The following is a 72,089-nucleotide window of genomic DNA, read 5'->3' on the forward strand; positions in this document are numbered from 1 at the left end:
GCGACCTGTCAGGCGACCTGGTCGCCTGACAGGTCGCCGTAGGTCGCCTTCCATAGAGAAGCTGTGGACCCATTCTAATAGGAGCGACACAAGTCGCTCCGACTTAGAAAAAGGGTCCGGAGCTTCTTTGGGGCGACCCGGAGCGACCTGCATAGACTTCAATGATATGAAGTCCGTGCCGGCCGCTCCGAGGTCGCGGTGCGAGCAGCGCACCGCGACTTCACAGGTCGCCCCGGGAAGTAGCGTCGCCCCAGTTTGAACGGGTTCTAAATGGAAAACATTCAAGAAAATCAGGGTACATTAAGAGAACAACAAACTGTGGTACATTTGCATATGTCCATAACCGAAAAGAAATGAAACATCTCAACATAGCTACCAAGAGCATGGTAAAATGCCTACACATGGAAAGAGCACTGCGGGCACAAATAGAACGCTGCACCCAAACGGAGGGTATATCCCCAGCCTTCAAAGGCCAAACATATAGCTGTTGATGTCATCAGCTCCGCAGAAAGCCTATGCATTACAGGTTTGTGCAAGCTCCAGCCATCTATTCCAAACCTTATCAAATTTAGCAGAGCACCCTCTATGCCTATAAATCAACCTTTTGTAGCGGAGGGTAGAGTTTACCTCCGCTATCTATTCCTGTAGGGTAGGGATGGAAGTCTGTAGCCACTTTCTAGCTATAAGTTTATGTGCACTAAAAAGAGTCTCATGGAGGAAAGTGGCAAAAAATGTATCTATGTCATCGTCAGGTAGAAGTCCCAGGACACATGGTTTAATGTCTAGTTGGAGAGGGGAGCCCATGTGGTCATGCAGGAATTTCAGGATTTGCGCCCAGTAGGACTGGATGTCAGGACAGGACCAGATAAGATGTACAAATGCACCCGAGTGTAGAGGACAGTAGGAACTATAGGTCTGTCGGTATTTGGAAATCCTAAGCGGCGTTAGATACGCCCTGTGCAGAATGTACAGCTGGGTCACACGATCAAAGAGTTTAGGTGAAGATAGCCTGGGGCTGTCCAGAATATCATCCCAGTACGTAGAAAATCAGCCATAAAGGTACAGTATAACCAAGGACAAAAATAATAGGTGTTCAAAACTCCACCCCGTGAGCCAGTAGTTACCCAATCATTACCGGTATATCCATCTCTACAATGATCGTGTTACAAAGTAATACATCATTGAAATAAGCAAGGTCAGGTAAAAGAAGGGAAATAAGTGGAAAAAAGAAATGCAAAACTCTCCACTCTCTAGGACTGCAATCTTCTTCCAGTAAGGAGAGACTATTAAAGTGATTGTAAACTATCACCTTGTAAAACAACCCATTCAGTTAAAAATTGAAATGAAAGGCAAAACATTTGTGTATAGATTTTAAAAAAAAAATAATAAATGCCTTTTTTTCCCCTTTTTTTTATAAGTGATTACATTCCCTCTGTTCTCAGCTGCATAAGAGCTGTGGGAGGAGAAGCAACAGCACGCTGATCTTCCCAGTAAATGTTAGTGCAGGGGGGCGTGTCAGGACAAGTCTGATCATTGGAGAAGAGCAGGCTGAGTTCCCAGCATAGAACTGACCACGGTATAATCTCCTGTTTAGTGTGGTCAATTTTTAATAGGAAAGTAGAGGGACTGGCAGGAACACCAGGGATTTCACACAAAGGAAGCAATACAAAGCGAACAGGATACTTTTTCATAGAAGTACATGGTACAACAGGCACATATCAGGAATATGAAATGCTGGGGTAAGAAACACTTTTTTTTTTTTTGTTTTAATCCTTTTATTATTTGAATACAGTCACACAATAACATTCCATATCTCAGGCATTTAGACCACACAGGGGCATACACAATATATAAAAAAACGGATAGTAGTATGTAGTAGCCTTCTGGATAAAAACAACTAACTAAACCAACAACAAATAAGACTGCCGTGGAAGGTTCTGCTAGCCATTTACCCCAAACTCTATCATATTTCCTGGGGCAACCCCTATGTGCATACGTGTCTTTATAAAAAGGCAGAATATTATTAACTTATTGTTTCCATAGTGGGGGCCGTTTCTTCCAGCACAATGTAATAACTTTCCTAGCATAAAATAGCAGGAGGTCAAACATAGTTCAATCTGCCACTCTAGGAGCTAAATTCTCTACTAAGCCCGGCAGGCACACTCTAGGGCAGGGGTCTCCAAACTATGGCCCCCCAGCTGTTCAGGAACTACAGTTTCCATCATGCCTAGTCATGTCTATGAATGTCTGAGTTTTACAATGCCTCGTGGGATGTGAAGTTCCGAAACAGATAGAGGGCTGTAGTTTGGGGATCCCTGCTCTAGGGGATAGTGTAATGGAGGTGCCAGCCACCAAATTGATTACAGAGAGCACTTGCGCCCAAAATACACTGATTACAGGGCAGGACCAGAATATGTGGATGAAATCACCTGGGGAGTGATCACAGCACCAACATTCCGAAGAATGAGAGGGTCCCATTTTATGCAACCGATGGGTGAGTGCAATAGGCTCTGTGTACAACCTTAAACTGGATGAGGCGATCTCATAGGGAAATTAAAATCTTAAAGAGGTTGTACACCTGGGGGGAAAAAAATTTGTAAGACAAAGGCATAATGAGCTTGTATGCATCACATGCTAGCTTATTAATATATACTTACCTTAGAACAAAGCTGTCTCAGAAGTGCCCGCACATAGGTGAGACGGCTGACATCTTCCCTGGTGCTTATTGCGGTTTCTCGGACTCCGGCGCTGTCAGTGGCCGGAGCCACGATGATGTCACTTCCGTGCATGTGTGTGAGAGGCGCCTATTTACGCCATGGGCTCTAAAGGTCCGGCACGGTAAAGTGGCTGCATGCACTCTGAATATCTCCTAAACTGTACAAGTTAAGGAGATATTCACAGTACCTACAGGTAAGCCTTATTTTAGGTTTATCTGTAAGTACAAGTAAAAAGAGAGAGTTTACTTCCGGTTTAAATTTAAAACTCCAGATATCTTCCCAGTCCTTGGAATCCAACTCCGGAGCCAAGAACCAGCGCTGGCGAAGCACCGATAACTCGGGAGAGGATACCCGCAGGAGATGAGCATAAAGAATTGAAGCGTCTTTTTCTGAACAGTCGTAGCACAGGACTCTTTCGTGGTCTGCGGCCACAAATTAGCCTGTATCATGGTACAACTGCATATATCTAAAGAGGTATGAGAGAGGTACATTGTAGAGAGATGTAAAATGGTCAAAGGGAAGTAATGAAAGGTCCGTTATGACATCTTTCACCAGTTTAAAATGAGGGGGATGCGAGCCCCCCAAAAAATAGGAAAATTTGCCATGTAGTTGTGTAAAAAAGGATTGGGGATCCATTGCGGGGAGTTGCGGGAACAGATAGTTAAATTTGAGAAGAATCTTCATCTTGATGAAATTAATATTTCCCAAAAGGGACAGGGGAAGGTTCTCCCATGCTTTAAGTTCTTGCCTCCCTGTCAACAGGATTCTGATTGAATGGGATATAACTAGTGGCACCATGTGAGATTTTTACTACAAGGTATGTAAATTCCTCTACCCATTGCAGTTGGTTATCTGGTAGCACGTTATCTTTAGCAGCAGGATCAATGGAAAACAACAGGGACATGGACCAGTTACCTCTGAGACCTGTCGCCTTTGATAAGGCATTCAAAACCTGTAATGCACCCTGCATAGAGGGACCTGCATCATTTAGAAATAACTGGAGGTCATCTGTGTACAGGGCTATCCTCTCCTCCAGCCATGCCAATCTCAGACCTTTAATGAGAGATGAGACCCGAAGAGCTTCAGCCACAGGTTCCATGGCTATGGTGAAAAGGGCCGGGGGAAAGAGGGCAGCCCTGCCAGGTATCCCTAGATAACTCATATGAGGGGGGACAGTGGACCAAATGAATGGCAGCTGATGAAGAGTGATATAGTGTTCGGATGAATGTAATAAAAACTTAAGGGAACCCCATTCTCCACAGGAAAGGCCACTCCACCATATCAAATGCCTTCTCAATGTCTAGAGAGGCAATCACCTTGGAGCCCCGATTATTGTGCTTGCCATGGATATGCTTGAATAGTCTGCGTAGGTTAATGTTTGTGGATTTGTGGACCATAAATCCGGTCTGGTCTGAATCAATGACGGAGGGCAACAAGGGGTGAAGCCTGCTGGTAAGTTTGGGTAGGATTTTAAGATCATTGTTTAGAAGTGCAATAGGCCTGTAAAAGGCACACGACAGGGGCGTAACTACAGGGGTTGCAGGGGTTGCAATTGCAACCGGGCCCCATGCTCCAGGGGGCCCTTGCAGCTCCCCTGTACACCTGGATATGAGGGGCGGCAGGGGAAGCATGTAGAGAAATCACTATCCTCCTTTTTCCTCCTGTAGCTGCAGGAGGAAAATGGAGGAGATTGGTTCCTCTGTATGCTACCCCCGCCACTTCTCCTATCCAGTTCACTTGTGTTCTGCTGTTTCTGGGCCCCTGTGTGCTCCCTTGGTCCCCCTACTGTGCTGCCCCCCCCCCCTTCCCTCTCCTGCCGGTTGCTGCAGGGGATGTGTCACAATAGAGAAGCAGGAAGGGGTCGGTAAATATGTAATTTACCAGCTCCTTCTTTTTCTGAATGGACAGAGTCATAGTCAGTGACATTGTAAAAAAATAAAATAAAGTGATAAAATATAATACAATTAAAATACCAAAAAAAACTACTGACACCAGTGGGTGAACTTCTAGGATTTCAAAGGTCATAGTTGCGACTGGGCCCTGGCATTCCACCCCCGTGGGGAGGCCCCAAGATGGCAGGAAGGGGGCCCACTGCAGAACTTGTGAAAGGGTCCTGCAACAAGAGTAAAGGGCCCCAGGATCAGTGGGAAGAGCCCCAGGCTTGAAGGGAAGGGCCCCCGGCCAGGGGTCCGGGGGGGGGGGCCCTTAATGGTTTCTTGCACCGGGGCCCTGAAGGTTCTAGTTACGCCTCTGGCACACGACTTGTGGTCTTTGTTTGGGGATCTGTAAATGAGAATGACATGCTTCGGTCATGGAGGGAGGAAGGCCACCTTCTGATAAACAATGCGTATACATACAGGAAGAGGGGCTTATAATTCAACATGAGTCTTGTAAAATTCTTTGGGGAGGTCATCCGGGCCTGGGGTCTTTACCACCAGAAGAGACTGGATAACACTCATGATCTCCTCAGGGGTGATCAGGCACACTAACTGAGATCTCGCCTCATCCGAAAGCCAACCCAGAGCTACCGGATCCAATAGAGAATTGAAAGTGTCAGTATGTAAGGTGGTTAAGTAGAGGTGTATAGACATTGGTTATATCTTTGAAATTCTTGTAAAATACCTGTAGCGGAGGAGTAAGCCTCGTCTGTGGGAGAGGTAATTTCAGAGACCAAAGTGTGTGGGGTATCATGTTGTGACATCATTGCCAGCAGTCTATCATTTTTATCCCCCTGCTCCAAAAAAGGTTCTTAGAATTGTAAAGTGCTAGCCTTGTGACCTCTTCCAGAGAGGGCCTGTAAAAGGTCAAAATTAGAACTCGCGGGGTCTAGTTCATAGCAATCAGATTGAAACCAGTGGCGGCTGGTGAAGTTTTAAGATGGGGGGGCCCAAGACCCTGCCCTTCCATTTTGACCCCTCCCATTTCCCAGAAGCCCCACCCCTTATAGACTTCACCCATTTTTTCCCCTGTATTTTGCTTGCGTGAACCAATTCTCCCAATATATCACATTTTAAGGGGTCCATCAGTACTAGTATATCCCATAATAGGGAACAGGGGCCCTATTATGGGATATACTGTGAGAGACATCCTATTATGAGATACATGGACTGAGAGTGGCACAAACCCCACAGTACAGACCCCCCAGCACAAACAACTCAAGCACAAACCCCACAGTACAGGCCCTCTAGCATAAACCCCACAGTACAGGCCCCTAGCACAAACCCCACAGTACATGCCCCCTTCAATATAGTGACCAGTATAAATGCCCCCTTTCAATGTAGTGACCAGCATACATGTCCCCAATGCAGTGACCAGTATACATGTCCCCAATGCAGAGCTATGCGTGCGTGCCTCCAATGCAGTGACCACCAGTGTACATGTCCCCAATGCAGAGATATGCGTGTGTGCCTCCAATGCAGTGACCACCAGCGTACATGTCCCCAATGCAGAGCTATGCGTGCGTGCCTCCAGTGCAGCCAGTGACCACCAGTATACATGTCCTCAATGCAGAGCTATGCGTGCGTGCCTCCAGTGCAGCCAGTGACCACCAGTATACAGTACATGTCCCCAATGCAGAGCTATGCGTGCGTGCCTCCAGTGACCACCAGTATACATGTCCCCCAATGCAGAGCTATGCGTGCGTGCCTCCAGTGCAGCCAGTGACCACCAGTATACATGTCCCCCAATGCAGAGCTATGCCTGCGTGCCTCCAGTGCAGCCAGTGACCACCAGTATACATGTCCCCCAATGCAGAGCTATGCGTGCGTGCCTCCAGTGCAGCCAGTGACCACCAGTATACATGTCCCCAATGCAGAGCTATGCGTGCGTGCCTCCAGTGCAGCCAGTGACCACCAGTATACATGTCCCCCAATGCAGAGCTATGCGTGCGTGCCTCCAGTCCAGCCAGTGACCACCAGTATACATGTCCCCCAATGCAGAGCTATGCCTGCGTGCCTCCAGTGCAGCCAGTGACCACCAGTATACATGTCCCCCAATGCAGAGCTATGCGTGCGTGCCTCCAGTGCAGCCAGTGACCACCAGTATACATGTCCCCAATGCAGAGCTATGCGTGCGTGCCTCCAGTGCAGCCAGTGACCACCAGTATACATGTCCCCCAATGCAGAGCTATGCGTGCGTGCCTCCAGTGCAGCCAGTGACCACCAGTATACATGTCCCCCAATGCAGAGCTATGCGTGCGTGCCTCCAGTGCAGCCAGTGACCACCAGTATACATTTCCCCCAATGCGGAGCTATGCGTGCGTGCCTCCAGTGCAGCCAGTGACCACCAGTATACATGTCCCCCAATGCAGAGCTATGCGTGCATGCCTCCAGTGCAGCCAGTGACCACCAGTATACATGTCCCCAATGCAGAGCTATGCGTGCGTGCCTCCAGTGCAGCCAGTGACCACCAGTATACATGTCCCCCAATGCAGAGCTATGCGTGCGTGCCTCCAGTGCAGCCAGTGAGAGGTGTGGGGGGGCTGTGTAATGTAAAGAGGTCCAGAGGTGTGGGGGGGCTTTGTAATGCAAAAGGGGTCCAGAGGTGTGGGGGGCGCTGTGTAATGTAAAGGGGTCCAGAAGTGTGGGGGGCGCTGTGTAATGTAAAGCGTCCAGAGGTGTGGGGGGGTTGTGTAATGTAAAGGGGTCTTAATCCAGAGCATTAAGTGTCATTTCTGCCTGCTGCCTCGTTCCTCTGCTATCAGCATGAATCTCTTCTGACAGCTTTTCCTGACACCAAGAGAAAAAAAGTAACAGGGAAGGGATCTCTAGCACATAGCCATGATTGACAGCCTCAGCTCTGTTTCTATGTGCTGTGTGAAGGGGGTGTGTCCCTTCCCTCCAATCAGCTCTCAGAGCTGTCCTCAATAAGCTCTGCAGTGTGTAATTTCAGTTCTCCGTCCCCTGTTTTCTGACAACTCAGGCAAGCTTTGTAAATTCTGGACTTTGAACGGATGTAGAGAAGAGAACACTGCAGATAAACAGTTACAACCTATGCATAAGGATTTGTTTCATCTGTGTGCATCACCTGGGTATATGTAAGGGTTTACGACCGCTTTAACTCAGATCTAGGTTTTATTAAATGTAACGAATTAAGTATGAACAAATATTGCACTGTTCCAAATTGCTAAGTTCATTTGTTATTCTGGGTGATTTTTTGGACTGCTTTGTATGGGAGCAATATTTATTATTTTTGGATGTTTTGACATATGGTACTTGTCTATGTATTTGTTGGCTGGGTCTGATGTTAGCACTACTTGTTCAGATAAAATACAGGGATTTAAATTCCTCATAATAACACATTTGTTCTGATCCCATCCAATCCGACCCACTGGAAGCCACTGGACGGATGGCGAACGTATCGCCATACGTCTATTTTCAGCGGATCTTGTCAGATCAGATGCCAGGCGGGTGTCAGCGGACACATGTCTGCTGACATCCGCCTCCCCATAGAGGACAATGGAAGGCCCAATCTGGTCCACCTGAAAAACAGACAGCTGGACCCGATTGGTCCAAACGCATGAAAGGAGCCTATAAGTGACTCCCATAAGTGATGGTGGAATGACCATAGTGAAGAGCTTACTAAAGCCCAGTCCACACTAGTGATCGACCGATATCGTTTTTTTCATTGCCGATACTGATATTTTGGTCATCGCGTATCAGTATCGGCCGATATGGGCCGATATTTTCATACACTAAAAAAAAAACTTTTTTATTTTTTTTACTTGACAGGTACTCTTGTGGAGGGATCTGGGGGTCTAAAAGACCCCAAACCCCTCATCTGCACTTAAAAGCATTCGAAACGCCAAGCTTGGCTGTTTTGAATGCTGTCATTTTTTTTAATCTGGCTCCAGTACCCGGAAGTCATTTCATGACATCACTTCCGGGTTTTTGCATGGAGACCCGATCAGAGCTGAATGCGGCTTTGATTGGGTCTTCAGCGGCCGTGCAGGATGGTTGCCCGCCCGGGTCTCCCAGTGGGGCAGGAGACCCAGGTGAGCCTTCTAATGACAGCTGAGCGGCTTCTCAGCCGCATCGGTTGTCATTGCAAGACAGCCGACCGCCGACCTTTGGCTATGGATGCCGGTACCAGGGTAATGCCTCTAGTTGCAGGCATCACTCCGGTACAAGCACTTTCCGAAATATCGGTAATATTGGTAACCTCCGGGGCCGATCCCGATATATCAGGAAAAGTGCATATCGGCCCTCGATATATCGGTTTTGCCGATAATCGGTCGATCCCTAGTCCACAGCATAAGAAAATTAGATGCATGATCATCAGGTTTTCTTCGATGTTTCACAGCAGGTCGAAAACGAGCATGGTACTGATTGTCTGAAAATTCTCGAACGACAAAGACTTTTTTCTTGTTGTTTATTGTTTCTGATTATGCGCAGTCTTTCGTATCCGAAAACCACTATGTCATCGCCATCCTGCACACAGTTAACTACCATGTCATCTCCATCCTGCTCACAGTTATCTACCATTTCATCTCCATCCTGCACACAGTCATCTACCATGTCATCTCCATCCTGCACACAGTCATCTACCATTTCATCTCCATCCTGCACACAGTCATCTACCATGCCATCTCCATCCTGCACACAGTCATCTACTATGTCATCTCCATCCTGCACACAGTAATTTCCATGTCATCCCTATCCTGCACACAGTCATCTACCATGTCATTTCCATCGAGCGTAAAGTAATCTCCATTTGATCTCTATCCTGCACACAGTCATCTATCATGCCATCTCCATCCTGCAAAGAGTAATTTCCATGTCATCTCCATCCTGCACACAGTCTTCTACAGTACCGTGTCATTTCTATCCTGCACACAGTCATCTTCCATGTCATCTCCATCCTAAATACAGTCATCTCCATGTGATCTCTATCCTACACACAGTCATCTCCATGTGATCTCTATCCTACACACAGTCATCTCCATGTGAACTCTATCCTGCACATAGCCATCTATCATGTCATCTCCATCCTGCAAAGAGTCATCACCATGTCATCTCTATCCTGCACACAGTCGTCTCCACGTCATCTCCATCCTGCACTCAGTTATCTCCATTGTAGTGTATTCACACAGACAGGCTGTACAGGTTGCTTCTTTATTCACTGCACATCAGCATGCAACTAACTTCAGCCACACCCAGCTCCCAGACATATACATAATTGTAACATTTTGCAGACAGCAACTTAACCCGTTGCTTACCATACTACATTCCCTCCTCTCTTTGAATAAAACATAACATGCACAACGTATTAATAAGATTAACAAAATGCATGGATGAACAACTAAAAATTTAACCTATAAACTCCTGACTATACACATAGTCCTTAAGGTAGGCCGGTGGATTTGTTGCTCGTTTTTCTCTTGGCCATTCCGATGTGGATGGTTGTGGATTGAAGTCTGGATCACTGGCAGTATCATCACTACTCTTTGCCTGTTCGCCATCTTCCGATACTTGACCTTCTGACTCAATAAATTTCTTCACAAATGAGGAATTACGCACTTTTGTGTGTCCATCTAAATCCTCTAAAACCACTTGAGTACCTCTTTTCTCCTTTACAACATAAGGCTCAGGTTCAAAGGACGGAGCCAGTTTGTTAAACCGATCACTTTGAAGCAACACCTTATCACCCTGTTGAAGGCCACTAGGTTGACAATGGCGGCGGTGGTTTGCATACTGTTCAGCCCGGATCTTCCTTTCCTCATCAATATGCCGAAAAGGTTTCTGACTTGTAGGAGGACCCCCAATGTCTGGCAATTTTGTCCTGAATTTGCGACCACAAAGAAGTTCCGCAGGACTAACGCCAGTGACAGTATGCGGAGTTGTGCGATAAGCCAAAAGAAAACGCCACAGTTCCTTTTTCCAGTCTCTTCTCTCTAAATGAGCAATCCGCAAAGCTTTCAGCAAGGTTCGATTCTGGCGTTCCACTTCCCCGTTAGCCTGTGGCCAGTATGGAGTTGTACGATGATGTTCAATAGCATTTGATTTCAGATAATCCTGAAATTCCTGAGAAGTAAATTGGGCACCATTATCACTCACAATCCGTTTAGGCAACCCATGAGATGCAAAAATGCTCTCCAACCCCTCAATTACAGTTGATGATGTAGCTTTAGTGAGAACTACCACCTCTTGCCACCTTGAATAATAGTCCACAACAACTAAAAGATGGTGTCCAGATGGAATGTCGCACAGATCAATGGCTAAATCTTCCCATGGTCCCTCAGGTAGAACAGTGTGAGTTACTGGTTCTGGTTTAGGTTTGCTGCCCACCAACTGACATGCTCGACATGAAGAAACCAAACGTTCCACATCCTTGTCAATTCCTGGCCACCAGACTTTCTCACGTAATCTTTGTTTGGTGCGTACAATGCCTTGATGGCCCTCATGGGCTAAATGTAATGTACGTTTCCGTAAATCTTTAGGCATCACAATACGATTGCCACGTAGAACTAGTTGTCCTGCAATACTCAGCTCTTGTTTGATTCTGTGATAGCTTGGGTCACAATCCACCCAAACCCCTTGTCTTACACATTTTCTCAACCGAGCAATTTCCGGATCCACAGATGACAATTCTTCAACCTCAATCAGGTGTCAATGCCTGAGGCATGGCGTTAGTAGCCACAAAACGAATGTACTCTTCTGCCAGGTTATGAACAGGTGCAGAAGACTGAGGCAATCTGGAAAGTGCATCTGCCGCATTAGTCGGTCCAGGTCTGTACCGCACTGTAAAGCGATATGGTAACAATCTGAGAACCCATCTCTCAATTCTGGCGGATGGTTTGGAGCGTGGCGAATATATCACTTCCAGAGGCTTGTGGTCTGTGATGATTTCAAAATCAAGGCCGTAGAGATAGGTGTGAAACATTTCACATCCCCAAACAACAGCCAAAGCTTCTTTCTCGGTCTGAGAATAACGTCTCTCTACATCAGTGAGGGATCTGCTTGCATACTGAATAGGCCTGTATTCGCCTGTGCATTGTCTCTGAACCAAGATGGCGCCTAACCCCACAGGGCTAGCATCGACAATAACTTGGGTGTGTGCAGTAGGATTGAAATAAGCCAAAGTTGTGGCGCAAGTCAGCCGTCTCTTAAGTTCATCAAATGCACCTTGTTCCAAAAAGCCCCACTTCCACGGGACTGCTTTGCGAGTCAACACTCTCAAAGGTTCACTGACAGTCGCCATATCTGGAATAAACTTGGCACAGTAATTCACTAGCCCAAGAAAACTGCGTACTTCTGCAGGGTTTTCAGGATTTCTGGCATCAGACACAGCTTTAATTTTACAGTCCTCCGGACCAATGCCCCTGTCAGACAGCACATGGCCCATAAAAGTCATTTTATTCATTTGAAATGTGCATTTCTTCTCATTTAATGTTAACCCTTTCTCCTTCAAGCGATTTAGCACTGCACGGAGACGTTCGTCGTGCTCCTGTGTGTTTGTTCCCCACACAATTATATCATCAGAAATGTTATGCGTGCCTTCACAACCATGTAGCACTTGCTGAATCACATGTTGATAGGCCTCCGGTGCGGACGATACGCCAAACATCAACCTCTTGTATCTAAAAAGACCTTTATGGCTTGCAAATGTAGTGATGACTCTAGATGCTGGGGTCAATTCAATCTGATGATAACCCCATTTCAAATCCAGTTTACTGAAGACACTTGCCCCATTCATTGCATGCAGAACATCTTCAATAGTGTGAATTGGATGTCTCTCTCTCTGCACAGCTTGGTTAGCACATCTCATGTCCACACAAATCCGAATATCTGTGCCCTTTGGTACAACAACTAACGGCGATACCCACGGAGTGGGCCCTTCCACAGGTTCAATAATGTCAAGGTCTAGCAGCTCTGCCAGTTTGTGCTCAACAGGTGATCTCAGGCTATAAGGAAGTCTGCGTACTGGCTGTGCAATAGGCTTTACATGTGGATCAATGTGAAGCTCCAACTGAAAATCCTTTAATTTTCCAAACCCAGAGAAGCAATCTTTAAATTCCTCTTTCAATGCAGAAATAGCAGGAGACACCATATTCACTCTTGCGCTGCCTACATCACGGCCAATCTGTAACACCCCTAGTGCCATTGCGGTTTGACGATCAAGCAGAGGCAACCCTGTGCCATCTACAACATAGAATTCGGTCTGCAATGGAGGACCAGTCTCATGGGTTTGAACAGAGGTATAGAATTTGCCTTTAAGTTGCAGTGGTGTACTGGAGCCATAAGTATAAATCTGTTTAGTGGTGTTACACAATTTAAGGTGATTTTTTCTGCCATTAAGACTGTGCCAAGAAGCCAAGTCCATAACATTGCATGTAGCTCCAGAGTCAATCAACACTGACACATGTGTATTTCCAATCTTAATGGTTAATGTCCCAGCTTGCAGAGAACACAGGGAGAATATAAATTCACAGTCAGGAGCACTCTCTTTATCCTCAGCTATAACATTTACTTGTGCAGATTGTCCTTTGGTTTTGTTATCTCTGGTTGTACTTCTACACACAGCTGCAAAATGACCTGTCTTTCCACAAGCAAAGCACATTTTATTCTGTACCACAGTGCAGTCCTGACTTGTGTGTCCCGCCCTGCCACATTTATTGCAGGTGATATGTAAAGTCCTCTTTGGAAAACTCTCTTTCCTACTCCAGATATTCCTATTATTATAGGTAGGTTTGGAGACTGTATTGACAGATGCAGTGTTCTTGGTTTCAATATGCAGAGCCTGGAGCTCAGACAGTTCAATGGCTCTTGCAATCTCCTGCAGACTAGTAAGTGTGAGACTAGGTTCTCTCAATAATCTCCTCCTGAGGTGCACAGATGTGCATTTCTCTATGACCTGATCTCTGATTATCTCCTCAGTTACAGTCCCAAAATCACAAGACTTTGCCAGATATTTCAGCCTAGTCACATAACTGTCTGTGGTTTCTCCCAGTTCTTGCACAGCCTGTCTAAACTTATATCTTTCATAGGGAATATTTTTCTTTGGCTCAAAGTACTCACTCAGTCTATTCATGGCTGTCTCATAGTCTGAATCTTCCCCTGTTGCTCCCAGGGTTTCAAAAATGTCCTGAACTTGAGGTCCAGCTAGATGCAGCAGCATGGCTCTCTTCTGAGCAGGTGCAGTCACTCCTGTGGCTATAACATAGAGCTGAAATCCCTTCTTCCACTTGTCCCAGCGCTGTGAGAGACTAGTGTGGTCTCCAGACACATCAAACGGTCCGATAGCCGGTAAATCCAGAAAGCTAGCCATCCTCGTCGCCAAAATGTAGTGTATTCACACAGACAGGCTGTACAGGTTGCTTCTTTATTCACTGCACATCAGCATGCAACTAACTTCAGCCACACCCAGCTCCCAGACATATACATAATTGTAACATTTTGCAGACAGCAACTTAACCCGTTGCTTACCATACTACATCCATGTTATCTCCATCCTGCACACAGTCATCTACCATGTAATTTCCATCCTGCACACAGTCATCTCCATCCTGCACACAGTCATCTACCATGTAATTTCCATCCTGCACACAGTCATCTCCATCCTGCACACAGTCATCTCCATCCTGCACACAGGCATCTACCATAATCTTTTTCCATCCTGCACACAGGCATATCCATGTGATCTCCATCCTGCACACAGTCATCGCCATGTCATCCCCATCCTGCTTGCAGTCATCTCCATCCTGCTTGCAGTCATCTTCCATGTCATCTCCATCCTGCACACAGTCATCTCCATCCTGTACACAGTCATCTCCATGTCATCCCCATCCTGCACACAGTCATCTCCATGTCATCACCATCCTGCACACAGTCATCTCCATCCTGCACACAGTCATCTACCATGTCATCTCCATCCTGCACACAGTCCTCTACTATGTCATCTCCATCCTGCACACAGTCATATCCATGTCATCTTCATCCTACACACAGTCATCTCTATGTCATCTCCATCCTGCACACAGTCATCTCCATCCTGCACACAGTCATACCCATGTCATCTTCATCCTACACACAGTCATCTCTATGTCATCTCCATCCTGCACACAGTCATCTCCATCCTGCACACAGTCATATCCATGTAATCTTCATCCTACACACAGTCATCTCCATCCTGCACACAGTCATCTTCATCCTGCACACAGTCATATCCATGTAATCTTCATCCTACACACAGTCATCTCCATGTCATCTCCATCCTGCACACAGTCATCTCCATCCTGCACACAGTAATCTCCATGTCATCTCCATCCTGCTCGCAGTCATCTACCATGTCATCTCCATCCTGCACACAGTCATCTCCATCCTGCTCGCAGTCATCTACCATGTCATCTCCATCCTGCACACAGTCATCTCCATCCTGCTCGCAGTCATCTACCATGTCATCTCCATTCTGCACACAGTCATCTACCATGTCATCTCCATCCTGCACACAGTCATCTACCATGTCATCTCTATCCTGCTCATAATCTCCTGCTATGTAATTTCCATCCTGCAAACAGTCATCTCCATCCTGCACACAGTTATCTACTATGATCTTTTCCATCCTTCACACAGTCATACCCATGTGATCTCCATCCTGCACACAGTCATCTCCATCCTGCACACAGTCATCTCCATGTCATCTCCCTCCTGCACACAGTCATCTCCATGTCATCTCCCTCCTGCACACAGTCATCTCCATGTCATCTCCATCCTGCTCACAGTTATCTACCATGCCATCTCCATCCTGTACACAGTTATCTACCATGTCACCTCTAACCTGCACACAGTCATATACCATGTCATCTCCGTCCTGTACACAGTCATCATAAATACATCAATCTCCCTGATGTAGTTGCACACAGGTTGAAAAAGGTAGAAAAACGTTAGCTGTCCCCCACTCTATTCAAAATGAGAAAAAGCTGGCATGGTGCATTATAAGTCCGGAAAATAATAGTGTTCACACCATGTCTATTGAGGTGGGTTTTTCTGCACACCACTGCACGCCTGTTGTGAACAGGGCACATAGAGAACAATTGCTTTATTTTTGCTGTTTCACTCCCACATGTACACTGGTGTGCTGAAAAATGCAACTCAACAGACATGTTGTGAACAAGCCCTTAACCTCAATACTGGGCCCTTTCACCCCCTTCCTGCCCAGGCCAATTTTCTGCTTTTAGCGCTGTCACAATTTTGAATGACAATTGCGCAGTCTAGCGACACTTTACCCAAATTAGATTTGTATCATTTTTTTTCTACACAAATAGAGAGATTTCTTTTGGTGGTATTTAATCCCCACTGTTTTTTCTTTTGTTTTTTGCTAAAAAAAAAAAAAAAGAAAAAAAAAAGAAAAAAAAAAAAAACGAAAAAGAATGGCATTTTTTTTCAAAAAAGCATTTTTCTTCGTTTCTGTTGTAAAACTTTGCAAATAAATAATCTTTCTTCATAAAATTAAGCCAAAATTTATACTGCTACATTTCTTTAGTGGAAATAACCCAAATCAGTGTATATTATTTAGTCTGTAGGAAAGTTAGAGAGTCCACAAACTATGGTATATAGTGGGGGAAATAATTATTTGATCCCCTGCAGATTTTGTAAGTTTGTTTACTTACAACGAAATGAAGGGTCAATAATTTTTATCATAGGTGTATTTTAAAATGATAGAGAGAGAATATCAACCAAAAATCCAGAAAAAACACCTGATACAAATGTTATAAATTAGGTTGCAGTTGAGTGAGTAAAATAAATATTTGATCCCCAAGCAAAACATGACTTAGTACTTGGTGGAGAAAGCCTTTTTGGCAAGCACAGAGGTAAGACGTTTCTTGTAGTTGGTTACCAGGTTTGCACACATCTTAGGAGGGATTCTGGTCCAATCTTTACAAGTCTTCTCAAAATCCTTAGGGTTTCTTTGCTGTTATTTGGCAACTCGAAGTTTCAGCTCCCTTCATACATTTTCTATAGGATTAAGGTCTGGAGACTGGCAAGGGCACTCCATGATCTTAATGTGCTTCTTCTTGAGCCACTCTTGTGTTGCCTTGACGGTATATTTTGGGTGATTGTCATGCTGGAAGACCCATCTTCAGTGTTTTTCAGGGAAGAAGGTTCTCATCCAACATTTTACAATACATGGCCTCATCCATTGGCCCCTCAATGTGGTAAAGTCGGCCTGTACCTTTAGCAGGGAAACAGCCCCAAAGCATAATGTTTCCACCTCCGTGCTTGACTGTAGGGATTTGTTCTTAGGGTCATAGTCAGTATTTCTCTTCCTCCAAACACGGCGAGTTGAGTTAATGCCAAGGAGCTCAATTTGGTCCCATCTGACCACAGCACTTTCTCCCAATCCTTCTCTGAATCATTTAGAAGTTCATTGGCAAACTTCAGACAGGCCTGTACATGTACCTTCTGGAGGAGGGGGAACTTGCAGGCCCTGCCGGATTTTAATCTATGGCGGCGTATTGTGTTACCAATGGTTTGTTTGGTGACTGTGGTCTCAACTGCCTTGAGATCATTCACAAGCTCCTCCTGTGTAGTTCTGGGCTGATCCCTACCTTTTCTCATGATCATCCTTAACTCCTGAGGCAAAATCTTGCATGGAGTTCCAGACTGAGGACGATTGATGGTTATTTTGTATTTCATCCATTTGCGAATAATCGCTCCAACAGTTGTCTCCTTCTCACTAAGATTCTTGATGATGGTCTTGTAGCCCATTCCAGCTTTGTGCAGGTCTAGAATCTTGTCCCTGTAGTCTTTTGACAGCTTTTTGGTCTTGCCCATGATGGTGGGATTGAATGGAAGAAAGACATTCTGTGGACATGTGTCTTTTATATGTAGCAAGTTTTGATGATGTGGGTCTGCCATCAGTACCGGTAACCTCTCCATCCCATGTGATCTGCGACCCTGGGTGTGAGAACTGAATCAGCGACAACTCCGGCATCTTTGTTTTTGGTTTTTATTGAATTTAAGGGGATGGGAGAAGGGAATGAGTGGGATACTCCTTTAGGTTCCAACTAATTACACTTGGGACTTTGCTTCTAGAAAAATTCCCCGTTGGCACTTCCTTGACGCCAGCTGGCGCCAGCCAACACACACTACCTCTGAGAACACTCTGTAGAACAATAAAAGTGCTGAATCCTCGACTTGTAGTCCAGAAGATCCAGGACTGAGAACTGTAGAACCTCTGGCGCTGTTGTACTGTAAAACAGCCCTCAAATTTTCCACTCGCCTACTCGCATTTTGCGAGTGGAAAATTATGTATGGCGAGCTACTGCCAGGGGAAGAGAGGTGAGGAAAGCCGCCGAAGGATTGGATAATGTCAGCGGCGGATCATCCCGCTCAGCTTTAATTGTAATGGCCGGGCGCTCGCCGACATACACAGTTCCGTCTCCTAGCGCGGCTTCTTTGATAGACAGAACACCTGGCCAACCAGGACGTGTTCTGTCTATCAAAGAAGCCGGGCTAGGAGGCGGGACTGTGTATGTCAGCGAGCGCCCGCCAATTAAAATTAAAGCTGAGCAGGATGATCCGCCGCTCCGACATTATCCGGCCAGCAGGACTGATGGAGGGGTTCAAGCCCAAGTTGGAAAATCGGCAGTACACCGGTACAAGGTAGGGTGGGATGGATGGAAGGATGGCTGCTCTGGCTGGGCGTCTGTGTCATGGGAGGTGGAGGGGCGCTGCCAGGAGTGTTTCTGTGACAGGAGAGAGCGGGATGCGCTCTCTCTGTCTTCTTGCCGGGCTTCACACACTCCTGTCAGATCGGGACTTCTCCCCTGAGTCAGAGTGGAGGTGGAGCGGAGGAGAAGACAATTAATTCCTAAAGCTTTGCACGGACAGCTCGGGAGAGATGCGGCTGCAGAAGGGGAAGAAGATTGCGGCTCAGGAAGGACACTGCATGTCAGATCGGGACTATACAGAGTTTGTTATCCCCTGTCCTCCGAGTCAAAGCAAGCAATGTGGAAAGGGGGCGGGTAACAAACTCTGTATAGTCCCGATCTGACATGCAGTGTCATTCCTGAGCTGCAATCTTCTTCCCCTTCTGCTTCTGCAGCCGCATCTCTCCCGCCATCTGTCCGTGCAAAGCTTTAGGAATAGGAATAGGCTTCTCCTCCGCTCCTCCTCCGCTCTGACATAAGAAGAGGAGGATCACAGAGCGATGTATCTGGTATCACAGGTGCTGTATCTGAGGTCTGTGACATGCTGGAGGAAAGGGTGAACTACACTGGGGTACAAATCTTATCCTGTCACCTCCCAAATTCCCATCTCAGCACAATCCCCCCCTCCCTCCTAGCACAACCCCCCCATCTCAGCACAGTCCCCCCCCCCTCCTAGCACAACCCCCCCATTTCAGCACAGTCCCCCCCCCCTCCTAGCACAACCCCCCCATCTCAGCACAGTCCCCCCCATCTCAGCACAATCCCCCCTCCTAGCACAACCCCCCCATCTCAGCACAGTCCCCCCCCTCCTAGCACAACCCCCCCCCCATCTCAGCGCAGTCCCCCCCCCCTCCTAGCACAATCCCCCATCTCAGCACAGTCCCTCCCCTCCTAGCACAACCCCCCCATCTCAGCACAATCCCCCCTCCTAGCACAACCCCCCCATCTCAGCACAGTCCCCCCCCCTCTTAGCACAACCCCCCTCCCATATTGATCCCACCTAGAAGTAATCATCTTCTCCCCACCCCTCATGCTACAAATTCTCTTATTCCAACCCCCCTCCCCCCAGGGACAATCCCCCAAAAAGTATTTGTACTAGGAGGGGTGGGGAGAAGATGATTACTTCTAAGTGGGATCGATATGGGGGAGGGGGGGAGCGGGGTTGTGCTGGGATGGGGAATTTGAGAGGTGACAATATAAGATTTCTTCTAGCAGGGGAATTGGAGGGGGAGGGTGCTAGGAGGAGTGATTTGTGCTGGGGGGGGTGAGGATTTGTGCCAGGAGTGGGGATTTGGGGATCGCCCTTATAGAGATTATTGGAATGGGGTGGGGGGATGGATTTGTGCCAGAACAGGAAGTCTTGGGGCTGTTAAAAAGGGGTATTGGGGGGGGGGGGTTGTGCCAGTAGGAATAATGTTTTTTTTTTGTGCTTGGGGGAAAATTTTGATGGGGGGAGGATTTGACGGGTAGGATCTGTTCTAGGAGGTGAAATTTGGGGGGGGGGGGGGTACTAGGATGGTGATTTGGGGGTTCCAGACCCTTGATGGGCACTGATTAGGCTGCACTGATGGGCACTGAAAACGTTGTTATTAATATTTATTTTTGTAACTTCTGCATTAATGCAAAAACATTTAACAGTATAATTTTATGGCGTGTTTAGGGGCGGAATTAGGGGCGGGGCAGGGTAGGAGTTGGGTGGGGCAACTGGTGGCGAGTAACCCTTAAGGCCTGGCTAGTAGCTCAGGACTTTAAATTTTGAGCCCTGCTGTAAAAGACACTGAATACTTTCCTCCACCCTGCCTGGCTTGAGGTAGTATGATGTAGAATCCTGTATGGCTGTAGCTTTAACTGACACACTCTGTACACTTTAGGGCCCAACTACAGGTGCCCCCTTTAACCTTGAACTCTTCAGGGTCCACTGACTTTGTACCCCCTTTCGAGCTAGATGACACTGGATCCCAGAACCTCTTCCGGAGTGGTCCCCTCTAACTTCAGGCAGACCCCCACGGGCAATCCGCAGTACTCATGACCTGTGTAGGCTTTCCTGGGACTGGACCCCTCTCGCTCTCCGCAGGCTCTCGGCACACTGGATCAACTCAGCTCAACTCAGCTCTCTCTCTGGACACTCGGGTGACACCCCGAGACATCCACTTTCCTCAGACAGGAGGAGAGACAGCCGCACTCTCCTTCCTGGGACTCTGCTCCTGCCAAAGACGCCGTGCCACGCACTTCCCTCCATACTTATACCCACTCCCAGAATCCTTTGCAGCCTAATCTGCCTTCTTGGGTAGTTACAAGCTGGGATGTGTCCCCTGATTGCTTCCCACACTGCCCTATGAGAAACCGCTCACAGGAGCCAGTGAGGATACTTCTCCCCTCAGTAGGCACATCTGGAAGTCATGACACCCTAGCTAGATAATCACAACCCTGCTGTTAGGCAGACAAGGCCCACTATACATTTACTTAGCACCTACCTGTAGGGTTCTACACCCACCCCACACCAAAAATGAGTCAGGTACCTCTGACTCTGAGGCAGCCGCCTCCTATGAAAAACTCTGCCAAAAATCAGGAGTATCCCACAAACCTGGAAAAGGGGAAAAGGGAAAACGAATTTACAGAATAAGTTATAAGAATAAGAGTTATAAGAATATATCTTTACAATCTGTTGTACATGTATGATACACAGTTTAAGGTGCATGAAAACTGATGCTTCCCCCACCAAATAAACTAATTTGGTGGGGAACAATGAAGAAAAGGCATTATAACATCCTGACTGTCTAACTCTAAGGTGGTCCCACCTGCAAAGAGAAAGGAAGCAAACGTTAGTCAATCTCATCACCTCACATTTCTAGCTTACTGAACAGTTGAATGGAAAGACCCTCCTTCAAAATTACAAGGGCGACCTTTCCACTCCCTCCCTGACTGCCTCTGCAAAACAGCATCTTGACACGCCGGGGTCCTCCTTTAACGTGAAAAGAACTTGCCCCCTAACACTAGCTGTCCAGACAGAGTCCTCTTTGTTGAAGTGAAACACAGCGCCCTCTGCTGTCCCTTTGAGCACTTCAGTGAGGAACAAGGCCGATCACAGTCAATCATGACCCACAGTCCTGCTGAGTCAGGGAAACATCACAGGGGTCCAGCAGGGCACCCTCACACCAAAGTTCTTGGACACTCACAAACTTTGTAGCAACTTCTTCTTGTAAAAAAAAAAAAACTTTACTTTTTATTTTTACATACTGTAACCAGAGCAATTACTATAGTAACACTACTACTCTGGGGAGGTGATCAGGATTTATTTTGTACACACTGTGGCTGCTTATACCTATGATAATCACTGTTATATACAACCATTTTCTCCAATTTAAATGTATTCATTCAGTGTGTACTTTTGTGATTAGCCGTGATTGGCCAAAGCTATGGTGACATGGTGTGATCACATTGACCCATAACAGAGATCAACACAAAAGTACACAATGGATGGCTTCCATTCATACCATTCATTGTGTACTTTTACAATTGTCATGTGATCTGCGGTGACTGGCCACAGCGATCACATAGTACCCACAGTGGGCTGGTACACTGATCTGTCAAACAGATCATGCAGCAGCGCGGCTGTGGAGAGTGCGCAATGGGTGATCCTGGTAGTACGTCATATGATGTCTACCCAGAATGAGAGATCTCCCGTCTGGCCGTCTTATTACAATAGGCCGGGCGAGATGCAGTTAAACTGGATTTACTTTGTTAGTAAGGGCCTGACATCAGCTTGGGCTCTGCACAATTTATATGCCCCAATCCAATAGGAATACTTTGGTAGTTTAGAAGATGACCTCACTCAAAGGACAGTGGGTGGCCTCAGTTCCTTGTTGTAGAGGAGTGAAACTAAATCAAGAAGGCACACAGCAGAGTGTTTTTTGGTTAAATGTAAGCCAACTCCTAATTTTGTTTTGGACATAGTAGGGAAGGTTAAACCCTTCCTGCCGCTGCCTCCAGGCCCTTTAAGAACTTATAAATGCCGGCAGGTGGAAGCGGGCACTCGAGTCTTGTAAATGTTGTGATTGGCCACTTAAGAGAGAATTCCATGACTACTGTAGAGGAGGACTGCCATGCCTTGCAGTCCATTGGAGGCACTGGGAGTCTGGAGATCTACCAGTTCCTGGAGGACACCTAACATGAACTACTACCTTGTTGAGGTATGTCTGGGCAGCCTAGAAGAGATAAGGGATACTCTGTTGTATTTGTAGCACCCTCCTAGGTATAGTTTTTGGCTCTTTCTGCCTACCAGAAGAGCAGCAGGCAAATCTATATTGCTTTCTGCCTACCAGAGAGCAGGATCTGTGAGTTAGGTCTGCTCAGTATGTGATTCATTGTGTCTAGAGAGTGTTTCACACTGGTCCAATAGGATGGCATATTGGACAGTGGGAGGAAACCTGACCAATGGATACATAGGCTTTGATACAGTATTGGTGGTTGGTAGAGACAGGCTGTCTCGGTGCATTCTGGGATACTGTATAAAGGCCAGGAGCACATATGCTACAGGGTCTTTGGCTGGTGAGCAGAGTCCCGGAGGGAGGGGGGCGGCTGCCTCCTCCTCTGTAGTGGTGACAAGTGGTCGCAGGCGGTCAGCCTGGGGATCAAAGGAACAGAACTAAACCCAGAGGTCCAGGAGAAATGACTAAAATGGGAGAGACACTTCGAAAAACAGTATAGTGAGTACAGGGGATCGTGTCAAGGGGCCTGACCTGAGGTTGGCCACCCAGGAGTAGGTGGGGTACTGAGGGGTACATGATGGTTCCAGGCGTATCCAAGAACATGGGTTAGTAAAGTACAGATAGGGTATGAAGCAAAGTCACTACTGCAAGGTTTACTCGGCAAGACTAGGAAGAGAAATGCAGTAGCTATGCGCAACCTAGAATCAGTACAAAGAACATTGCAGCCAGTCATAAGTGTGTGGTACCTGTTGTAGGTGACGGGTCCTTTGGTAGCGAAGGGGTTAGTGATCTGGCTTCCTCTCCAGCGGTCAGTTTCACAAAGCAGCTGGGATGAACTTGCATTAGGGAGACCTATAGTCTAGCCACATGGTAGGGGAGTGAAGGAGTTAACTAAGTGCACGCATGAGGTCCACGCTAAGTGCACAGCGGGGCCCCATTCTGTCACTTGGTGGAAAGGGCATGGGCTCAGCGGTGTCCCTCCTAAATGCAACATTCAACAAGCAAGGTGTATTGTAACACAGGACAGGACAGTACGTTTTACAGAGGAACTCTGTACATTTAACTACTGCACAAGATGTACAGTTCATATCTAAGCCGGGGTACCACCATAATGTTGAATTTCACATGAACCAGGCCCTGCCTGGTCCTGGGCATTAATGAGCACACACACGCAAGAGAGGTACCCCCACATGCAGGGTGAGTAGGCCCTGCCCACAAGTCTATATACATCTGACTGTCCATAAGGCTGCATGGAGCATCCAAGCAGATCTGCTTAAAAAACAAACAGGTGAACCCATAGTTGCCAACATTCTCAAAAAATGTTTAGGGACACTTTTTTTTCTGTAGGCAGAGTTGGGGTGGTTGGAGAAGAGGGGGGGGGGGGGGTGAGCAGAGTTGGAGGGATGGAAAAGAGGGGGGTGAACGGAGTTGGGAGGCTGGAAAAGAGGGGGGTGCGCAGAGTTGGGGGGATTGAGAAGGATAGGATGAGCAGAGTTGGGGGGTAAACAAAATTGGGGGGGATGGAGAAGAGGTGGGTGAGCAGAGTTGGGGGGATGGAAAAGAGGGAGGGTGAACGCAGTTGGGAGGATGAAGAAGAGGGGGGTGAGCAGAGAAGAGGGGAGGTGAGCAGAGCTGGGGGGATGGCAAAGAAGGGAAGTAAATATGGTTAGTGAAGGGGGAATTATGATCAGAGCTGGGCTGTTCCGGACAGTCAGGACATGTGTATTGGGGGGGGTCAGAGCAGAGGTTGCTGGGAGGGAAGATACTGGAACAAGACGGTGGGGGGACATTCACACAGAAGTTGCTGAGTACATGGCAGTGACACTGAGGAGTCAGGCTCGGCACAGGACAGTCAGCAGACAGCTTTCTATAGGAGGAGGATTCACTGCGGCTGTGGCTCTACTGGCGGCAGGCATAGGTGCCTGCCTTGGGTGTCTCTCCCTGTTCACCACTGCGCCACCCTTATCTTCAACAAGCCAGAGAGAAGCTGTGCCTAAGGGGGCAGTCCTGCGGCTTCATAAGGCACAGCAGACACCTTGCTCCTCCTCAGCTGATCCCACCAATCACAAGCTGAGCCGGGACCAGACTGGAGACTGAAAGGTGCCATATTGGGCGTGAGTCAATGTGACACGGGGGGTGCACGGGACCCCTGGAGCTACGCTACTGGCTGTGACAGAGGCAAATTTTAATGATTCTGCCCAGGACAGGCTCAGATCGAGACATCGGTCTGATTTCCGTGAATGTCCTGGGCAATTTGGGACTGTTGGCAACTATGGTGGAACTGATCAGTAAGCCCATGTGAAAGGGCCTTTAGACCTCCTGCACATGGGCATCTGAGCCTAACATTATAAATACAAGTGTACAGTGGGGATCGAAAGTTTGGGCACCCAGGGTAAAATTTTGTATTAATGTGCATAAAGAAGCCAATGAAAGATGGAAAAATCTCCAAAAGGCATCAAATAACAGATTAGACATTCTTATAATATGTCAACAAAAGTTAGATTTTATTTCCATCATTTACACTTTCAAAATAACAGAAAACAAAAAAATGGCATCTGCAAAGGTTTGGGCACCCTGCAGAGTTAATATCTTGTACTGCCCCCTTTGGCAAGTATTACAGCTTGTAAACGCTTTTTGTAGCCAGCCAAGAGTCTTTCAATTCTTGTTTGAGGTATCTTTGTCCATTCTTCCTTACAAAAGTCTTCCAGTTCTTTGAGATTTCTGGGCTGTCTGTCACGCACTGCTCTTTTAAGGTCTGTCCATAGATTTTCAATGATGTTGAGGTCAGGATATTTGTGAAGGCCATGGCAAAACCTTCAGTTTACGCCTATTGATGTAATCCCCCGTGGATTTTGAGGTGTGTTTAGGATCATTATCCATTTGTAGAAGCTTTCCTCTCTTTAACTTCAGCTTTTTTACAGATGGCATCAAGTTACCATCCAAAATTTGCTGAAATTTTATTGAATCCATTTTTCCTTCTACTCGTGAGATGTTCCCTGTGCCACTGGCTGCAATACAACCCCAAAGCATGATTGATCCACTCCCATGCTTAACAGTTGGACAGAGGTTCTTTTCATTACATTCTGTGCCCCTTCTTCTCCAAACGTACCTTTGCTCATTCCAGCCAAAAAGTTCAATTTTAACCTCATCGGTCCACAGAACTTGTTTCCAAAATGCATCAGGCTTGTCTATATGTTCATTTGCAAAGTTCAAACGCTGATTTTTGTGGTGAGGACGTAGAAGAGGTTTTCTTCTAAAGACTCTTCCATGAAGACCATATTTGTACAAGTATCTCTTTATAGTGGAATAGTCTACCACAACAGTGTCTGCCAGATCTTTCTGGAGGGATCGTGCAGTCAAACGTGGGTTTTGAATTGTTTTTCTCACAATCCTGCGGGCTGTTCTGTCTGATATTTTTCTTGGTCTTCCAGATCTTGCTTTAACTTCCACTGTTCCTGATTTCATGAAAGTGTGCACAGACGACCAGGTGGCCGCCTAGCAAACCTGTATCATAGATGTCTGATAGGGGAGAGCCCAAGAGGCACTAAGCGCCCATGTAGAAAGCACCTTAACAGGGAACGGAGAAACTGGATCCTTGATGGAATAGGCCTGCACCACCATCTGTCTTGTCCATTTGGAAATAGACACGCCAACCCTTTGCAAGGTCCATCCGTAAGGACAAACAGTAAGGCTGATTTCCTAAACAACTCGGTTGTCGCAAGGTACATCCTCAGCGCCCGGCCCACATCCAGAGAGTGCAAGGCGATCTCCCTAGGATGTTTAGGATTAGGACACAGGGAAGGCAACACAATGTCTTCATTCAGATGGAAACCTGAAACAACCTTAGGAAGGAAAGACTGACAAGGGAGAAGCACCACTTTATCTCTGTGAGCCACCAGGTAAGGTGGACGACAAGACAACGCTGCCAGCTCCAACACCCTGTGTGCAGAAGTAATAGCCACCAAGAAGGCTACCTTCTGTGACAATGTAAGGAGAGGAAGCTTGCGAATACCTTTGAAAGGCGGTTACTGGAGAACCGACAGCACCAAATTGAGATTCCACTGAGGCAACGGAGACCGTACTGGGGGAGCCAAGTGGCGAACCCCCTGAATAAAGGTGCGAACTAAAGAATACGTGACCAAACGACAATAAAAGAAGAACGCTAAGGCCGAAAAACCTGGTCCTTGACAGTACCCAAGGCCTGGCACTGCACAACACAACACAAAATCCGAGCCACCAAAAGGGAACGGGGATGATCTCCAAGAGCCTCACACCACGCAATGTACCTCGTCAAGGCGTGATGGTAAATCTTTTTAGAGGTAGATTTTCTAGCCTTTAACAGTGTGGGAATCACTGATTCAAACAACCCCCTATCCTCCAGCACCTGGCTTTCAACAGCCAAGCAATTAAAGCCAGCGACTGTAGAGCAGGATGGAAGATTGACCCTTGGACCAATAAATCTTCTCTGAGAGGAAGTCTCCAAGAAGCAGCGGCGACCAGCCATACCAGATCAGGGTACCAAGACCCCGTGAAAAAAAACAAAAAGGGGGGGGGGGTCGCCCTCTAAACCCCTCCATAGAGGCCCGCATCAAAATAAATAGCCCCCTTAAAGGCAAGGTACCCAGAGGGTCCACAGTGCTAAAAGGGCAAGTGCCCTACACAATAATGGCGGCATGCTGTCATAAAAAAGAGACTATCAAAAAAGCAACCAAGAAAGCCGCCAAGCTGGCCGCACTGCCTAATAGGCCGCAAGCTGCGGTCTAAATTTTGGTGGAGGCCCAGCCGCACAGATCCCATCCAAGGAAAGGCGGGTGGCTATAGTACACTCACAGGGGTCCACCCCCCCACGGAGCCACCCACTCGGCCATGGCCTAGTAAATTTCTGTCTGGGTGCGAAGCCTCCCGGAGCCGACCGCTCAGGGACAACGGGGGAGAGGGCAGATGTCCAAACGAAGGGTGGTGGCTTCAGCCACCCTCACTGGGGCCTCCCACAGAGTGTCCGTCTGGCAGGCCGCAAGCCTGAGGCCTACATTTTTGGACGGGCCTGGCCGTGTGTGGGCTGGACCCTCGGATGTGAACCCATCCACTCCTCCAGCCCAACACAACAGCCGGGAGCCCTTAGGACCCCCCCCCTGCCAAGGTCACTAACCCCCCCCCCCGGGTGGCGAAGGACCCCGTTGGTGTGCGCCCGGATAGAACCGGTCAGCAGCAACCCCAAAGGAAGCCCCCCTTCAGAGCACATGGCAAAAGCCAGCTCACAACCGGATGGGTACTGCTCGGGACCGAAAACCTCTCCACTGGAATGGGGTTGCTGTCGGCCAGGAGGAACGCTGTCACTCAGGCTGTGACCAAGTCATATGCGTCCTCGTAAAACGTTTAACTCACAGGCCAGACCCCGTCCAGTGGGGCTGTGTCACGTCCGACCTAGCGTGGAGCAGAGACCTGCGCGTGCTTGCTGGCCAGACTGGGGAGACCTTAAGTATCTAGAACAGGGGTCTCCAAACTATGGCCCTCCAGTTGTTCAGAAACTACAATTCCCATCATGCCTAGTCCTGTCTGTGAATGTCAGAGTTTTACAATGCCTCATGGGACTTGTAGTTCCGCAACAGCTGGAGGGCCGTAGTTTGGAGATCCCTGATCTAGAATATCCAGTCCGTCGCCCAGTCCAGCAGTTGAATGTAGTTATCACAGGAACAGAAAATAATAAAAGAGGAAAAAATTCAATTTAAAAGGAAAAAATGCTAGGACCAGAGATCCCAGCAAGGAACTAGTTCCTTACTCCTGACTAGGCAGAAAGAATCTGAATGCCTATAGCAGAGTGTGGGAGTATACCCCCTGGGACTGCCCAATGGGCATGGTAAAGCTTTTTCCTGCCTAGTGTCTTACTCCTGTAGGGGGCAGTATAACCCAATGGTTAAGAAGATTCTGGAGCTGTGTCTATCAATGAACGAAAGAGAAAAAAATAAATTATAAATATATCTCATTGTTTCTAGACGCTATAACTTTTTGGGATTTTTTTTACCATAAATATGTAGCATAATATAATACATATTGTTCTAAATTTATTAAGAAATTTGATTTAATTTTACATTTTTTTATTGGATATGTTTTATAGCAGAAAGTAAAAAAACATTTATTTTTTTTTTTTTCAAAATTGTCCTTTTTATTTTTTTGATTATAGCCCAAAGAAGAAAAACCGAAGGTTATCAACTGCCACCAAAAGAAAGCTCTATTTGTGGGGAAAAAAGAACATACATTTTATTTGGGTACAGCGCCGCACGACCGTGCAATTGTCAGTTAAAGTAACGCAGTGCCGTATCGCGAAAAAATGGCCTGCTCATAAAAGGGGGGGGGGTAAATCTTCCAGAGGTCAAGTGGTTAAAGAGGAAGTAAACCCTCCTCTGTAACTTGTACCTATAGGTAAGCCTTATCATAGGCTTACCTATAGGTACTGTAAATATCTCCTAAACATGCACCGTTTAGGAGATATTTACCTTACATGCAGCCAGTGACGTGACTGGCGCATGCGCTCTGAAGGAACGGCCGCTGGTGCCGTGACCGTCGGCTCCCGCGCGCGTGCGCGGGAGTGACGTCACCGCGGCTCCGGCCAATCAGATGGCCGGATGTCGCGATCCTGGAAGACGGGTAACTGGACATGTCGCCCGTCATACAGGTAAGCGGGCGGCACAGCATAGGCTCGTTCTAAGGTAAGTATTTCATAATAAGCTAGTATTCGATGCATACTAGCTCATTATGTGTTTCTCTTGCAGGTTGCAAAAAGAAAATTTTCTTGGGGTTTACAACCTCTTTAATGAATATCGCCCACTCTTGGCAAAACTTTACACTTAAAACCATTGTCCTTTCTATCCAAAAAGACAGGAATTATAACAACTTTCCCAATAACTTCCTTTTATTTCAGCAGTGCCATAAAGCAAACACGATATCCTCACTGCCACTAAAATAGCAAACTCTGCTAAAATCTCGGAACAGATCCCAATGCCGCTCATGCGCAGTAACACGTCTAGCTACCCAGAGCACGCATGCGCACCACCGCTACATTCCTGCTGCAAAGCAAGTTTTTTTCCCTCTCACAAAACAACGCGCGGCTGGTCGCTCAACCCAGTCCTCCCGCACCATAGAGACGGGCGGCTGGAGCGGTCGGCTGTACCATAGAGTGTTCGCTGCGTATCCTATGCATCTGTAGTGATAGAGAGACGTCTTGTGTGTGTGCGCGCGGTGGTTCGGGACAGCGGAGCCCGGGAGGTAAGTAAAGGCGGCTCGGGGTTGCCAGGCCTTTGGCCTTAGAAGGCGGGGAACAGCGACCCTCCAGGTGTGGAGGAAGTACAAGTCCCAGCATGCCCTGTGTACTTCCGCAGCAGCTTGAGGACTGTGCAAGGATGTCATATGCTCCTGATTTCCAGGGATCGCTCCTCTAGACGTGTCCCTGGAAATCTTGGCAAAGGTTTTCATGCTATCCAGTATCTTGGAGATATCTTGTGCAGGGATGGTTTGTATATAATTATTGTAAAATGAGCCCCTAAAGATTTACATCAGACAGCACTGGAGTATAAGTAAAGTTCTTCTTTGTATGTTTTAGGTACCATCTGTCTCTGCTAGTGTGGATATGTCACTTCCTGTCTTGTAGAGACAACAGGAAGTAAGGAGAAATCTTCTCTTGCACAGTTGTCCCCCATGGAAGATTTCCCTCTGCTTCCTGTACTAGTACAGCTTTTGTATACCGCTGGACTTTTTTTTTTTTTTCTCCATGCAAGATAAAGTCATAATGTTCTAGCGTGCATTGCATACTAGTACATTATGTGAAACTTACCTGGTGCTCCCATTATCACCCGTCTTGCTTCCAGGTTTGCGGACTCCAGCTCTGTGACTGGCCAGAGCCACGGTGACGCCACTGCCACACAGGAGCCGGTGTTTACAGCACAGGGGTCTGAAGGAACAGCACAGGTGGCCGTTCCTTCAGAGCCCATGTGCCAGTGATGTCACTGGCTGCATGTAATGTAACGCTGCATGTTTAGAAGATATTTTCACTACCTACAAGTAGGCCGTATTATAGGCTTACCTATAGGTAAAAGAAGTTTACCTTTTATTTAAATGCTTAGAACAGAGGGGGAACCTACCCAGAAAACAAAATATGACGGGGAGGGGGTTCTAAGCCTTCACCACTACCTAAAACAAGGTGGTTGTAATGGCAGAAGTTTTTTTTTATCCTTTTGCATTAAAATCAAAAGCCTTGTGTGCAGCAGCCCCTCTCGTCCCCCCTCATACTTGCCTGAGCCCATCTCGATCCAGCGATGTTGCAGGAGTGTCTCGGCTGCCCAAGACTTTTCCCTTCTAGTTGGCTGAAATGGCAGTGAGCCAATGAGGAGAGAGAGGGGCGGGACCGGATTTCAGCCCCGTGTCTGAATAGACACAGGGAGCTGTGGCTCGGCTCGGGTGCCCCATAGCAAGCTGCTTGTTGTAGGGGAACTCAACGGGAGGGAGGGGCCAGGAGCAGCAAGGAGGGACCCGAGAAGGGGAGGATATGTAGTATAACATGTTTGGTAATTTTTAAGGAAAAAACAAGACTTTACAATCACTTTGAAGCATTTGTTACCCCAACACTTCATATTCCTGATATGTGCCTGCTGTACCATGTACTTGTATGAAAATGTCTCCTGTTCTTTGTATTGCTTCCTTTATGTGATATCCCTGGTGTTCCTGCCAGTCCCTCTGCTTTCCTGTTAAAGTGATTGTAAAGGAAAAAATCTTTATTTAAAAAAGAAAAAAATGACAAACATGTCATACTTACCTGCTCTGTGTAATAGTTTTGCACAAAGAAGCCCCGATCCTACCCTTCTTGGGTCCCCGTTGGCGCTCTGGGCCTCTCCCACTTGCCGAGTGCCCCCTTAGCAAGCCCTTGCTGTGGGGGCACTCATGGGTGCCTGCTCCTAAGTCTGCTTTCTGTGTCCATAAGACACAGAGAGCAAGGCTCAGCCCGCCCGCTCTGCTTCCTGTTTTGGCTATGAGATGCAGATGACAAAAAAAACAAAAACTGTCAGGAGTTATTCTACAATATAAAAAAAGTTATGCCATTGCTTCTACTTTCACTATGTCCCGCCCACAGTAATTGTACTGAGGGCGGATGGCAGCTGCAGGCCGGGCGACGCACCTATATGTCGCAGCCCTTCTTCCGAGTTCTGTTCTGTGATTGGACACATCACAAGTTTGGCAGCTGATTTCAGCCAATGATATTGGCTGTGGCCAATCACACCCAGAGTTCTGTGTTTACAAAAACACAGAACGCTGTGTACTGTAAAGGGCAATCTGGCTGTTTCTTCTCCCTGCAAAGCAGATAATAAAGTACAAGCATTGAATATTACACACATTACACGTTGTTTGGCACACAGTTAAGCCCCCTGATTGCCCCTAGATGTTAACCCTTTCCCAGCCAGTATCATTAGTACAGTTTCAGTGTACAGTATTGTCACTGATCACTGTATTAGTGTCACTAGCGATGTCAGTTAGTGACCCTCCCAGCCATTGTCTTAGTGCCAGATTTCCTACCACCCTATCAGTCACACTATAGGTGGCTTTAAAGATAGATCATTACATTACATTTTACTATTATTATTACATTACATTATAGATCATTACAGTATAGCGTCTATAGCTTTGTAAATTCCAGTATATATACCATAGTTTGTAGACACAATAACTTCGCATAAACCAATTATACACTTATTGAGATTTTTATTTTTTTAGTAAAGACATATAGCAGAATACATTTTGGCGTACATTTATTGCTTTCTGAAAGCTCAGACAAGCTATAGAAATTCAGCACTTTTAGCAGCTGTAGAGGAGAGAGGGATGCCGATAAACAGGTACATCTTATGTAGGAGTATTTGTTTCACCTCTGTGTACCACCTGATCAGGACTGTGCCACTGATCTATATTCCCATGAAGCAGTACAGCTTGGTCAGAATCTACTGTATCCAGCACTTTTGAGGGCGCTGGATGTGTGTGTTTCCGCTGGCCACTGTGCTTCCATCCTCTGACCCCTATGTCAATACAGGGGACAGTAGTGACTAAGAGGTCAACAGATCAGGAACTGGCATCAGATATTCCTGGAAGTGTTGAATGCTGAAGATTCTGATGGAGGCTGTGCCACTTAACAGACTGAAGATCAACACCACAGGAGAGATAATTGTAACACCTGTTCTTTTCAAATAACTTTTTTTTTCCCAGCAAAAGTTATAGCCCAAAAAGAATATCCAAAAACAAATCTTATTTATTGCAGCTTACCGAACTTTAGATGTGGTGGCTGCATTTGTTTTTCTTTTTATAAAGCTACATATATTTGCTGCAAGTACAGATAAATACCAGTCAGTGTCCTGTATACTGAACTGTTATCTTAAACAATATTATTGGCATTTCCAGAGGCAGGGCAGTGCGGGAGGTTTTTCTTATCCAAAACAGGAGTGCAGCAGAGGGTAACAACACTACTCCCCCATAGATATAGTGAGTAAGTGTTGTCACCCTAGAAAAGGAAGTGTTTTACTGGCAGGATCATAAGATAAAAAAAAAAAAAAACTGGGAAAAACCTAATGAAGCCACCACATCTAATGACTGGTAAGATGCAATAACTTAAAATGTTGTTTTTGACTTTACATGCACATTAAACCATTTAAGAACAAGCTTGACCTAAGTAAATATACCAAGATAAAATTGTATGTAAAGCTCCAGTGTTCCTTAAAGCCACCGTGGTATAATTTTTTTTTTTTTTTTTTTAATTTATGCATTTTTATTGCTTAATGTGCACATCTGCAAAGTGACTCTTTCTCCTACATAGGTGTGATTACCCCTCAGGGAAAGGCCTCTCCTGCCTTTGTTTATACCTGATCAACCTGCAGCAAGTGTGCATCAGTCCTTAACAATGCCAGCCGCTGTAGTGGACAATAGCCAGGTGATATGTGAGGTATGGGCAATCAATCTGGACGAAGAAATGCGTAAGATCCGAGAGCTTGTTCGCACCTATGGATACATTGCAATGGTGAGTGCAGTCCTATCTCTTGGCAAGTGCTTTACCTTTAAAGGAAATATGTATTCTTTTCATTTTTTTTTTAAAAAAATAGGTCAATTAAAACCAGCCAGGGGTAAATATTCTTGTTAGTATATGGCAGTGTTTTAAACAACATTTGTAACTGTATATGTACAAGAGGGGAGCCATACTTGATTGTTGAAGTGGTTGTAAAGGCTATTGCCTTAATGCATTCTTTGCATGAAGGTAAAAACCCTTTATTTTTTGTTCTCCCAGCCCCCAAAAATACTTACCTGAGCCCAATCTCGATCCAGCGCTGTGCCCAAGAGCAGCAGAATCAGTATCTCTCTCCCCCTACTCTCTCTGACACATTGGATGCCTTCAGCTGCCATTGTTCTCTTGTTGTGTGTCACTGTTTCTTTTAAGGAGGGGTTGGCTCCCTCCAGGCAAACCTACCCTTAATCTATCCACTGCTATATGAGCTCCAACTTGGGAGACTCTGAAAATTATGGAGCTAGGACTGCAGTACACAGAGGAGCCTTGATGTAGGCACTGCAGCTTACACATATATTTTCATATATGTGCAAACAAAACCCTCTGTTTTAACGTGAATTGTTAGACGGGGACAGTTTGTGTTTTTTGCATGCTAGGTTTAAGATATGCAGGGAAATCTTTGTAACGTACATTGCCCTTCCATGTTCACTTTTACTGCAAAGGTTAGTTATCTGCTTGCCGACTGCCTTACATAGGAGTACGGCAGCGGAGCAGCTCTTCTGTGTAAGATCAAGTACCTAGTAAGTGATCCGGCACTTCTAGGTAGGCGGCACGCCAGCTGTACTGTGATTAGTCACAGCACATGCCGATCAGCGGATGCTGGCCAGTGATTGCCTACTGGCACCGGCTGATTGTCAAGGAGGGAGACAGGACAGAGCTCTGTCAATGTAAACCATACTTAGCTCTGTGCTGTCAATGGGAATGTGTCAGCTTTTGCTTCCCTGCAAAGCAGGGAATAAAATCAGCACATCACTTAGTGAAAGCCCTTCCCAGTACACACACACTGGTTAGGCACACATTTAACCCTTTAATTAAACCTAGATGTGTAACCGCTTCCCAGCAAGTGTCAATGTATATTTTCCATGGGCATTTCAGCAGCAGACCATCTTCCTCCGTAATTGTATACCTGACAAACCTCAATGTTGTAGCGCTGGTTTCCCCCTTTTTTGGGGGGGGGGGGGGGTTGTGCTTATCGCTGTATTGGTGTCACTGGTTACCACAAAGTGTTAATGTCAGATTGCTCACCATACTATTGTAGTCTCGCTAAAAGTCACTGATCGGTGCCATTACAAGTCTAAAAATAAATAGATATTCCAATACCCATAGTTTGTAGAAGCTATATTTGTTTGCACAAACCAATCAATATACACCTATTGTGTGTTTTTTTTTTTTTGCATGTGCTTTCACTGTGAAGACCTTCATAAATTCACTAGAGTTAGGACTGCAGGTAATACAGGGTGCCGTGGAGTGGCCCTGCAGCTTACACATGCGTTTGAAAATGTGTGCTAACTGAACCCCTGTTTTGACGCAAACTGTTAGACAGGTTATTTTGGTTGGTAAGCAAACTGGTTAGCAAATTCAACTGGGAATTTTATTTTTGTTTGTCTCATGTGCGTTGCCCTTCCATGTGTTCCTTGCTATGAAGGCCAGTTATAGGTGGGGGCAGAGGCCATTTTCTTTCTTTGTTTTTTTTTTTTTTTTTGCCAAAAATATGTAGCAGAATACATATTGAAAAAACAATAAAAATATCTGCGCTTGGAAGAAAGAATGAAAAGAAATGAAGGCAGCCCGCACAATGGGCAAGATTACACAATCCAAATTAACATATACACAAAAGGGCAGCGCCAGTGCATGATAAAACAATAATGAAAGTTCATATAAGTCCATATGAAGAATGACCAAGAAAATCCTCTTTGCACCAGTGAATAACAATGAAGATGGAGTTCAGTCAACAAACACCATGTGGATATAGGTGAACTGCTTACCAGATGTTGTTGGCTTTCAAATTATAGAGACGTCAACACCAGCATAATTGCACAGGAATGTGAGATGTTCCAGCGATTCTCAAGACATCAAGCGCCGGTCCATAGGAATGTATTGATGAATGACTGTGAACCTCTCAAGTCCACCAAAATCCAAAGTACCTAAAAAAAAATCTCTCTTGGTAAAACAAAAAGAAAGGAGTTTGGACATTCTGCGGCTGACCCCATGACTGGCTAATGAAAGAATTGTCAGTGACTGATCTTCAAAATTTGCAGTCAATTTAAAAGGGATGGAGTCACTGGATTTCAACAGACTTGGGCCCCCTTTGTTTCTTGTTACAGCCACCTGTCTTCTACCCGATTTCAGATTGATTTCCAGTGTGGTTGCAGCACACGTCCATGGTCTGATGTAGCTTTTCATTACAACCCTCGCTTTTCTTCTTCAGATTTTCTTCAGACAAAATATTGACACTTTGGGCATGTTTACTTAGGGGTGTACTCACTTGTGTTGCCAGCAGTTTAGACATTAATGGCTGTGTTGAGTTCTTTTGAGGGGACAGCAAATTTACACTGTTATACAATCTGTACACTCACTTTTGAGAGATACTGTAGGTTTTTTTTCTGCCTAGTCAGGGGTAAGGACCTAGTTCCTTGCTGCGATCTCTGGTCCTGGTAATCTTTTTTAAATAGCTTTTTTTTTTTTTTTTTTTTTTTTTTTTCCCCTGTGAGATCTACAGTCAATTGCTGGACTGGGCGATGGGCTGGATAATCTAGTTCCAGTGGTCACTCCAGGCTGGCCAGCACACGCGCGTGCAAACCACAGCTCCGCGCTAGGTCACCGTGACATTCTCACTCCTCACAAGGTCGCATACGACCGGGCCTTGGCCTGCGTCGCAAGGTTCCTCCTGGCTGACAAGCCCCCCCTTTCGATGACGAGGGGTTCTGTCTTTAGCGGTGCCCACCTGGTCCCCAGTATGAGGATTAGCTGTCCCCCCCCCCCCCTCACCCCCTGGAGTGATTTGGGGAAGGCGTGGCCCCTCCCTGGGATGGTCGGACCCCTAGGTTACCCTCCTTCCCGTTAGACCCCTCTGTCTTCTGGTGGTCCCTGTGGGTCATCTTGCCCCCAACCCTCATCCACCCCTCCCCCCTCTCTGGGGTAGTATGGTGGTTTGGGCCGTTTTTTAATTTTTGGGGCTGGGGCATGGTGCTGTACTGGTGGTGTGTGCGGGGGGTGGGGGAACTCCGCCGGCGACTGGGCTATTGGCGGATCTGTACCTTGTGGGGGCTCCTGCCCAGTTCCCCCTTCCTCTGGTGCCTTTCCGAGGCCCCAGGGAACCCTCCTGGGCCCCTGGGAGCTACGCAGGGCAGCCATTTTGTTGTAGCCTATAATGTGTATAGGCCGGCGGCCATGTTTGTGTATTCTGGCGGCCATTTTTTGTTGTTCCGGCATAGGAATAAGTGGCAGCCATTACAGAGGAGCCTCTGGGCTGCGATTTCAGCTGTGGGACCCCCTCCTTGTCCCCCTTGTGCTGACTCCTGGGTCTCTTCTTTCCCTGGACGCCACATGTGGAGTGTAGTTTATCCTGGTGCTGCCTGTCTGGTGGGGTGGGGTGGTGAGTCTAATTGGGGTCCTCCCTCTCTCTGCTGGTTCGTGGGGTGCTCTGTTGCTGGCGACCAGGTGGTGTTACCAGCAAAGTAAGGGGGTGGGTTTGACACTTTTTGTGGGGGTCCCCCTACTTACTCATGGAGTCTTTGGAGCATGTTTACCCACCTGATCCCCTCAGAGGCTGCGGGGCCCTGTGGGTCCCAACAATTTATTAATGCACTGGCGGTGGTCTTGGAGTCCTTTTGTTTCCCGGTGGAGGTGGCTTTTGGGCGGCGGGTTAGCAAAAAGCACCCCTGCCTCATTTGTCTCCACAGATCCGGAATCTGATCTGAGGCTGCGGACGTGGCCCACCTGCGGGGTCTGCGGCCACGTGCCCTGACTTTTCGGATAGTGATGATGATTTTTCCACTCCTGTAGCTGTGCACAAAAAGGCGCTGGTGGACGCATTAATTGTGTCTGCGTGAAACTTTAGGAATGGAGGGCGCAGCTGAAGCTGTGGCGGAGGCTCCGGTCCCCTTTAGCACTCACAAGCCATCTAGAGCGGCGAACATGTTTCCCTTCTCCCTCCTATTTTGACAGATTTGTCAAAGTGGGAATGTCCAAAACGCCCCTTTCTGATTCCTAAACACTTTTTGCGTTGAGGTACCCCTTTGAAGAGTCCCTTCTTAAAAAGTGGACTGTTCCACCGGTAGTGGCCCCCCCAGGTTTCCAAGTTAAGGCAGGCATGATCCCCATTGAGGGAATTGCTGGTCTTTAAGGATCTGGCTGACAGAAAAGTGGAGGCTGCGGCCCGCAATATGTTCGGAGCTTAGGCCGGTCTTCACCATTGCCCTGGTGTCACAAACTCTGACCGAGTGGGCAAAACTTTTACGCCGTGACCTGGAGGATGAGCAGCTTCCCCCTGTCTTTGCTGAGCTGGCGGACCAGTTGGTCCAGGGACTACAATTTATCCGTGATGCCTCTTTGGATGCGGCTCCCCTGATTTCTAGACTTTCTGTTTCGGCAGTGGTTCTTAGGCTTATATTGTGGCTTAAGTGTTGGTCTGCAGACCAAACCTCTAAAAAGGCCTTGGCTAATATATCTTTTCAGGGAGATCGCCTGTTTGGGGCTACCCTGGATGACCTCATTAAGAGTCTCACAGGGGGGGAAGAGTACTTTTCTTCCGCAGGCCGGTAAGGGTATGGAACCTCGTTGTGGACGTGGCCCGTCCTTGACTCACAAGAAGTTTTTCATCCCTCAGGGTCCGCTGACGGGTTCAAAACCTTTTTAAGTCCTCTTCGGGAGGCTGCAAGCGGCCTTGGTGTGGCAAACCAAGAGCGGGATTCTCCAGACCCGCGGACAAGGCTCCTTCAGCTTGAAGGTGCGCCCTCATCCATGCCTGGGGTGGTTGAATATCTTCGCTCGTTTCTGGGCCCGTGGACCTCCTTGGTGCAAGACAAGTGGGTCCACGAAGTGATATGGTCTGGTTCCAAGATGGAGTTTCATTCTTACCCACCGGAAAGGTTCTTTCCTTCCAATGTGCGCCTGTCCCCGGACTGATTGCAAGCCCTCTTTGGGGCAGTGCAAGACCTGCGGCTTCAGGGTATGATTGTCCCAATTCTGACCTTGAGCGGTTTCAGGGTTTTTATTCGAACCTGCTCATGGTCCACAAGAAATAGGGCAAGGTGCGTCCAATTCTGGATCTCAGGGCTCTGGACTGCTTTGTGCAGGTACATAAGTTCAGGATGGAGTCCATTCGCACGGTGGTGGCATCCCACCATCAGGGGGATTTTCTTGCCTCTTATCAACATCAAGGATGCTTACTGGCACATTCCAGTCTGTGCCACCAGCGCTTCTTCCGCCTTGCTGTAGGAGAGGAGCATTATCAGTTTGTGGCATTACCCTTTGGTCTCGTCTCTGATTCATGGGTCTTCAAAGTGTTGGCCCCGGTTCTGGCGTTGCTACGTCAGCGGAGGGTCGCAGTACTGGGCTACCTGGATGACCACTTGTGAGCAGAGTCCTCTGCTGCTCTGGTGGATGATGTGGAGATCACTATACAGACCCTGAGGGAGTTCTGAATTGCCAGAAGTCTGCTCTTATTCCCTCCAGAAAATTGGATTATCTGGGTCTGACTCTGGACTCAGCTCTAGCCAGAGTGTTCCCTCCTCTGGACAAACTCCAGAAGTTGCATGCTGTGATTCATCTCCTGCGGTTCCATTTGCACAGTTCCATACAAGGTACTTGTAAGGGAGATCTTGGCCAAATGTGGCAGGTCTCCCCTTGTATTGGACAGTGGTCACCACGGATGCAAGTCTGTCTGGGTGGGGAAGTGTCCTGGGTCAGAGCCCTGCTCAAGGTGTTTGGACTCTGACTGTGCCTGGATCACTGGATGGATCGTCTTCAGGGATGTCCAGTGCAGATTCAATCAGACAGCGCCATGGCATATGTCAATCACCAGGGTGTAACGAAGTGTGTTGGCAGCTCTGGAGGTAGTGGGCATGCTATGGTGGGCAGAACGCTTTGTTCTGGCCCTCTCCGCCGTACATATTCCAAAGGTGGAAAGCTGGCAGGCGGATTCTCAGTCAGCAGGGGTTGGACCGAGGGGAGTGGTCCCTTCACCCTGACGTGTTTCATCAGAGGTTTGTGGCAGTCTAATTTCAATGACCCTTGGCCACGCACTCCCTGGTGCGTACCTCTATTAAGTGGGTTTGACATTTGACTCCACTGCTGCAGTCTTTTCTACTGCCTTGGGATCTGAACTTGGTGCTTTCAGTCCTCCAGAAGCCTCCCTTTAAAAATATTCGGGAGATTCCCCTGCTTACACTGTCACAGAAGGTGGCCTTTTTGGTGGTGTCAGAATTGGCGCCATTATCTTGTTTCACCCCTTACTGCTGGTCCACAAAAATAAGGTGGTTCTTCGCCCCTGTCCGTTGTTCCTTCCTTCCTAAAGTAGTTTCTGATTTCCGTTTGAATGAAGACATTGTTGTGTTGCCTTCCCTGTGTCCTAGGCCAAAATATCCTAAAGGAAATTGCGTTGCATGCCCTGGATGTTGCTCCAGGCGATTCGGGTGTACCTGGCAGCTACGGAGTCTTTTCAGAAGTCAGACTCACTATTTGTACTCATGGATGGGTCTCGAAAAGGACTGTCTGCTTCTTCTGCGACCATCTCAAATGGATCAGACAGACGGTGACTCATGCATATTCGATCAGGGGGCAGGTTCCTCCTTTCCCTGTGAAGATGCACTCTGCTCAGTGCTTTTTGGGCCTTCTGTGATCAGGCGTCAGTGACGCAGGTTTGCAAGGCGGCCATTTGGTCGTCGTTGCACACTTTCACAAAATTCTATAAAGTGGATGTGTTGGGAGTATTTTTCGGGTGGGCTCCAGTTGTTTTTTTGTTGTGCTCCTGTTACCTGGTTGGCTACAGTTTAGCCTTGGGAATTTTTTGCTGTTCCCACCCCTCGTGTTTGATCCTACGGAGCGGTGTCCCATCAATGAACGAATAAGAAAATGGGGTTTTTGACTTACCGTAAAATCCATTTCTCTTTGTTCATTGATGAACACAGCACCTGCTCCTCTATGGAGTTTTTAATACTTCTGACACTGCTTGTAACAAAATGGAGTACCTATAGCAGAGAGGGAAGTATACCCCCTGGGACTGCCCATAGGCGTAGTCAAGTTATTTTTTCTGCCTAGTGTCCTACTCCTGTAGGGGGCAGTATAAATCCACTGGTCAAGAATCCTAAGGAGCTGTGTTTGTCAATGAACACAGAGAAATCGATTTTATAGTAAGTCAAAAATCCCATTTTCTATTTAGTCTTCTCTCATTTCTCTTACCCAGATTTTATAGGAGTTTCCTGAATGTGTGAGTTGGTGTTGGCAGTTTGGTAAAAGGCTTTTGCTCAGTGCTGAAATATTGTTGGTTTTTACCCTTTTTCTGCATTTAATTTAATATGTTAAAGCAGGTATTAAACCAAAAAGCAAACATTGTATTATATTGTAGCTTATCAATTCTTAGATGTAAAAAGGTTGTGTTAGTTTCCTATATTAGGCTTCCTTTCTTTTATTTTCATCTGGTGATCCAGCAAGTTTGTGATTCAGAAGCCCCAGCTCTTCATCAGAATTTATTAGTTTGCATGGATGAGACCAACCACTTAACACTGGCAGGGGTCATTAAAATGTTCAGCTTTTATATATTCATGCAAAGCCTTTATCCTAAAAGGAAACAACTGTTTGCTGTAACTGCTTATAACGTGTGAGCTGGAGTTTGACTTTAATTTTTTAGTGTATCTAAATCTGCCCATAAGTTTACCACTACCCTCCCCACCAGACTGACCATGCTGCTGTCCGCTCTGCCTCCTATGCTCATTCCTCCCGAATTGTCTCACTAATACATGAGGTGTGTTAGCTAGATCACTAGGTGAAAACGGAGGGAAAAAAGCCAAAAAGAACTAATGCAGCCACTACTTCTAATAATTGGGAAGCTGCAATATAATACATTTTTGTTCTGGGTTTAATTCCACTAATTTAATTGATGTTATTGAAGGATCTTTTTGGGTTTATTATTATGTTATTATGTTACTCAACTGCTCTGTACAATGGTTTTGCACAGAGCAGCCCTGATCCTCCCATTTGGGGCCCCACCACCAGCACTCCTGGCTCCACCTGCCTTCGAGTACCTCCGCAGCAAGCTGCTTGCTGGAGAGTTACTCGTGCGGGCTCGATCCTGAGCCGCATCTGTTGACACACAAAGTGCGCGTCTGCCCCACCCCTACTCCTTCATCTCTGGATTTGATTGACAGCAGCAGTAGCCAACTACTGAGACAAGTGAGGAGGGGGGAGAGCGAGCAGCGCCAGACCGAGATCAGGCTCGGGTAAGTATTCAGAGGGGGTTGGGGGAGCTGCGCCCAATAGTTTTTTTTTTTACCTTAATGCAGAGGATGCATTAAGGTAAAAAAACCTTTAGCCTTTACAACCAGTTTTCATTTTTTCTGACAATTTTGTTTCTGTTATATTGGGAGTATTCATAGCACTTTGCCAGAAAGTTGTTGCTTCAGTCTGCTTGTTTTTGTTTCCTGTAGGATACAGAGTTTCCTGGGGTGGTTGTAAGGCCAATCGGGGAATTTCGAAGTACGATAGACTATCAGTACCAACTTTTACGCTGCAATGTGGATCTACTCAAAATTATACAGCTGGGTCTCACTTTCATGAATGAGAAAGGAGAGTACCCTCCTGGAATCAACACTTGGCAGTTTAATTTTAAGTTTAACCTCACGTAAGTTTCTCCATTATCTGGAGCATTGTTTACATTATTTATAATTAGTTATAATATATATATTTTTTATTTTAAGTCTTGGGAACACAGCAATAAAAACCTTACAGAACTTTAAACTGTTCCCTGCTCTGTCTAAAACAAAATTATTGGCTGCAGTTAAATCTGTAGTTGCCAGTCAGAAATATAATAGTACATTGTAGAAAAAGTAATATTTCTCTTTCGTTCATTGACGGACACAGCTCCTGGTATTCATAACCATTGGGTTATACTGCCCCCTACAGGAGTAGGAAACTAGGCAGAAAAAAATTCTGGCTACACCCATGGGCAGTCCCAGGGGGTATACTCCTTCTCTCTGCTATAGCCACTCAGTTTTTTTCCGCCTAGCTAGGAGTAATGACCTAGTTCCTTGCTGGGATCTTTGGTCTTGGCAAAATTATTTAGATAGGAAATTTTTTCCTCCTGGATTTTTTCCTGATCCACCCCAGTCTGGGCAGCACGCGCATGCATACCTCAGCTCTGCGCTTGGTCGGCCGCAACATAACCCCACCGGGCGGGGGTTGGCCTGAGAGTTAAACGCATCGGGAGGTCACAAACTACCAGGTCTCCGCCCGAGTCGCAGCGTTCCTCCTGGCTGACAACCCCCCATTTCGATAGAGAGGGGTTTTGTCTGGAGCAGTGCCTGCCTGGTTCCTGGTATGGTGAGCAGGTGCCCCCCCTCCCCCTGGATGGTTTTGGGGTGGATGTGGGCCCCTCCTTGGGACGGCCGGACCCCCGGGTTCCCCTTCTTCCCGCAGGCACCCCCCCTCTTACTGAGTCTCTAACCCTGCCTCCCCCCTCCTCCACATTGGTTGGGGCTGTTTGTGTGGCCTGGCCACTTTCCAGGTGTGGGGGCAGGCTCTAACTGGCGATGGGGGCCGGGGGGTGCGCCACCTGCAACCAGACGATCGACAATGTGCGGGGAGGTTGTACCCCTGCTAGGGCCCCCCGGCCTGCTTGGATCAGTCCTTGAGACCTGGTCTCCCAATCCTGGGTCCCTGTATGCCTCGTGGGGCCGCCGTTTTGTTGTAGCCTATGTGTTCTACACATGGTGGCCATGTTTGTGTAGTCTGGCGTCCATTTTGCTGTGGTTTGCCATTGAAAATAGCGGCGGCCATGACAGTGGAGCCATGTGGGCGGCGATTTTGGCGGTGAGAGCCCTTCCTCATCCCTTGATGCTGACTCCTGGGTCATTTTACTTCCTGATCACCGCATGTGGTGCAGATTATCCTGGTGGCTGCAGGTGCTTGTCTCTGCAGGTGGTGAGTCTGGTGGGGTCCTCTCCCTCTCTGCTGAGGATCGCTTGGTGCTTTGTGGCTGGCAATCAGCTGGTGCTGCCAGCGGGGTGGGGGTTGTCCCTTAGCAGGGTTTTACCCTTTTTTATGGGTCCCCCTGGTGACTCATGGAATCTTTGGAGCACATTTCCCCATTTCATCCCCTTTCTGAGACTGCGGGGCCCTCTGGGTCCCAACCATCCATGCACTGACGGCGGTCCTGGAGTCCCTTGTGTCCCAGGTGGAGGTGGCTTGCGAGCGACGGGCTAGCAAAAAGCACCCCCCCCGCCTTCTCCTGCATTATCTGTCTCATCAGATCCTGAATCTGATTTGGCCGCCGCGGTTGTGGGTCACCCTGCGGGGTCAGCAACCATGCACCTGATATCCTCTGATAGTGAGGATGAATCCTCCCACGTCTGCGACTGCACGAAAATGTGCTGCTGGATGCGCTGATTGTATCTGTGCATGAGACCCTAAAGATGGAGGACGCAGCTGAAGATGCGATGGAGGCGCAGGTAGCCTTTGGGCAAAGCCACCCAGAGCGGAAAAGGTGTTTCCTTTTCCTGCCTATTTTGACAGAATTGTCGCTAAACAGGGGGAGGACCAAAATGTCCTGCGGTGTCCCTAAAGCGCTTTACTAGGTGTTACCCCAATGAGGAGTCCCTTCTTAAGAAGTGGACTGGACCCGCCTGTTTCCAGATTAAACAAGGCAACCATGATTTTGGTTGAAGAGTCTCAGGCCTTTAAGGATCCATCTGCCTGGAAGCTGTGGCCCGCCATATGTACACTCTGGCTCGGCAATGAGGTCGGTATTCACCATTGCCCTAGTGTTGCCAACTCTGACCAAGTGGGTTAAGCCCTTACGCTGTGACCTGGATTGGGAACAGCTCCCCCCTGCCTTTGCCGAGCTGGAGGACTAGCTGGTCCAGAGGCTGCAGTTTTGCTGTGATGCCTCTTTGGACGCGGCTCCCCTGGTGGCCCCCCCTTTCTGTTTTGATGGTGGTCCTTCAGCGTGTCTTTTGGCTCAAGTGCTGGTCTGCGGATCATACTTCAAAAAAGGCTTTGACTGATCTTCCTTTCCAAGGCGATCACCTGTTTGGAGCTACCCTGGATGACATCCTTAAAGATCTCACAGGGGGGGAAGAGTACTTTTCTACCGCAAGCTACTAAGGGCAAGGAACCTTGTAGCAGATGTGGGCCCTCCTTCTCTGCTCATAAGAAGTTTTTTTTTTTTTTTCGTCCCTCAGGGTCGACTGACAAGGGCTCGAAGCCTTTCAGGGCCTCTTCAGGAGGATCCAAACTAATCTGGTCTGGCAAGCCAAGATCGGGCTTCTCCAGACCCATGGACAAGGCTCCTTCAGCAAGAATTTGTGCCCTCGCCCGTATCCTGGGTGGAGGGATGTCTTTGCTGGTTTCCGGACCCGTGGACTTCCCTATGCAAGACAAGTGTGTCCACAAAGTCATTCAGTTGGCCTTTTTAGTGGCTATCACTTCTGCACGCAGGGTGTCTGAACTGGTGGTGTTCTCCTGCCGTTCAATTTACCTGGTGATTCGCAGGGATAAGGTGGTTCTTCGCCCCTCTCCGTCGCTCCTTCCAAAGGTTGTCTCTCACTTTCATTTGAGTGAAGACATTTTGTTGCCTTCCCTATGTCCCAGGCCTAAACATCCAATGGAAATTGCCTTGCATGGCTTAGATGTGGTCCAGGCAATTAGGGTGTACCTGGCAGCTACGGAGTCTTTCCGAAAGTCAAACTCTTTGTGCTCATGGATGGACCTCTCAAGGGGTTGTCCATTTCCTCCCTCGACCATTTCCAGATGGATCAGAAAGACGGTGGTTCAGGCCTATTCCATCAGGGGTCAGGTTCCTCCTTTCCCTGTCAAGGAACACTCGACTAGGGCGCTTAGTGCCTCCTGGGCCTTACGTCATCAGGCGTCAGTGACGCAGGTTTGCAAGGCGGCCACATGGTCGTCGGTACACACTTTTACAAAGTGGATTTGTTGGCATCTGCGGATGCTTCCTTTGGCCGCAAGGTTTTTCAGGCTGCTGTTAAGAGGACCTGATCCTCTTTAAGGGTGTATTTTCTTCAGGTGGGCTGCTGTCGCTTGGTTGAGCCCCTGTTGCCTAATGTTTAGCCTTCCCCCTCATGTTTACCACTGCTTTGGGATGTCCCAATGGTTATGCATACCAGGAGCTGTGTCCATCAATGAACGAAAGAGAAAACGGGATTTTTGACTTACTGTAAAATCCATTTCTCTGATGTTTGTTGATGGACTCAGCACCCTCCCCTCCGTGGAGTTATTCTCTTGACACTGCTTGTTACAAAACTGAGTGGTTGTAGCAGAGAGAGGGAGAATACCCCCTGTGACTGCCCATGTGTGTAGCCAGAATTTTTCCTACTCCTGTAGGGGGCAGTATAACCCAATGGTTATGAATACCAGGAGTGGTGTCCATCAATGAACATCAGAGAAATGGATTTTACGGTAAGTCAAAAATCCCTTTTTTAAAACCAGTATAAACAGATTGTAGTTTTTTTTTTTTCCTTTTCAATGATGTTACTGTTGGCTTTCTGAGGGTTGAAGACACTTGGTTAAGCAGCTCATCTCAAATAATCCTCGTCGACAGTAGCAAAGAGGAAAAATGGTTATCTACGGGTTTGACTAGTTACACCAAATCATTTTTTTCTTAATGTTATATCTCAAACTTTCATACATAAGAAGTCCCTTTTTTGTTTTTAAGTTTTACGACTGCTTCGGAAAAAAAAAAAAAAGGGGATTTCTTATTTCCAAAGCAGTCGTAAAACTTGAAAAAAAAAAAGCATACATTGCATACTAGCACATTATGCAAGACTTACCTTGAAATTAAGCCCTCCAGCGGCATGCTGTCACCACTGCTTGCGCATGAGAGTCACGGCCGTGGCACGGACTTCTGAAGAAACGACACGGGTGTGCCGTTTCTTCAGAGCGCATATGGCAGTGACATCACCGACTACTGCTCCCTAGAATATCTCCTAAACAATGCATGTTTAGAAAATGTTCATTTAACCTGCAGGTAAGCTTTATTATGAGCATACCTGTAGGTTAAAATCTAAATATTTTTCTACTACTTTAAAAAAAAAAAAAAACAAGGTAGCCCACTGACAAATGGTGTATTTTTTGTTTGTTGAAAACTTTATTCTGATTTTGCTTCACCTTTTTGATCTTGCAGAGAAGACATGTATTCTCAAGACTCAATTGATCTGTTGGCAAATTCTGGCCTCCAGTTCCAGAAGCACGAGGAAGAAGGGATAGACACCCTGACCTTTGCTGAGCTGCTTATGACCTCTGGGGTGGTTCTATGTGATAATGTCAAGTGGCTTTCGTTCCACAGGTGAGGTGTGTGTGTGTGTGTGTGTGTGTGTGTGTGTGTATGAGAATACTTTTCAGTTTAAAGATATTGTTACTAATCTTTTTCAGCCACATTTTAGAGCTTGTTTTTATATAGACTTTTTCAAAATGTAGCAGCTGACATTGCTCTTTTATGTAGAAGATAATGTAAGTTAATAATGTAAGATTATATAATAATAATGTAAGATTTATGTAAGTTGCTGTGCCAGGCAGAAATGTGCACACTTTTTTTTTTTTTTTTTTTCTTGCATCAACCTTTTATTACTGACTCTCTGTTTTTATTTGGGCAATGTCTCCTCACTGTGGGAGAAAAGCTCTCCAGCAGGGACACAGACTGAATGGCAAATCTTCTTTTCTATCCAAAACCAAGTAACCTATTGAGGTGTGCTTTAATGTAAAACTATAGGCATTTTTTTCCATTTTGGCTAGAGTATCCACTTCCAGTTCAGAAAACCCACAGAGAATAAAATGGTGGGTGATGCATATTTTTATGTCCCACAATATTTGTGCAGTGGTTTTTGAAACACTGTTTTTTTTTTTTTTTAAATACACTTTAATGAATTTTGATGTACAAAAAAACAAATATACCCAAAATGTAAAAGATGTTACACTGAGTAAAAAGATGCCAAACTTCGGTACCTAAAAATTGTCCATAGCCGACGTTTTAAAAGCCTCTACAAGTTACCAATTTAAAGTTACACAGGAGGTCTGGTGCTAGAATTATTTCTCTTGCTCTGATGTTCGCTGCAATACCTCATACGTGTACTGTGATCACTGTTTGCATAAGCGTGCAGTACCAACGCGTGTATTCACCTTTGTACGTGAGCACAGGGGAACCAGGGCGCTTAACATTTTTTATTTATTCATTTATTTTATTACAAATTTTAACACTGTACCATTAATTTTTTTTTTTTTTTTTTATCAGCCTTTTGGCTATCACAAGGGATGAACAACATCCCTTGTGATAGCTTGGGTCATGACAGGGCCTCTTTATGGAGAGATCTTGTGTTTGAGACCCCATATTTCTCCTCTGGCCTCCAAAGCGTCTGATCAAAGATTGGTTTGATCTGATGCCTTCAAGCCAGTAATTACTTGTTTACATGAGACTGAAACTGGAAGTGACAAAATCCTTGTCGCTTCTGGTTTCTGAGGTCACACAGTGAGAGGCACAACACCAGTTCCTCTCAGTTTGTCACAGGAACCAGATCCTACTGGTCACATCCAGTAAAAGCAGCGGTGGAAGGGTCGGTACCCCCTTTTACCTCCCTGTAATAGTAATCCAGCGTCTGTATAGCCACTCAGCTTACTTTTACTAAAGAAAAAAATCTGCTGCTGAAAAAAAACAATACGGGGATTATGACTTTACCTGCAGTCATGATCCTGACATAACCACTTCAATTTGCTGCCGTTTTATAAACGGCGAAAGGACAGGAAGTGGGTAAGACAGTTATAACCCCTGTCAGATTTTTTTTTTATCTTATTGGGGAAATTACCTTCACTTCCTGTCCCATAGCCAAAACAGGAAGTGAGAGGAAATCCCTCCAAATTAAGTGAATCCCTCTGGGACTCCCACGTCAGAACTAATATCCCCTTGTAAGATTTCCCATCTGTTACTTTTCTGGGGACAACACAAAATTTGAGATTTTATTTTACTTTCACTTTCAATGATCATGGTAAACAGGACAAATAGAGAAGGTGAATCTCCCTAACAGGCATACGCACAGCAATAAAAACCTAATGTGTGTTCTGATCCATTTCTGTTCTGTCCAAAAAAAAAGTCTACTGCCTTTAATGTTTTGTTCTGTTTACTTTTTGTTTTGTCTTTTTTTTTTTTTTTTTTTGTTTTCTTTCTACAGTGGTTATGATTTTGGCTATATGGTGAAGCTTCTAACAGACTCTCGCCTCCCGGAAGAGGAACACGAATTTTTCCATATTTTGAATCTTTTCTTTCCATCGATCTATGATGTAAAATATCTGATGAAGAGCTGCAAAAATTTGAAGGTGCAGAAACGTAGCCCTTGTATTGACCAGATACCCAGTGGTAATAGAAATAAGAGTATCCTATAGCAGATAGCAGGTTTCAGTATAATCTCATCTTTTCTTGTTCCCCAGTTTTCTCTTGTGTCCTTAGATTAGGTTGATTAGAGGGTTGGTCTAATATATTGCAAACTGGGAGGCTTAACCTCTTCCCGCTGTCTGTACATACACTATATTACCAAAAATATTTGGACGTCTGCCTTTACATGCATATGAACTTTAATGGCATCCCAGTCTTAGTCTGTAGCATTCAATATTGAGTTGGTCCACCCTTTGCAGCTATAACAGCTTCAACTCTTGTGGGAAGGCTGAGCCACAAGGTTTAGGATTGTGTCTATGGGAATGTTTTACCATTCTTCCAGAAGTGCATTTGTGAGGTCAGGCACTAATTGTTCTCTCTAATTTATCCCAAAGGTGTTCTGTCAGGTTGAGGTCAGGACTCCATGTCCTTATGGACCTTACTTTGTGCACTGGTCCAAATCATTTGGTGGGAGGAGGATTATAGTGTGGGGTTGTTTTTTATGGTTTGGGCTTGACCCCTTAGTTCCATTAAAGGGAACTCTTAAGACTTCAGCATACCAAGACATTTTGGACAATTTCATGCTGCCAACTTTGTGGGAACAGTTGAGGCAAATGATCCCAAAGGTGTTCTATTGGGTTGAGGTCAGGACTCTGTGCAGGCCAGTCAAGTTCCTCCACCCCAAACTCGCTCATCCATGTCTTTATGGACCTTGTTTGTGCACTGGTGCACAGTCATGTTGGAACAGGAAGGGGCCATCCCCAAACTGTTCCAACAAAGTATGTTGGCACCTTAAGCATTCACTTCACTGGAACTAAGGGGCCAAGCCCAGCTGTTCAAAAACAACCACACACCATAATCCCTCCTCCACCAAATGATTTGGACCAGTGCACAAAGCAAGGTCCATCTATGTCATAAAGACATAGATGAGTGAGTTTGCAGTGGAGGAACTTGACTTGCCTGCACAGCGTCCTGACCTCAACCCGATAGAACACCTTTGGGATGAATTGGAGTGCAGACTGTGAGCCAGGCCTACTTATCCATATCAGTGCCTAACCTCACAAATGCGCTTCAGAAAGAATGGTCAAACCTTTCAATAGAGACAATCCTAAACCTTGTGGACGGCCTTTCCAGAGGAGTTGAAACTGTTATAACTACAAAGGGTCAGTCAACAAATTGAACCCTACGGACTAAGACTGGAATCCCATTAAAATGCGTGTGTAAAGGCAGGTGTCCCAATAATTTTGGTAATATAGTGTATATGTATTGTGGTCTTGAAGTGGTTAAGGTTTGATCTAGGTCAGGGTCAGTAGAATTTGGGTACAAATTTTTTTTTTTTTTAAGGCATTTTTTCAGTTCGTATCAATGTGTGGATGTGGAATCAATGTGGAAGGATTAAAAAAAGCTGAATTCGTACTATTGTTTCTGGACCATACTACGGCAATAAAAAGTTATCAGGAGATTTCCATTACTATGGACATAAAGTCCAATTTGTCATGGAAAAAAAAGGTATAATCCACCTGGATACACAAATTAGTTGTCAAAGTTGCAAAATAGTGTTCAGGCATTAGGATAAGTTTTGCCTTCAGTCATGAGCCCCGGTTCACACTACTGCGTGTGCGGGGTTCGCATGTCATGTCGGAGCGCACTGCTCCGACATGACATGCGATCAGCTGTGCGGTGCGAGTTTAGCCATACAGTTTGTATGGCTAAATTCGCATCGCACCCGCAGCAAACACGCACAGGAGGCATTTTTGCTGCCGCATCAGGATCGGATCGCACAGCGGTTCACACTTGTGCGATCCGATCCTGTGCGAACTGCACGATCGCACTGCGATATGCGATCAAACTGGAGGTGTCGTTAAGATTACATTGACACCCCCAGCGGATCGCATATGGCAGTAGTGTGAACTGCCGGGGGTGCGTGTGCGATGCGGGAACAGGCTGCGAATTCGCAGCCTTCCCGCATCGCATCAGTGTGAACCGAGCCTGAAAGGGGTTAAAAAAGGTGCAGTTTTATTTATTAAAGTGATACTAAAGCCTTGTTTTTTTTTATTTTTTTAAAAATAACAAACCTGTTATACTTACCTGCTCTAGTTAACTCCATATAAAAATGTTCATTTAACGGACCGCCATGTGTGTTATGCCATAATGTGCCTGTATGCACTGCATAGTAGTACATTATGGCAGACTTGCCTGTCAAACGGTACCCTCCAGCACTATAATAGGATCAATAGGGCAGGCCCCCCCCGACGCATCCGTCTTCACCCCGTCTTGCTTCTGGGTTTCATGCCTTTGGCCGCTTGATAGGCTGGACTGTGATGATGTCACTCCCGCACATGTGTGCAGTGTACATGACGGCTAACAGGCAGGAATATGAATTTATGGAGAGACAGATAGGGTCTCTTCTATCATAAATACCATATCTGTCAGCAGGTTTTAGAAAAACTAACTTTACCTCCACTTTAATGTCAGTGTTCATGCTGCCAGGTTCAGAAGGAGGCCAAAATGTTTGATAAGGCAGAAACCCCCCCCCCCCCCCCCTCAAGTGTTATTGCCCAAACAGAGGGATAAACCCAATTCCTGTGCAGGTTTTTTTTTTTTTTTTGCAACCTGTGTCCCTGTTGTTGAAATTTGCCTCAAAGTCCTTTTACTGATGATACCCTGTCACATCCTGCCACCATGACAGGAAGTGAGGGAATAGCCTCAGTGGGTACAAAGACAGCAATTAGAACTTGACAGATGTTTCTAACCTTTCTCCATTCTATCCAAAACAAGAAGAAAGTTTTGGCTAAAGTTGGGGTGACTGAATTAGTATATGTGGTTCCTACAGAGCCATGTCATTGAATAGTCTATAGCGACTAAACTCTTTCCCATGTCTGATTAAAATAAGAGAATTGGTTTGCTTTGGGCAGCAAAGCCGTCAATTAAGTTTCAGATATAAAGCCTACAGTGTGTTTTTTTTTTTTTGTGTTTTTGTGTTTTCTGAGAAGTGTTATCGAATGCAGTTCTTTTTTTGTCTGTAATACAGTTCTTTCTTACACAGGGTGGTCTGCAGGAGGTGGCTGATCAGCTGGACTTGCAGCGGATTGGTAGGCAGCATCAGGCTGGTTCTGATTCTCTGCTTACCGGCATGGCTTTCTTTCGGATGAAGGAGGTGAGCTCTTGCATTAATGGGGCCTAATATACTTGTCTTGCAAAATCTTTGTTCACATCTGAATGTGGTCAGACATATGCTTCAGTACTCTGCCAAATTATTAACATAGCAAATTATTGAGGGTATTCTCAGATCGGAGTATAGTCTTTACTAGTTTTAGGCTTAAACTGACCAATTGCAGGCTATGGGGATTAAGCTTTTTGGGGGTACCCCCTAGGAGGGGCTTCTGATATTAAGCCCTAGCTATTACACGTAGGTTTTCCATCATGTGCCACTTCAATCATTTGGGCATGTTGCATGAGAAAAGACATCAATGACTAGACTTACTGTGATGGCTAGACTTACTGCTAGGACTTCTCCCATTCTGCTACAAGGCTATGTTATTGTATTCTGACAGCAACTGTGGCTGATATCGCAACTGCGATTGCCTGGTGTAAATGTTTGGGTGATAACTATCTAACTGGTTTCTTTGGTTTTCAGATCAAAGTTTTTTTTAAACCAGGTGGTGCCGATGGGACCACCCATGGCTTGAAATTCAGATGATTCCTGGCACTGCAGACCACTGGCTTATGTCTCATGACCTGTTCTATGAGAAACTTCTGTAGTCTTTTAACCATTGTTTGATGGAGTATGGAATGAAGATTCTTTTTTCACTCTAGATATATTCCCAACAGTAACAAATAGCTTGGGGGCATGTCTGGGTGCCATAGTACATGGGACATATCCCTGCAGGCTTAGCATGAATAGTGTTGCAAAACCGAGGAAACACTAGGTAATGTAGAAGGTGAGGAGCCCTGCATTTGTGCACAGGAAGATCACAAAGGTATTGTAAAATTATATCCTTTGCAGTAGATGGAACCTGGCAAAGAAAAATATTGAGACTATAGTTAATTTTATTAGGATTGCTGGCCAGGAAAGCTGCTCAATCTCGATTTAGCTTTTGAACATCTTGCTGTCTAAGCTAACAAGGGAGCTATTCCTCCTAAGGATCCAGCTGCTGGCAGAATCGCCAATCTGATATCAGCCTTAAATTTTGTTTCTGGTACAATGAAAGAAGGAGAGTGACTGATGCTATCTCCCACTAAGCCTACAGCAACCATAACTGTCAAACTGACTTTAAATCCTGTTGCTCACACCTGTCTGGGTCCAGGGGTGTTTGTATAATGTGCTAGGTACATCCTATTGGCTTAACTAAACACCTGCAGGGAGTGTCTACATTGTTATTGGCACTCTGTTCAAGCATAAAACCCCTTGTTTTAGAAAATTCCAGTCATTCTTTTTTTTTTTTTCCCAAGCTGTAGATAACACGTTAATTTTAATTCTCTGGTTGTCTTCTTCACTATCAGTTATTTTTTGAGGACCATATTGACGATGCCAAGTACTGTGGACGCCTCTATGGGCTAGGGACAGGAGTGGCTCCAAAATCCAACGAGGAGGCAGAAGAAAAAATAAGTATCATGTCTCTCATCAACAATGGACAACAATGAGATGGCCCTGACTGGGTCACCTAACCTCCATTATCCATGTCTGCTCCTCTCCAACATATCCTCTGCACACCTTCCAAATAGCAACTCTTGGAACCAGCTGAAAAAAAAAAAAAATCAGTAGAAGTGACTGCTTTTATGAACATTCTGTCCAACATGTCACTTTTTCTTTGTTTTAAAACTTTTAAGGGAAGAGATCAACATCTTATGGAGAGAAAAAGCCAAACCGCTTCTGGGCCATCTACTGTTCTACCTATGACGAGCCATGTGGGGCCCAGCCTCCAATGCACCTTTACCATAGGCTCCAGTTGCGTGTTTTTCCATTGCTTTTACAGAAGATGGTTTACATGTTGTAAGTGTTGGCACAGCAATCCTGGACCAGGCCAGTGCTTGTCCTCCATAGGCTAAAGCAGTTTTAGGCGGTCAGGTATTTCTGCAGCCTTCTCAATGTAAGCTCTTTATGAAGAACATTTTGAATCTAATTTTAAACTGGAGGAAAAGAGACCCTGAAACCAATAAAACATAATTGGCAGCTAAATATTGAAAATAAATCTATTTAGGTTCTAAGAGCAAAATAGAATTTTTGAACCTTTTTTTCTTTTTATGTCTCTTTTCTGGACTTTTGTCTTATCTACAGTGTATTCACCAACTGCTGGAAAAAAGCTGTTAATTTTCATACTGTAAAAGGAGCCATTTAGAGGCCTAAAGGGACCATGTTGCTTCTTTTAAATAACATACTGCACACAATAGTAAAGGGTTGGTGAGTCTATACTTCACTCTTTTGCAGAGCTAGCCGTGCTGTTGCTATCTGACACTTTTGGGTGCTTCGGATAGCATGTTCCCTACTGGGCACCATGATTCTGCCAACTGGCCACTGAGTTCTAGTCTAGTGTTGTAGCAGCCAGAGGGAGGGACCACTGCCTCCAGTGGGGAGACGCACTATCTGACACACCAGGAAGTGTTGGGAAGGTAGCGCGGTGTTGCTAGCTCTGTAAGAGAACAAAAATGTACTTGCTGCTTGCCAGTGCCATTCTTTTATCCTCTCCTATTGCTGGATGCATATGCCTGAATTATTATTCTATTTTATTTATTGTGTGTTCAGAGAAGTGACCGTGTTGCTTTAAGGAGACATGGTGCCGTACCAAAAAGGTCTGTAACAAGTGTAGCTTTCTTTTTAAAGTAAGTTACTATTTCTGGAGTGTTCTTTGTATTTGAAGGATACACTCAAGGTTGTAGAATACAGAAATGCCTATCGTGTGTCCCCTGATTTACTCTGCGTACATGGGAATATTCGGTGGCACAGCGGTTGTTTGGCAGAGAAGCTAATTTCTCTCTGCCACGGCTATGACAGGAATATGATAGGATCTCCTTGGTAACAGTAAAGATTCCAGTGAGAAGTCAGTCCACTCCAGTTACAATGAAAAAAAAAAAGACTTATGATTTATTGGACTTTATGATTTTGGGTGTAAATTTTTAATAAAAGTATATTACATTTCACTATTTTGCTGCATTTTATTGTAGGACATGCCATGTCTGCTTATCACAAAACCTGACCAGCCTAACAAGGTGCAAATAACTATAATTTATTTAGAAAAGAAAAAGCCTTCTATTATGTAACAAAATTGTATTTATTGTAGGCTATGAAATTCAATCAGAAAATTATTCAGAAATACTTTTTTGTTTATTTTTTACTATCAAGATGTGTGAGATTGAAAGGTCTTCCCTATGCCATTTTAAGTCTCAGGGATATGGCGTTTAAACTTTTTTTTTTTTACTGTAAAGTGTGTCCTATTTTTATGTCTATTGGCTAAGCCACAGAAATGAGAACAAGCACTGCCCTTACTCCTTGCTGTGTCCTTGTTTAATAATAAAAAAATAAATAATTAATCAGAATGGCCAAAAGCATTGGAAAGATACTGTTCGCTGTTACAGTTGCGGTTTTAGCCAGCCAAAGTTTTGTAACCCACGTTCATTGTTGTAAGCTGGAGTTTAAACACATGTAAATATTATTTATGTTTTTAAATTTGTAAAATAAAGATGTTTCTTTTTTGTTCTTTTTTTTTTTTTTTTTTTTTTTCTGTGAAGTTTGTACATTTTTTATTTATTTTTTTCAGTGAATTGTCTTTTAAGAAGTCCAGCAATAGCCTTCTATCATTGCTTGTCAAGTATGTATAGCTTGGAATTTATGCAGCCGTGTTCCAAACAGAATTTTTCTTTAAAGAAAAATTTGCGGGTGGTGTATGCGATCTCCTGCCTATTCTTTAAACTGAACATATAGCTTTTCTATAGACTTCTTGCACTCCCATTAGATCTTTGGCTCTTCTGCACAACAGCCATCCTGTCCACCTCTCCTGTCACTAGTATTAACACAGCTGTTTTATTATTCTAAATCTCCTTTAGGATTACCTGTTGATCCTGCCAGCAGGTCTGTTATTTTTTAATTGTACATGATGGGACATAAAGCAACTTCATATCCGTGACTATAAGGTTATGCTGTCAGCTTCAGGTAATTGGACACTGGCAAAAAAAAAGACAGGAAATCCCCTTCTAGGCATAACTCCTCCCTGTTAGGCAAGACGTCTGTTTGCTAGTGCCTTAGGTGATGGTCATGTCTGTGCGCACTCTACACAAAAGTGTAGTTAGCTTCTCTAGGGTTCTGAAATTGGGAGACTTTTTCCAGATCCATTATCTTTGGCTTTTCAGTGCTCAGGAATGGTACTCAGATAACTACCCTGGACATGCAGGGACAGCCTATAACCTTGTCGGACGGCACTGTACCTTGCGGAACACGACCCTGAGCAATGGTATGTTTGCCTTGGGGATCGGTAGGGTGTGCTATACAGGTCTGGAAAGCAGAGTCCCTGAAGACCCTTAGAGGCACAGCCTGTTTTAATGGGTGATGATTGGACCCCTGAGGGGGTCTTTTGGCATGGACTGCTAAGTGCCTTACATACTGAGGCCATCTCCCAGTGATCCCCCTGCAGCGCAGGATAGGATAGTGCGCCTCTATAGTGCTTTTTCTTTTTAATTTTGCTTACATTTCTTATTTTAAAGACCTACTACTTCACTGGTTGTACCATAGCTTCCCAGGCCACCCTGAGCACTACCCAGCTGTACTGGAGGCTTTAAACACCAAATGTAGAAGGATTGAGAATCAGCAGGCCTATGTCTTACAGATGGCGGAGAGGAGGGAACACACAGGGAGAAGGGTCTTGGACTTCTCCATTGGGTCAGGATTGACCTAGACGTAGCTCCACAGTATTGTTTTCCCCTGGGCGTCCTAGTGGCTCTGCTCCCTTACTTTCATCGGCTACTTCCTTTACCTCTGGGGCACCTTACTCCTATGTCATTAGGGAGGATTTTTTGTCTGCTTTAATGGAGAGACAACAGCTCTTGGGTTACTTTTGTTTGAATTAGATGGACTTATGTCTTTTGTCAAAGAGACTAACTATACTTACTAGTATGGGCTGTGTTGCTTGCAAATAGAGGAATTCCCATTCACCTCTCCATTAATTACGGAGGAGAAAATTTGGAGGGTGACACAGAAGCAGACAACTGCGCACCTGAAGAGGAGGAGGCGGAGTGCTCATCTTCCGAAGACTTTGTGCCTGAGGAACCCCAGGGTCAGAGTTTGTCTCAGACTCCGAAGGCTTTCATGGAAGTGGTGCGTACTGCTCTGAAGTTGCCACTTCCTGAATCCTCATACCAGAAAGTTTCATCCAGGGATGATGGTAGCCTCCACAATAGCCTAAGTCGTTTTCTATATATCCCCACTTTAGGGATGTAGTATACATGGACTAGACGCAGCCTGAAGACTACTTCACCGAAGAGGTCCACCCAGTAGTACCCTTTTTAGGATGAACTGGGAAGTGTATGTCCTTGGTAAATGCAGCAGGCTCTTATCACAACAAAACCTTCAGTGAAGTGTGTGGTTTTTTTTTTATTCTTTATGGCTTTGCATGTTACAGACATTATGTGTTATTGTGCCTTGAATGCAAGGCACAATAATACAGTTACAGCCAGCCATTTTTTTTTTTCACAAGTACAACATTTTGCGAAATTAGAAAAAAAAACACGTAAAAAATGAAAGCGAAAATAACACTCAACTTGAGTTGCGTATTCAGAAATAATGCTTAGTTAGGCAAACCTGGCTCACACTAGGTCAAGAGTAGATCATAACTTGCCTAGACTTGAACCTGTAATTGGTCTCATGGTAGTTATGCACTGCACAAGAACAAGTATCAGTGAAAGTAAAATAATCCAAACAAAGAAAGCATCTTTGATCCAATTGTACCAACTGCCTGCAGGTTCTAAAACTATGGTCAGTTTGAAATTGCAGATGAGGTAGGAGGGTGGGGGAAGAAAAGAAGTAAGAGATAGGAAGGAAGGGAGATAAAAATGTAAAGAAAACCAGAGGGTCACTCTCCATGGGCCTAGCTGTGATGTTGACTTGCGCAAGCATCTGGTGGATTTCTCACAGTTTTTTGTTTTGCTGTGGATGCCTTGAAGAATTCTATTCAGCAAACCTCACTTTTGTTCATGCACATATGAAGGATTCTTTGACTAAAAATCCTTAAAAAGAGATTGTTGCATTTGCAGGCTTTCAAACATCTTTATCAGGGAGTAATCGTTTCAGTGCCAGAGAACAACATGGCTGCCCCAGTGTTTAAAAAGCTCTTCGCTCCAATTCTGGCCCTTCTAAAGATCCAGGGGTGCATCTTCTGGGGTACCTGGATGATTTGCCTCTCATCTTCTGGAGCACATTGTATCTCTTACTGTATTCACTCTTAAGATGTTTGGCTGGGTTTTCAATCTCAAAAATTCAGCGTCGATCCTAGCTCATTGCTTGGGATATCTGGGCCTGCTCCTGATTGCTGTCCATCCAAGGGCGATTTCCCCCTTTAGGGAATTGCCTAAGAATTCAGTTGGCTTCTCTCAGGTCCCTCTGTTACCCCTCAATATGTCTCATGAGGGTTTGGGGAAGTTTCATTCCAGACCTCTGCAGCAGAATGTTCTTAAGGTATGGGACAGGAGGACGCAGTCGGTGGACTCCCCAATGTCCTTATATCTTGACACACTGTGGCCCTCCAGCTGTTGTGGAACTACATGTCCCCTGAGGCATTGTAAAACTGACATTCACAGACATGACTAGACATGATGGGAATTGTAGTACCTGAACAACAGGAGGGTCATAGTTTGAAGTCCCCTGCTCTACAGTCTTTGGGCTGATGGTTGTCTCTCCAATGGTTGCAGGCAGATAAGTCCTTTCTTCCCCTTTCTTGGAAGGGGCTAATGATGGAAGCCAGTTTAAGGGGAGTTTTGAATCACCTTTTCAGTGAAGGGAACTTGGTCTCCACAGAGCAGACCATTGCCAATCAATATTCTGGAACTATGGACTATCCACCTTGCTCTCCTGCATTGGTTGGTATAGCTGCAGTGACTCCAGGTAAGGATACAGTCAAACAATGCCACATCCATCAAGGAGACACCAGGAGGTAAGTGCCTCAGGAGGAAGTGGCTCTCATCCTGTGGGTGAAAAATTCATGCGCCTGCTGTGTCTGCAATTTACATTCCAGGTGTAGAAATTTGTTGTCACCTGGAGGTGTTCAGGGAACTCTGTTGGTGATAGGGCATCTTATGGCATCCAGGTTCAATGTGAAGCTAAACAGCTCTGTCTCCAGAACCAGGGATCCCTAGTTGTTTGCGGTCAATTCTGTGGTGACTCCATGGGACCAGTTCTCCCTGATTATGCCTTCTCTCTGTTATAGCTTCTTTCACATCTACTCTATGGGATTTGGGTAGAGGGAACACCAGTAATCTTGATTGCGCCATCTTGGCCAATGAGGACATGGTATTCCAATATCGTGAACATGGCCGTAGACAGTCCTTGGACTCTCCCAGACCATTCCACACTTCATTTTGCAGACTCAAATCTTCCATCCTTCTATATGGTTGCTGGCTTTAACGACATGGCAATTGAAGCCAGAATCCTGAAGGACAGGAGTTTCTTATACCATTTTCCACAATTATGAGAGCCAGGAAGGTTGCTGAAAGGAAGATTTACCACAGGAACTGGAAGTACTATGTGGCCCTAAATAAGACTAGGAAATCTCATCCTCGCAAGGATGTTGTTGGTACATATCTTGGCTTTTCTCCACCTCGCAAGGATGTTGTTGGTACATATCTTGGCTTTTCTCCAAACAGGTTGATATACATCTGGCTTTAAGGGGCAATCAAGGGCCTGATTTCCGCCTTGGCAGTCCTTTTTCAGAGACCTATCGCCTTTGACCTTGTGGGATCTCAATTTAGTGTTTTCTATGCTACGGCGACATCCATTTGAGTTTATTCACGACCCTACATTAGACCTTTTGACACGGAAAGGTTGTGTTCCTGGTTGCCAGTACTTAGACACTAAGGGTATCGGACTTTCCTGCCGGGAGCTGTTGCTGGTACTTTTCCATAAGGTGTTTCTTCATCCTCAGCCACTTTTTCTTCTTTTTTTTTTTCCGTCTAACTTGGTTTTGGCTTTCCATCATAAACAGAACATTGCCTTCTTTTTGTCCTAGGCCTCAGTTGTCAGGGGACAAGGTTCTCCACAATTTAGATTTGGCATGTGTTATTAGGGTGTATCTGAAATTAATGGCTGAAGTCAGACAATCAGACTCTTTTTTTTTGTCCTTCCCAAAGAAGGGTCAAGCACCTCCCAAGTCTATGTTCTGTTGGATTTGTCAGCTTTATTTCTCAAGCTTATGGTTTGAAAAGAAAAGGTTCACCTTTTCCGGTGATTACGACAGGCTACCTGTCATCAAGCTTCAGTAGGTAGCAACATGTTTTTTTTATGAGGTGGATGTGAGCGCTGCTGCGGACACAGCTTTTGATCGCAGTGTTTTGCAGGCTGCTGTTTGCGGTTCTTTAGGACCTATCAGTGGTGGCTGTGTTTCCCTCCCCTCATAAGCAATGCTTTGAGACATCCCTGTTAGTAAGGGATAAGGTTTTTCTGTGTCCTGTGGTTTACGATAAAGAGAGCTGGATTTTTGACTTGCATGTAAAATCCATTTCTTGCAGTACAGCATGGCACACAGGGATCCCTCCCCTCTGTGTTGGAGTTTTTGGCTTGCTACAAAACTTCACCTATATAGGGGAGGGCTTCCCGGATTTGTGGCAAAATATAAAATATTCCATGGACTCACCATGCCTCTCAGCAAACAGCTTGGGGTGTCTACTTTCCAAAATGGGGTCATTTAGGGGCGTTTTGTGGTATCTTGACATTTCAGGACCTCCTAAACCATTATAGGTAATGAGAAAATGCAATGAAAAATATAGGCCCTTTGAAATTCTGATGGTGGGAATTGGTTTTCGGGGTCCCGTACACAGCTAGGCTCCCAAAAAGTCTCACATATGTGGTATCCCTGTACTCAGAAGAAGCAGCAGAATATATTTTGGGGTGTAATTACACATATCTATGGCATGTGTGTGCAATATATAATTTCAATGACAACTTTGTGTTAAAAAAAAAATATATATATATTTATTTTAGTCATTTTTCAAACACCTGTGACAAAAAAAAATGAAATATTCAATGAGCTCAACATGCCTCTCAGGACATTCCTTAGGATGTCTACTTTCCAAATGGTAATTTGGGGGGTTTTGTATTGCCCTGCCATTTTAGCACTTCATGAAATGAGATAGGCAGTCAGAAATGAAAGCTGTGTAAATTCCAGTATTTACACCATAGTTTGTAGACGCTATAACTTTTGCGCAAACCAATAAAAAAACGCTCATTGAGATTTTTTTTTGTCAAAGACGTAGCTAAACACATTTTGGCCAAAATATATGACATAAATTGAGTATATTGGATATTTTTTAAAAGACAAAGTTGAAAATGTAATTTTTTCTCAATTTTTGCACTTTTTTATTAATATCGCAAAAATGACGTAAATTTCGTTTGGGTACAGCATTGCATGACCATGCAATTGTCAGTTAAAGTCACGCAGTGCCAAGTTGAAAAAAGGGCTCTGTTCTTTGAGCAGCCAAATCCTCCGGGGCTTAAGTGGTTAATAAGGTGAAGAATGGGATTATTTTTTTTTTTGAGGGGTGTGGTCTGGACATGGCCGAGTGAAGACGCACAGCACTTGAGCTCCTGGCTCTCCACCAGCCTCAATCGATCACACTACCCAACAATAGCAGCATGCTACTGACAAAACAACGGGAGACCAAATCCTCCCCCAAGGCCTCCAAAACTAGTTAACCTAAATCCAAGATCCAGCATGATTTCTTGGGTGCACATAGACGCAGTTTCAGGGAAGAAGATGGCGAACTCACAAGGACTGGCCAAGGAGACCTCATCTTCACAGCAAGCTCCGGGTTCCTTAGCTAGATTGGACATCCCCCTGGACGTTTGGACACCGGCATCGATGGGACAGCTTCCCTCTCTGCATGACGGCTCCTTACCATCCCGTCCGGTTGAGAAGGACCTACGAGCCCTAATACAGGCACTCCCCACGAGGATGGACATAGAGGCTCTTATCCACAAGGTGAAAGACGCCCATGGCAGGGTGCCACAACATATCCAGACGGAGGTTCAGGTACTGTGGAACCGCCTTACAGTCTATGAGACTGTAGCCACTGCTCTGGAACAGCGGGTGACGGCTTTAGAGAGGGACAGGGACTCTCAGACGGAGGCAGCTGTGGCCCTGCAGTTGAAGATGGAGGACTTAAGAGGCTATAGACCAAGGAAATCTCGGGGAAATGGTAGTGGCTATTTCTCAAAAGGTCTTATATAGTATCCTGCCTGCCAATATGGAATTCAATAGGGTTCACAGAGCGTTGGGCCCCAAACCTTCAGACCCAAACCGTTCCAGAGATGCTGCTTACATCATTAAACTCACAAGGAGGTTATACTTGCAAGGCTTGGGAGGCGGGTACAGTCGATTTTGACCGAGCGCAATTCAAAATATTGCCAGATGTCTCCCAAGCTACATTACAGTGCAGACACCTCCTTCACCCAGTATTGGACCAGGTAAGTCAGATGGACCATACTTATCGATAGAAGTATCCTATTTCGGTTATGATTCAACAGGGTTCTTCTTCATTCATGCTTTGATTAAAAGACGGACCTACCGGACCTATTCTCCTTTCTGGAAATTGAACCCTTCCCAGTCCCTAACTAGCTTCAGTTGCTGCCACGGATGCTAGGTCAAACAGGAGTTATTTTTTCCAATTGGGTTCATCATCAAGTCAATCCAGGTCTTGCTAGAACTGCTATCTCAGAAGAACCACAGGAGTCCTAACTGTTTGCTGGTCTACAATCTTCAGAGATCTTCTGTTCTGCTTATGGACTGTTTTGCCTGAAATGCAAACTCTATAGCCTTCCCTATTTGTCTAGAAATGCTTAATTTAGATGCATCAATGTTGGGGAGTGTATTATTCCTGCCTGTGCATCACTATTTTATTGTAACCCCCCCCCCCCCCCCCGGTTATTGATTTCTTGAGGGTTGCTGGAGGGTTCTGTATTTTGATCCTTCTTCGATCCAGAATATGTGGGATACTTAGCTGATCACCCAGACCCCTATGACATCTCCTGTCTTTTTGCAACCAAAGGTTGATCATTATCCAACCTCTACCTTTGAAGATAGAAGGGCTATGCTCCTCAATTATTATTTCTCTCATGCTCCTCAATTATTATTTCTCTTAGGTCCTACGACAGTAGCCGCCCACTCATTCAGTCTTCACCAATGGGTATTGATTTCTTATCCATAGGAGCAAGCTAGGCAAAAGACTTGTTAAAAACAAAGTAATCTACATAGACACACCTATGGCGCTGTCCCACTGGTCCAATACCCCCTGCTATCAGCATTCCCAACTCAGTTTGTCTTCTGCCTAGTTAAGGAGTAAGATATGCTTCCCTGTGCTGGGGCTACTGTCTCAGCCTTCTTCTATTTTGTGATTTTATTTCTGCAAATGTTTTTTCTTTGCACTGCTAGCTGTTTATTTGCCAGCTTTTTAGTTAGTTGGATCTTCGGATGAAGACGGCATTGCGGAGCTGGGAGTTGCACTGGTCATCCTGGTGTTCCAGGACAGAGGGCCTTATGGAGTCCCAGCCTGCCATTGAGCGTTTAGCAGGCTATGCGTACGCCCTGGCCTCGCAAACGACCTGTCCCTGTCCTCAGGGACGAAAGCCCGCGAGGTGGACGTCTCAACCGCGGTTCCGTGCGTTGCTAGCGTCCTGCGTTTTTGGCTGACGGCCCCCCTACCGCCTGGGGTGTGAAGCTTCCCGTCGATGAGAGGCGCCCACGCCATTGGGTACGGTGAGTACATTCTGCGTGGGGCCTCTGTCTGGGGATGGCAGTCTGATGTGTCTGTGGTATCCCATCATGTCTGTGCGTTTTTGGGCTCCCTTCCTCTTGGTCCCTGCGGGGGCTGTACCGCGCTTGGAGCGCTATGTGGGGGGTCCCTCTCCTGAGTGCCACTGTATTGTGTGTTTGGGGTACAGACATGTGCGGCGACCGCTGTGGGGTTGAAAACCGCCGGTCCGCCATTTTAGGTGTGGGCATGCTGCTGGCTTCACTGTGGGCGCCTATGCAGCGATGTATGTAGTGTGTTTTGGCGCCTTCCGGCGCCATCTTGTGTGTGGCAATGTGTTCTTCTGAGCGCATGTCGGCGGCCATTTTCCCGGAGCCTCCCATTACTTTCTATGGGCAACCATTTTTCCTTAGCCTGTTTTTCCTAGTTCAGCCTCCTACAGTGACATCACTTCCCTTTTCTCTACAGTGGAGATCGGCAGGCATGTGGTAACACTTGTGGGGTCTGTCTTTGCTGTTTTTTTGTGGGGAATATCTCTGGCTGGCAGCTCATTCCTACTTGCGGGGTCTGCTTGCATAGTCCTCATATCGGTGTACTGCGGTGGGCTCGCTGTGCGCTTAAAGGGCCAGTACCTTGGAAGAAAAAAAAAAAAAAAGTTTTTTTTCTTGATGGAATCCCAGGACAGCAAATTTCCCCCAGCCTTAGCGGATGATTCAGGTTCCTCTGGATCTTCTGCTCTGTCTGCTGCACTTGCGACTTTAGCGTCCAAGGTGGATCTTCTGATGGCTGAACGGGATACTAAGAAGAGGCCTAGGCTTTACTTTCTTCTGATTCCGATATGGTTGCCGTAGATAGGGTGCCCCTTGAAGGGTCTCGTTCTTCCCAGTCTGAAGGGGAGGATGAGGAGGGGAATGAGTCCCCCCTGGGACGGCCAAGGATCACGCAGTTATGGCTGCGCTGATTACTGCTATTAAGGATACACTACATTTGGAGGATGAGCCCAATCCTCCGGGCAAGCGGTCCTCTTTTGGTACCCACAGGTCCCGTAAGGCGGCGCAGGTGTTCCCTTGCCCCGCTGAGTTCCAAGAAACTGTGAATGAACAATGGTGCAATTTGAAGCAATTTTGTGGTGCCAAAACGGTTTCAAGTCCGTTACCCCTTTGCGTCTCCTACGGATTCGCACTGGACTGTGGTTCCTAAAGTGGATCACACTGTGTCTAGACTGAACAGGGCCACTCTGGTACCCACCGAGGATTCCCCGGTTTTCCAGGACCCTACGGAAGCTGGAATCCCTTGCCCGCCGTTCGTATATGGTAGCGGGTTCTATGCTGAAACCTATTTTTGCCTCCGTCATGGTGGCCCAGGCTGTGGCAGATTGGGCTAAGGTGCTCAAACGCAACCTCGTGACTGATTCTGCCCCCCCTACTACCTTGGAGATGGTGGACCATATTTACCAAGGGGCCATGTATCTGTGTGATGCGGCCTTGGATGAGGCCCCCGTTGGCGGCTCGCCTATTGGGGGTCGCAGTACTTAACCATCGTTTGATCTGGTTAAAAAGCTGGTCGGCCGACCAGACTTCCAGAAAGACGGTGTCTGACATCCCTTATGCGGGGAATCGTCTCTTTGGAGATTCCCTAGATGAATTAGTTAAAGGTGTCACTGGGGGCAAGAGCACTCTGCTACCCCAGAATCCTAAGGGTAAGTTCTTCCGCGGTAAGCGGGGCCCTTCCTTTAAACCAAATCAGGGGTCCTTTCGTGCCTTCAAGGCTCAGGACAAGGGCAAACCCTTCAAGGGCCAGGGTGGCCGGAGAAAGCCCTGGGCGGACAAGCAAAAGGCTGCCCAGACTGGCGCGGTGGCTCCGTCAGCCACTGCCTGAAGGGGCACCCTCACCCGTTTCAGGGGTAGGGGGACATCTACGCGGTTTCCTTCAACCTTGGCTGCTCCGGATTCCGGACAGGTGGGTTCAGGAAATCATTCGATCGGGCTACAAGATCGAATTCCTTTCGCGGCCGGCGGACAGATTCTTTCCCTCAAATCTTCATTTGACCCCAGATCGGTTGCAAGATCTGCATCGGGCGGTGCAGGATCTTCTCGCCCATGGGGTTGTCGTCCCGGTGCCTCATCGGGACAGTTTTCGGGGTTTTATTCAAATCTGTTCACTGTGCCCAGAAAGGAGGGCAAAGTGCGTCCAATTCTGGACTTGAAGGCTCTGAACCGCTTCGTGCGCGTTCAAAAGTTCCGCATGGAATCCCTCCTTTCGGTAGTGGCCTCCTTGAGTCCGGGAGATTTCCTGGCCTCCATCGACCTAAAGGATGCATATCTGCACATCCCCATTTCGAAGGTCATCAGAGGTACCTCCGATTCGCTATCGCGGAGGAACACTATCAGTTTGTGGCGTTACCTTCCGGTCTCGCTTCGGCTCCAAGGGTGTTTACAAAAGTGTTGGCTCCTATTATGGGCTCAGGGCATTGCGGTCCTGGGCTATCTGGACGATCTCCTGTTAAGGTCGAGTGCCAGTCAGAGCCTGCTGCGCGATCTGTCCACTACGGTTCAGACACTCCAGGAGTTTCGGTTGGACCATCAACGTTCAGAAGTCGACTTTGTCTCCTTCGGTTTGTCTCCCGTATCTGGGGATGGTCCTGGACTCCGCTCAAGCGAAGGTGTTTCTGCCGGAGGATAAGCTCCGGACCCTACAGGACGAGGTCAGGTCCCTCAGGGACAACGAATCCTCGTCACTCAGGACCTGTATGCGGTCCCTGGGGTTGATGGTGTCGGCCTTCGAGGCCATACCGTTTGCACATTTTTAAACACGAGGTCTCTCCAAGCGGAGATACTGGCCAGGTGGGACAGGCTCCCCCAGTCCTTGGACCTGAGGGTGTCTCTGAGTCGCCAAAACCAGATTGAATCTTCTGTGGTGGCTCCAGTCTACGGCCGTAGCTGAGGGGAAATCCTTACGGCCGTTGCTGTGGACTGTGATAACCACGGATGCCAGCCTGTCAGGCTGGGGTGGCATGCTGGGCAACCTGTCTGCCCAGGGCACTTGGTCGGGGGAGGAATCCTCCCTACCGATAAACATTTTGGAATTGCGAGCGATCAGGCTGTGCCTGCTCCATTGGTCAGATCGTCTTCGGTACGGGTGCAGACGGACAATGCCACTGCGGTGGCTTACATCAATCACCAAGGGGGCACCAGGAGTGCCCGGGCGGCCCAGAAGGTGACCAGTATTCTGTCTTGGGCCGAGACTCACGTCCCGGCGATCTCTGCAGTTCACATTCCAGGTGTGGAGAACTGGCAGGCCGATTATCTGAGCCGCCAGACCCTGGACCAGGGGGGAATGGTCCCTACACCCGGAGGAGTTTCAGATGCGGTGTGCGAAATGGGGATCCCCGGATGGGGATCTTTTAGCGTCCCGGCTAAACAACAAGGTGGGAAGGTTCGTGGCAAGGGCGCGCGATCCGCTGGCAGACGCCTCAAATGCGCTGGTGGTGCCTTGACATCGGTATCATCTGATCTATGCCTTTCCCCCAATTCAGTTGTTGTCCAGGTTCCTGCACAGGTTAGTCTCGGAACCGAAGTTGGTGATTCTGGTGGCCCCGGACTGGCCACGCCGGTCGTGGTACGCAGACATCATTCAAATGGCCGTCTAGCCACCATGTTACCGTTACGAGACGATCTGCTGTCGCAGGGACCGATCTTCCATCCTGCTTTACAGTCGCTGGCTTTAACGGCGTGGCTGTTGAAAGTCAGGTCCTGAGAGACAGGGGTCTCTCATCTGAGGTCATTCCTACTTTGCTCAAGGCTAGGAAAGCCTCATCCGGTAAGATTTATTACCGCACTTGGAAGGCTTATTTTGCCTGGTGTAAATCCAGAGGTTTCCCTCCTCGTTCCTATTCAGTGGCGAGGGTGTTGGCCTTCCTACAAACTGGGGTGGATCAGCGCCTGGCGTTGACCACGATCAAGGGCCAGCTGTCTGCTCTGGCTGTCCTTTTTCAGCGTCCCTTGGCGTCTAACTCTTTGATTCGCACCTTTATTCAAGGTGTGCTTCACTTGGCCCCTCCTCGGAGGGCGCCTCTACCTCCTTGGGACCTGAATTTGGTCCTGTCTGTTTTGCAATGTCCTCCCTTTGAAAAAATCAGGGAGATTCCTCTGCCTGTGCTGTCGCAAAAGGTTGCCTTTCTGGTGGCAATCACATCTGCTTGCAGAGTGTCGGAGTTGGTGGCCCTGTCCTGCCGCTCTCCCTACCTGGTGGTTCATAGGGATAAGGCGGTCTTGCGACCTAACCAATCCTTTCTTCCCAAGGTGGTTTCAGATTTCCACCTTAATGAAGATATTGTTTTGCCTTCGCTGTGTGTGAATCCTAAGCATTCTAAGGAGTTTGCTCTGCACTCCCTGGATGTGGTATGGGCGATCAGGGTGTACCTGTCGTCTACTAAATCCTTCAGGAAGTCGGATTCTCTTTTCGTCCTTCCCGAGGGACCTCGGAAAGGTATGGTTGCGTCTGCGGCAACCATTTCTAAATGGATCAGACAGACGATTGTACAGCCCTATTTCATTAAGGAACGGGTTCCTCCGTTCCCTGTCAAGGCGCACTCTACCAGGGCGGTAAGTGTGTCCTGGGCCTTCCGGCATCAGGCCTCGGTGGCCCAGGTGTGCAAGGCTGCGAATTGGTTGTCTGTGCACACCTTCTCAAAGTTCTATAAACTTGATGTTTTGGCATCAGCAGATGCCTCCTTTGGCCGCAAAGTTCTGTGTGCGGCAGTGCCTTGATGGGGTCAGGCCGTTGCCTATCCCTGTCGGTTGGGGTTGTTTTTTTCCCCTTTGGTTATTTTCTTCCTGGGTTGTTGCTCCAGTTGAGGCTTTTGTTACCTTTCTGTTCACGTAAGGTTCCTTTCTCTGAAGTGGGTACTGCGTTGCCTTTATGACGGTCACGTTTTCCCACCCCTCATGTCTACACTGCTTTGGGACATCCCATTGGTGAAGACTGAATGAGTGGGCGGCGACTGTCGGAGGACGTAAGAGAAAACTGAATTTTTGTAAAATCTTACCGTAAAATTCCTTTCTCTGAGTCCTCCGACAGTCGCCGACCCCGCCCCTCTATTGGGGTTCTTGTGGACTTAACTGCTTGCTACCAAACTGAGTTGGGAATGCTGAAAGCAGGGGGTATAGGACCAGTGGGACTGCCCCATAGGTGTGTCTATGTAGATTACTTTGTTTTTAACAAGTCTTATGCCTAGCTTGCTCCTATGGATAAGAAGTCAATACCCACTGGTAAAGACTGAATGAGTGGGCGGCGACTGTCGGAGGACTCAGAGAAAGGAATTGTATGGTGATTCTACAAAAATTCTGTTTTTTTTTTCTTCTTCATTTCACATTATTTTGCACAAATAAGACACTAAAGTGTGTGTGCGTGAAGAGTTATGATTGTGGGGTGTGTGTTTTATGGTGTTTGAGGGGATCGCGTACTAATGCCCCCCCCCCCCCCCTTCTCTGGGTTATGATCATTTAGAATCTAACAATTATCTCCATGTTTTCACTGAGAGGGGGGTGGTCATTTTGGCTATGATCTTAAATCTTCTTTTAACTTTTGTCAGTTATTTACATGAATTTTAAGATTGGTCTGTTTGATCCGATTATGTATGAATAGATACTGTCGCTATTTAGTTTTACATTTATGTTATATATTGGCTGTTGGAGTTTGCCGGGGACACTCCCTACTGGTCACATTCAACCACTTTCCACCTATTAGGCCTCAACTTTCATAGCCTGATAGCTGTAAGTTAAGGTGCTCAAAGTAAATTTGCTTTAGTGACCCTCGAGGAGGTCGCTGCATTGGCTGCATCATCCCAGATTGGTCACAGTTTATTATTATTATTTTTCTTTATCTACTTTTGGGATTATTGTTTTCTTTTTTCAGACTTTGGAGTCTGTTTTAAGGGATGGATACTTTTTGCATAATGTCACTTAATGTTAAGGGACTAAATAAATGTAAAATACGACGTATACTTCTTCTTTATCTGAAATGCTCACAGGCTGGTATTGCATTGCTCCAAGAAACACATTCTAGAGAGAATAGTCTTCCTTTGCTTAGAAATTCATTTTTTTTCCATTAACTTATCATGCCACTGGTAAGGTTCCATAGTCTTGTTCACACTCTCTTGTAAATGCTGGAGGTCGATATCTATTCTTTAGAGGTATGATTGGAGGGGTTAAAGTAACTTTGGCCTCGTTTTATGCTCCTAACGTGCAACATGACCTCTTTCTTTGAAAAGTTCTGGATAAACTTTCAGAGTTCTCAAAGGGCCAACTGATCTTGAGTGGCGACCTGAATGTTCCTTTGGCACCCTATGTAGATACCTCCATCAGGTTTTTCACCAGTCCTACCTGGTCCCTGTAAAGGAATATCTCAATCACTTTATGGGGCACAGTTTGATAGATGTGTGGCATCTCTTTCATTCGGAGGAAATTAATTCTACATTTTCTTCCTCTCTACATAAGACATACTCTGGTATTGATTTTGTTTTTCGTTCCTCATAGTCAGTTGCACTCTGTTGTGGAAACCACCATTAGGTCAATCACTTGGTCGGACCATGCGCCAATTTTTTTGAAATTACATGACATCTTAGATACCCCGCGCTCTGGCCCTGAGACATGGAAACTAAATAAAAGTGTCAGAACTATTGGGGCTAAAAGGAATCATATGAGGCCCATACATATTATTTTACATATTGTTATATGAGCATCCTGGCAGCAATATTTGTCATGAGGTGAATGTAAGTTCATTATCCTTGAGTGTATATATTTACATAGAATTTTAGACGCTTAGCAAAGACTTTGGCTTCGGTTATGAAGAAAGACTACAAGCACTGAACTTATTCTCTCTGGAGAAGAGACGATTGAAGGGGGATATGATATCAATGTACAAATATTGTACTGGTGACCCTAGCATAAAGAACAAACTTTTTAGAGAAAGGGAATACAATAAGACATGTGGCCACTCACTAAAACTAGAGGAAAAAACGGTTTAACCTTAAAATACGTAAGGGGTTCTTCACTGTTAGAGCAGTAAGAATGTGGAATTCTCTTCCACAAGCAGTCGTATCAGCAGGGTGCATCGATAGTTTAAAAAAACTATTAGATGGGCACCTTAAAGACCACAGCATACAGGGGTATTTAATGTACGGTTAACAGCAACCACACACACACACATCATAGGTTGAACTGGATGGAATGATGTCTTTTTTTCAACCTCACAAACTATGTAACCTTCTAAGGCCAATAAATTAAAGGGGCCCAGACAACACACCAATATAAGGACTAGCCATGGTGCCAGGCTGGGTTTTAACGAGACTGATGTCATTCTTGTCTCGATTTTAACAATGGACCAGGAATCAGGATGTTCCATATTTTTTTTGTTTAAGGGCTCATTTAATCATTGTATTATATGAAGCATATACATAGGCCTACTTAACTGAATAAGTTCAAGGAACGTTTCATATACATTTACTTTTAAATGATTCAACCGATATTTAATATATATTGGGGGGGGGGTATTCCTTGAATGTGTGTATTATTATGGATATGATAGGTATAAGATTTAAATATATAATGTTAGGTAAATATGTATACCAATTTTTTTTTTTTATGTGTAAAGAACTAAGTGGCATATGGATTCCACTTTAAGTTACTTCACTTTCGGTTTCAGACCCTATCCAGGCAATATATATATATTTAAAAGGTAGATGGTATTCTTGACAGTAAGTTGGCATGAGAGATGTTATCTTTGAGAAAATAGTTGAATTAAACAATTTTCCCCAAATGTTTATACAGACAAAGAGTGCACCCTGTTGATAATGGCGAGGTAGAGCCATATAGTGAATGAGGCCCTATCTGAC

General features: G+C 46.1%; 1 protein-coding gene across 1 annotated transcript; it reads left to right on the forward strand.

The window, feature by feature from the left end:
* Nucleotides 1-29,651: 29,651 nt before the first annotated feature.
* Nucleotides 29,652-54,564, forward strand: CNOT8 (CCR4-NOT transcription complex subunit 8). The gene is made up of 7 exons (XM_082253384.1): nucleotides 29,652-29,837; nucleotides 33,421-33,621; nucleotides 42,309-42,502; nucleotides 47,018-47,179; nucleotides 49,053-49,197; nucleotides 52,299-52,409; nucleotides 53,756-54,564. Exons 2-7 carry the CDS (start codon nucleotides 33,505-33,507, stop codon nucleotides 53,894-53,896), a joined length of 870 nt encoding a protein of 289 aa, XP_082109510.1. The 5' UTR covers nucleotides 29,652-29,837; nucleotides 33,421-33,504; the 3' UTR covers nucleotides 53,897-54,564.
* Nucleotides 54,565-72,089: the final 17,525 nt, after the last annotated feature.

Source organism: Pelophylax lessonae (genome assembly GCF_965119305.1).
Source record: "Pelophylax lessonae genome assembly, chromosome: 4".
Taxonomy (NCBI): domain Eukaryota; kingdom Metazoa; phylum Chordata; class Amphibia; order Anura; family Ranidae; genus Pelophylax; species Pelophylax lessonae.

Excerpts from the sequence above, each read along its gene's own strand:
- CNOT8 (XM_082253384.1), top strand. The coding sequence starts at position 33,505 with ATGCCAGCCGCTGTAGTGGACAATAGCCAGGTGATATGTGAGGTATGG. Across the intron at positions 33,622-42,308 it reads CCTATGGATACATTGCAATG|GATACAGAGTTTCCTGGGGT; the intron begins GTGAGTGCAGTC and ends TGTTTCCTGTAG. Across the intron at positions 49,198-52,298 it reads AGAGCTGCAAAAATTTGAAG|GGTGGTCTGCAGGAGGTGGC; the intron begins GTGCAGAAACGT and ends TTTCTTACACAG.